Source organism: Phaethon aethereus (genome assembly GCF_964289735.1).
Source record: "Phaethon aethereus genome assembly, chromosome: 2".
Classification (NCBI taxonomy): domain Eukaryota; kingdom Metazoa; phylum Chordata; class Aves; order Phaethontiformes; family Phaethontidae; genus Phaethon; species Phaethon aethereus.
In genome coordinates, this window is record NC_138582.1 from 167,365,559 (window position 1) to 167,418,632 (window position 53,074).

General features: G+C 41.6%; 1 protein-coding gene across 1 annotated transcript; it reads left to right on the plus strand.

The window, feature by feature from the left end:
• Window positions 1-19,092: 19,092 nt before the first annotated feature.
• On the plus strand, window positions 19,093-37,512 carry AQP1 (aquaporin 1 (Colton blood group); the record flags this gene model as incomplete). The annotated part of the gene is made up of 4 exons (XM_082014622.1): window positions 19,093-19,482; window positions 35,151-35,315; window positions 35,725-35,805; window positions 37,333-37,512. The coding sequence occupies 4 exons, from the start codon at window positions 19,093-19,095 to the stop codon at window positions 37,510-37,512; spliced, it is 816 nt and encodes a 271-aa protein (XP_081870748.1).
• Between the last annotated feature and the right edge of the window lie 15,562 nt (window positions 37,513-53,074).

A 53,074-nucleotide genomic window follows, 5' to 3' on the forward strand; every position in this document is an offset into this window, starting at 1 on the left:
ATTATTACAGCGCGGTATAGCATAGCTCCTTCCCTAGAATAGTTAGGAGCAAGGCTTTGGGGCAGGAACCATATAATCTACCTTCAACTGCAGAAGTAATAAGAATCTTCCAAATCCAGTGTTTACCCTGAAGATGTTCATCCATCATTTCTTTTGCTGCTGATGCCATCTTGGTCTTCTCGCTGTGATACAAATAGTAGAATAGGGAATATTTCATTTCATCCTAATGTCTGCCCAAGTCAAGTAAAAGCAGTGCTGCTGGAAATCCACAGAGGCGTTCCAGCTGCAGATCACACCACCTCATCTCCTCTAACCTTGTGAATCCAGGTGACTGAAAGTGCCTGTGTTTGTACTAGCGAACTGAATGCGTCCAGGGCCCAGGGTATGTCTCCAGCAGACAACCAGTTATATCATCACGTTGCTGTGATCATCTCTAGCATAGTGTGGCTGGCTCCCCAGACTGGCTGCTGGGACAGGTAGGCTAACAACTCTTCAGAAACACCAGAGAAGGATTTAAACTCACCAAACTTCTTGGCTGAAACACTGAAGCTGACAACCTCATTGTTGCAGGCCCGATCCGTAGTTGTGAGAACGCTCTAGTTCACTGGTTTCTCACCTGTGTTAATGGAAGGCATCTAGCTAAATTTCTAATGACATCTTGGTCTTCGTTTCCCCTCTGAATATATAGAGAAGTTGAGCCTACATGGTTGTGATTCACATATTATTCTCTTGAACAGCACATGCTGTATATAGGCGCTTGATTTTACTGTGGCCCTATAGTCTCTAAGTCGCTCTGAATACAGAGGAGAATGCAGAAAAGTATGGTGCAGAATGTTAAAAATATACTTTCTGTCATCACGTGGGATCATGCTCAGTTGAACACTCACTAATACTGATGTATATTACAGCCCCAATAATATGTTTCCCAGCAGCACTGAATGAAAATAATAGAAAATCACAATAGATTATCTATCATGTTTTTCTTTTCATGTTGACAATTAGTATATTAAAAGATGATCTGTGTGAATATTAGTATGCGTCAGTGCATGCCATCTGTCCCTTGGCACTAACTCAACCAAAATCGGTATCTGCATCATCTATCTTCATATCCTTTTTCTTTTTTTTTGAAAATTACTTTAACTGATTTTCTTTTGAAGAACAATTTTCAGGCTCTAATTCTCTATACTGAATAAATGTATTTCTAAATCCTAGAAAACAGCGTTTGAATTCGTATTCATCTCCGCACATCTGTTTTGTGCATTTGTTACTTAGCATGCTCAAAATGTAAACAGAATTTCTGAATGCTTTTACAAAAAAAGTGGGTGTGTAGAGCAGCAAACACTGAGGCTCGGCTATTGGATGACCCAGGAAATGCTCTGAGAGCTCTGTGGCCCCGATGTCCTTTACATTCCCAGACTTGCTTTTACAAGAAATCCTTGATACAAGACAAGGACTGGTGCACTCTGACATCCCATCCAGATGCGAGTTAGGAATGTGTCTCTTCCCCCCCCTCTTCTTTTCCTTGGCTACACAAATTCCCAGTGGTTTGTCAAGCCATTTGTATTTTATTTTAAAGCACAAGGCTCAATCAGTCAGTGACCACTGGAAGTCTTCCAAATACCAGCTAAACCCCAGCCTAAAATATGCTATTTTTTCCTTCTTTGAAACCTCCAAAACAATGCAAGAAATCTGCTTTCATTCTGTATCCTCAACAAGGCCATGTATCGCTGATTAATTTCTGTTTCTTATTTTCTAGGACTCTCCTTTGCCTCTTTTCTCATATTCTATTTCCATGCATTGTCATCATAGAAAATTGCTATTGAGACTCTTTTGCTGTAACTTAACTTTTTATGGGTACTTCGTAAGAAGTGCAGAAAAATCAGAGTATTTTTAAACCCGTGTCAGTTGTTACAGCAATAATGTAAAAAAATGGTTTCCTTGAAAATCAAAGGTTGTCTTCCTAAGCCTGTTTTCTTGTGACCCTAGACAAGAGGAGTTCTGCTATGCTAGGAGACATAAAGCAGAGGGTGGGCTTGCCACATAGCGAGGAAGGTCTTAGTATATTATTTGCATGGTATGGTGTTGCCCTAAAGAAAGCTTATATGTTATTTAATCTCTCTGAGTATAGGCTTTGCTGTAGACCATGGCCTGCTGCGGTCAGTGGCAGAGTAACTAACCATGGATCTGCAATTTGTAGTGTATGGGAGAGTCGCACCGGGAAGGAGGATCTTGGAAGACTACTTTTAGGCTTGAATCCAAGACCCAGGACCAATGTATTCACGCCGCAGGCAGGGTGAAGCTGACAATCACTTGGAAAAGAACCAGGCCTTGGAGTAACTTGCTGTATAATATCCCATTCATTAATGCTCTGGGTTTTAGAGAATTGATTACAGCATCACATTGATTGCAAGAAGGGTAACCTTACCAGCCCAGCTGCTTTCTCCAACAACAATGCTTTTTCTCTGTAATTCTTTCACAGTACATCACCATAGATAGCTTCATTGTTTTCTTCGCTTGGACTGTTTCCATTTATTGTGCTGGGAAAATATGTGCTGGCAAATAATATCACCTAGGGGTCCCAACTTACTATTCTTACATTCTATATGTTCGCAGTTTCAACAGTTGTTGCTTATTTACATTTGCGTAAACAGGTTCAAAATTGGACCCGGGGCAGTTAGCTTCACATTTTCGGGTGGTAAAGGAAAACTGCAGCTGGAAACTGTAAGTTCACCAAGTTTATATCTAGCCGATTATTTTATTCTAATTTTAACCTGTGGTAAGAAAAAAAAAAAATAGGCTGGATATTTTGAGTTCACTGTGTTTTTGTTCTTTTGAATAACTGGTATATTACTTTGCCAAATGGCACTGTAAATCCATGATGGAAAATGTTATGCAGAACCTCTCATTTCTCTTCAGGATAGATACAGCTCCTCATGGAAGAGAACACTTGATTTAAAACTTAAATCGCAACGCAGAACTTACTTAGGCACTTAGACTTATCATGTTTGTCAAATAATGAACTATGCTAAGTGTGCAGGAAATGGCAACATCATAATCCTAAAATAAAGACAGGCAATCCACAGAAAGATTTTTTTAATATGTGGCTGGAAAAACTGTTGTGAACTACATTATTCTAAATGTAAAACATCTAGATGGAGACAGACTGGAATGAATTCAGAGAAACAGTGATGAAAAGGGCTAAAATTTATAAAAAAAAAAAAAAAGACATTTTATAAATAAACTAATCCAACAATGGTTGAGGAGCCTAAGAGCAATCTTCAAGTAATGAAAGAGAGAAGTGCAACAGAGAGAAAGGGACATATAACCAGGAGAAGGGAACAAAATGGAAGAAAAAAGTAATTTAAATGCAGTGCAATAAACAACTTTATAATAGTGAGATCTGTCAGGTCCTGGAACAGTTTTCTAAGGGTAATAAATAACTCTTCACAATTAAGAGATCTAAATTCAGGTTCGATAGAGGAGCATAAAAATATTGTAGTAAGCAAACATACACTCGATATATAAACATTACAATTAAGAGACTCATACTGGTCTGAAGTGAATGTATTTACATTCTCAATGCTTGCGTCCAGGTGTTATTTTTGAGAAGTTTCTTGGAACAAGAGATAAACTGACCCTTTCAATATGACTTTTTCAGTTTCATATATAATTGGAATCATCCGTAACATTTGGCTGTTGAACAAAACCCAATATATACTGATTACATTTTCCTTGGAAGGTCTCCAAACCTTCTGCTTCAAAAAAAAAAAAAAAAAAGAAAACAAAAAAAGGAGCCCTCAAAAAAAAAGACAAATATTTTATAATTTTATAATTTTCTTCTACATGTGTTTTTTCCAGCTGTTACTTGAAACTGTGCCTTCTCAAGAAATATAATGGGACACAGACAGCATACTGTGAAGCAGGTTGTCTAGGAATTTGTGCTGGATTTCACCTGGGAGATTAAGACACTTATAGATATTTACATCTAGATGTCTACATGGAATTGTGTCCCATTCCCATTGTAATCTGTGGATGTCCAATCAATATAATCAGTGGAGTCTAGAGAATAATTCAACTAGTCAAACATATGCATTTTCTATGACATAAGCTTCAAAAGTCCCTAAAAAACTCCCCTTCAAAACCAAAAGCTCCGTTGGTTTTACTAATTTATTAAGTTACCTAAAGAGAGGGTCTAGTGTCATTTGGGATGAATCTACATGGAAATGGTGGCCATTACAGACGATCTACAAATATATGGACTAGAAACTGGTTATCAGATGGGAGAAGGAATCTCAAATGTCCTTGACACAAAAATGTGCCACTGAATTTAATTAGTTATTTTAATAATGATTAATTAATTTAATTCAGGGAACTGAATTAAATCCCAGATCTCAGCTAAATATAGGGGACTCATAGGCTCCTGATACACACGTAGACATGAACACTGAGATTTCTGATTTTTTGAGCTGAATGCTACCAGAAACCACCATTAATTAAAAAAAAAAAAGATAAAAATCACGGTGTTCCTAACAAGTGCACAGATTTTGACATAGGTAATATGTTTTTCAACATATAGTTTTGTTTCTTTTGGCAGACTTTTCGGCTTGTTCAGTTTAAGATGTGAACATCTCATGATTTCTTAGCTGCTCTTGGAAGAGAGATTATGGGGCTACCCATAAGAGAACAACATATTCCTAGAGGGAAAAAAAAAAAAAAAAATCCATGGAGATATATTTCAATCACAATACTGCATTGTTAGGTCTTTTAGCAAAATCCTAGCTTGTGTGATGACTGAGGGGTGTATTACATGAAATGAGATTGTGAGAGATCATATTACTTGGGCTTGTGGCAGTTACTGACTCTTTGAAATGTGTAGCCAAATAGAATACCAAGATGCATGTTGCTGATGTTACTATCACAGAGATTTGAAGCATCCCCCGTGGAGAAGTTTATAGCTGTCAAATTGACACGATGGTTTTCTATCCTACTGGGCTGCACTGGATGGCCATCTTGCAACTCAGCACAAGCTGTCTGGTGTCAGGTGCACTTTGCAGGCTTCACAGTGAAAGCTGGTTTCAAAGAGAGAGGTTGTGGAGTGTCCATCCTTGGGAATGTTCTTGACATGGTCCTGAGCAACCAGCTCTAGGTGGCCCTGCTTGAGCAGGGGCTTGGACCAGAAGACCTCCAGAGGTCCCTTCCAACCTCAGCCATTCCAAGATTCTGTGAAGAGGTGAGTAAAGAACAGCAAAAAAGTTTTGAACACACATACAAATAATTTTTCAGTGTGTAAAACAACCTGGAAAAAAGTCTAAGATGAGATCACTTGAAAATGAAACAAAGAGTTTGTCCTCACTACCTGCTTAGAGGTTTGTATCAGCTCATTAATACTGAATGAAAAGAAGATAAATACCCTGCATGAAAGGCTCTGAGATTGAAAACAAGCAGTTTGTTCCATATGATAGAAAGGAAGTGAGGCAAGGGATGAGAGGAGAAGGATGACATATCAATAACTCCCATATCAATAACTTAATAACAGTTAAGAAAAGATGGAGGAAAATTCAGAATGTGTAGTAGCAAGGTGAGGTTGCACAGAATAAGATCTGACACAAAAGATACAAAATGATAAAAGCCCAAATGAGTTCTGCCCTTCCGTGGATGGACAGAAAAAGTAATTTCCAATTATATATTAACTGGAGTAAGGTGGCATGGCTAATGACATGACAGTCTTTCCCAATAACATGGAAACTTTGAAAACTATGAAACTTATCTCTAGTTCCTCAAAAGGAGGTGAAGAGAAGAAAGCACACTGAGCAGGATGAGAATTCATAGTGGACAGGTCTGTATGCCACCTGCACAGGGGTGGCAGATGGAAAATGAGACTATGCACAATTAAGATGTAGAAGGGGAAACATGAGGTAGGTGGTGATGTGAGTCATTCTAACACACCATTAATTATGTTTCCAACCCTGGAATGAGATTGTGTGAGTCCTGTATGTTTGTCAATGTGGAAAGTGCTAGCACAAGCCTGCGTGTGTGTCAGAGAGGCTTCCAAAGGGAATTAGGTGAGGCTGAAGTGATTCCTTATGGCTGAGTTACGTTTCATCCTCTCCTGGTAAGAGAAACAGTATTGGACAAATATTCAGGGAGTGTGATGTAAAGCGTGGGAACCACCTCACCTTTAGCCACCTGAAAAGGGAGGAGCAGGTTCCTCTCTAGGGAGAAGCTGGTACTTCCAGGGAATGGTTTGCGTCACCTCTTTCGGACACTGTACTGGGACAGGGTGCATTATCATCTGGCTGTGTTGAGCTTTATCTATGGTCAATAAAGGGGGCCCACGCAACTTCTGTGCACCCGGGCATGGATTTTAAATCATTAGTCAGCCATTTACGCTAGGAACCTCTTTACCATTGGGTAGCTGAGACATCCACGTAAGGCTGGCAGATATGACAGAGAGACAGCACAAGGAGATCCCGTATTTCTGGCATAGCTGCTGGAGGCCAGGCAAGAGACTGTGATGCATAAAACGGTGCCAGATACTTACGTTTAGGCAGAAAAATTGCAGCATGTACTGGTCTGCTGACTGACTCCCCAGAGCCCACTGACTGTGCAGTCTAAATTCATTGGGCACTACGACGATTCCATGCAATGCGTTCCTGATACAAACCTGCTAATCCACTAGTGTTTTTCTACCCCCACATCCACTTAAACTGTGAGGTCACAGTGACTGATGTAACGGGGTTCTTTATTTTATTTTGTAATAATATTGCAACAATAATTGTGTTTAATATTTTGTTGACCTACAGAATTATCTAATTCTCAGAGATCACAAGTGTGGGAAGTGGTCCTAAAGCATCAAAAGTCTTGCACAGGCTTCATGTCCTTTAACACACACACACTTGTAAAGAAGCACGACGCAGATCAGAAAGTTTTCAAACCAGAATCAAAGCCAGTGGCAGAAATCTTTGGGTTTTCTCATTTTCACCTCTGTTAACTGGATATACAAAGTGCTCTTGGGTAAGACTTCCCCGTCTGCTACTGATGGGAAACATATGTGCAGAAAATACACCGGAGAAACAGTTCAAGAACATGTTATTCTAGGAGAAACATTATTTATATGATCCTGCCAAAGATATCAAGACTTTAGGTAATTGGCAGTGCATGTGCTCTCTGGGCAATTCAGTACCCATCACTGTGCAAGCAAAAGTTCCTATAAATATAAAATATCTTTACCATTTAGGACTCTGCATTATGTGTTATTCTCCCCTTCTTCTATAGACTTTACGGTTAGAGTGATGGCTCAGAGCCGCTCTGAGCATTTATTCTGGAAAAGTCAATACAAATAAACGTTTAGAAGATCAACAGTTTCAGCCTCCACTACATGGTGAGACCCTGAGCCCCCACCTCTCAAGTGCCCTGATTCCTGTCCTTATCATGAGTGAAAGCCATAACACTGGAATTGCTGGAGAGCTGTGGACTGTCGTTGAGCACGCAGAAGGACAGGAGCGTGAGCCTTGAACCACAGCCATTCCTCACCCACTCTCCAGACCATGTGGACACAGTGCAGTGAGTCAGAGAAGTAATTTCAGCAGTTGCTTGTTCTACAAGTCTGGTTTGTAACTATAGCTTTTGGCATAAACATTAATAGAGAAAATTTTGGAAACTTCTGTCAGTCAAAGAGTTTGTCTTCATGTTGATAATCCTGAAGGAACGAAAGAGCCCAGTTGTCCATGAACTGTTTCCATGAACATCTTGCAAAGAGTATGAAGGGATGACGTGAAATTTTTTGGATTTTCCCAATAGTGCTGCAGATTGCACATGAATGCAAAAGAGTCAAAAGGTAAAGGGATACTATGGAACTTAACTAGGAACTTGAAAGTTGGAAAACCCAAAGTATATCTTCAAAACCTGAAGCAATAAATCAACTATTTGAAGAGAACAATCTGCAAGAACCTGCCACAGTACGTCCCTAGCATCTCTTGCTTTTTAGATGTAGAATACATCAAATATAAACAAAATAATGTAAACTGACAATCCTTTGGAAAACTTAGTATCCGAAATATTAAGAATGTGCATTTAATTGGTGTGAAATTGTTCAATTTGCATATTTACTGCCCACCGCAGTCCCGTTTCAGGCTCCTCACATTGCACAGAGAGATATAGAGGAAGAAAGAGCGAGGGCTACATTTGGTATAACTATTATTTTAAATAACTTGAATCACAGACTGTGTCAGTCCCAGTCCTTGTCACTGTCTGTCAGCTGGGCAAGAGGGAACTGCTTTTTTCAGCCATTGCAATTCAATGTCCATAAAAGCCAAAATGATTATAACACTTTGGTGACATCTACATGATTACAGATTGATGGAGAGACAAGCCATGGTTGGACTTATATGTATATGGCACCAAAATGACTGTAGTCTGGAAGGCATGCTTGGTATTCCCAGAGGGAGAGTGTGCTCTTGATTTTGGGAGCAGCTATTTAGCAAGACCTGCTGAGCTTCAGCTAATGTTTGCAACTCTGACAATTTGTGCAAGGACGTTACCAGCCAAAACTGCCTGCATATGCAAGCAACAAAGTCCAGCTGTTCCCTTCTTATTTCCCTTGAGGGGAATATCTCCCAGATAAACTGACATTTTTCCTTCCACCATTTTCAATCCCAGCATAATTCTAATATGAAACATACACAGTTGAGCCAAACTTTGCAATGATCAATTGCTTGATTACTAGTGTTTCCTTCCTAGCCCTTCACTCGCCTGGATCTCGGGGTGGATAACCCCAGAAGACAGGATCACACCTTAATCCAGATCTGCAGCTGCTTTGCTAATAGAAATGCCACTGCTCTGTGGCAGTGGCAACTGTCCCTGACTTTTAAGGAGTCCAGCTGTGCCTTAAGAAGCTTGGGAGACTTCAAATGCCAGAACAGTCAGTATAAGAAGCCTCCGTAGCTACTATTTACATTCATGCTGTTGACCCACTAGTCCAAGCTACACGCTTGCTAAAACATGCCAAATTCTATTATTTGAGTCATCTTTCAGAACACAGAAAATCACCCAGTCTCACTCTTCTTTTCATCTCACCATTGATCCAGTCATTTTGAGAAAGGGAATTAATTACTGGGGCAGACTTAATTTATGGAACATTGTTTAGCCTCTGTTACTCTCCTGTGTTGCAAACGACCAGCTGAGAAGAGACGCATCCTTCCAGGACACACATATTTCTCACCCCAAATTCTGAAATCCCTGGTCATTATATGTATTTCCATCCCAGATGGTTCCTTCTTCCACAGAAGAAGTAATCTGCTTCTATCGGAGCAGATTAGGGGGCAGGGGGCTAAATGTTTGCTTCAGAAATCTCTTGGCAGCTGAGAGTCAAACCCTGACTATTTCTGATGGATGCCACCAGACTAGGGAGGTTCTTCTCTTTCTTTCAGGACAACCAAAGGGCATCGGTAGGAGATTCCCATCTCCTCTCCTGTCCAGCAAAGGCAAAAAGGAGATGCAGAGCCACTAGTTGCAAAGAAAGTCAACGTCCATCCAGCTCCACGATGGTCTGATCCAACTCTCATGCAAGTCAACTGTTCCTCTCTCACATTGATGGGAGATGAATGTTGACACAGTCTTCTCCCTTTTCTCCTTGTCCTGGAGCTAGCGCACACACCATCCCACATTATGGCAGAAGTCTTGCTGGAGTGAGACTTGTTGTGTGAGGGAACGGACTGCTGTTTGAAGCGAACCAAACTGCTGTCTGATTTTTCCTGTTTCTTCCTTGTTCAGAAAGTCTTAGTTATTTAGTGCCGTCCTTCCTCCCATTTTTCCGCCCTCCCTGAAGACACACGTCTTTCTGCAGTGTAATCCACGTGACGAAGTGGGAATACAGAGCAGGGATGAATCTCTAAAGCCTACAAACTCCTGCAACTCAGCAAAAGCAGCTCGTTTAAGCCACTCTCCCTGTTAACAAGTATTCAGATTTTAAATTTATATGCCTATTGCTGGCTTGATTTTACTTAGGTTTTGCCTTACAAGCCTTGTTTCTCGGAATCTCATCTTTCCTTTAAGGCAATCTTGTGGCATACGGCAATGTTTTTGTTTTTCTTTTTAATTCGCTTTCTGGGAATTTAACAGATCAATGCAGTACTTACGTGGCTATATGCTGTAATTGGCCAAACAGCAATGAGCACGTACAAAGATAACGTCTGAGGCACTCACAGGTATTCCGATAGTCCCCCTGGAAGAAAAAGCTGGGAAAACTGTGTGACATAAAAACACCCGCTTTCACAGCAGAATATAAATACTTAGTCTGGAATTACTGAGAGCTCTGCAAACCCTAGTGGGGGTTATAATTATCGGAGCCTTCACTGAGTGAAAGGAATGAATGCGCCAGTTAAGGGTGCGGGCCAGCTCTCGTTATGCCACGTCAGCCATAGTGGCTTCCTCGCTGGCTGCCCGTCACCATCCGTTAAAGGGAAGTTTCTACCCAGCTGGCTGCGCCCAAGCCAAAGGGTTTATTTTAAGTCACTGCTTTGTGAGCACGTCTGGGTCCTCTTTGAACACAAGCCCTGACCCCAACTTACCTATGGGGTGGGCACTGTCCCGTGCAGGGATGGCACTAGATACAGACGTGTCTTGAGCCACCACAGCAAGCTCTAGAAAAGCTCTTTGTATGCCAGGACCAATGTTTGATGTCCTGGTGCAGCGCCAATGAATTAGTGCGAGCACACTCAGTGCCGGTGAGGTGCTAGCATGCTCTCGCGCAGTACAAATCTGCATTCGCTAACGCTCGAGTCCGATTTCCTCGTGACATCAGCAAGAGAGAGAAAAATAGGAGGGAATATGATAATTGCTGCATTTGTTATTGCTGCGGTGAGAACAGAATCACACAACCACAAAATTGAGCGTCAATTTTGGGAAAGGCCAAAACATTTAATGCTTCCTAGATCTCGTCTTCGCTTTTCTGAAAAAAAACTGGGGCCTAATATAATTTATAGATCTTTTATTTTTTTTCAGTTGTGCATCTCAGGCTACTTCTGCAGCAACTTAGCCCATCTGTTTTTTGGCAAACTTTCTAGATAGACTCCATGGTTCTGCACATTGACGTCTTTCCGCAAGGAAGGAAAATGATAGTCCCTATAAATATTCATATCATGCCTGTGAATTTATTTAGAATTACTACTGCAAGGAATAATTGATCTCTTCCAATCTGTCTTTATTTCTTTATAATAAAATAAAGATTTTATTTTTTTACATTCAGATAGAATCACAAGTTGTAATGATGGTAAGATGTTTGCAAAGATTGTTGTCATGTAGGGAGATAGTTGAAGGTTACTCATAATATTTATTTCACTTTTAATTAATTGGCTCCAATGCAGATGTCTTCGCTGATGTCCTCATTTCCTCATTTAGAGATAAAATAAACCATAACGAAGGGCAACTCTCACATATGATGCTGGCTTCTAATGAACAGGATTTTCAAACGTGGAAAGCAAGATAAAGTCTGTTTGATAAAAATGAGGAAGAAAGAAAAGGACAAAAATTGAAAGAGAAAGGGAGATGTGCCCAACCGGTGAAATGGTCACATATGGACTCACATTGCAAGATGCTGGTGATCCCAAGGAAGAACAAATAAAGAGTGACAATCAAAAGGCTGAACTGTGTTTACAGCACGTGACAGTATTCACAGAGGCACAAGGATAAAACTGCCCTTCAAAGGTGCACAGTTGCTCATGGTTATTATTTCTGCCCCTTCGGAAATGGTAAGACAGATGGTGCCTTCAATAAAACCAGAGAGAAGACAATGGGTAGAAGAGCTTTATCACCAAAGATGCTTTAGGACACCATCTCAGTGAACACCGAGAACGAGTGGTGCCTGCAGTGCTGTGTTTTGGCCATGCCAGAGGCAACCCCACCTCCATGCCCTTGATGCTCCGTTTGCTGTGTAGCTCTGGCACAGCGTTCGGGAAGTGCTCTGCCTATGGGGGCTTTGTTTTATCGCTTTATTTCTGCAGCCCGTGTGAAGATGTTGCTTTGCTGCTGCAATGTGATCTCGCAGATTTGACAAGTCCAGCTGACACTTCACAGACTGTTGTTGTGTGATAAACATGACAAAGTTCACCTCAAGGCTTTTTCCTGTTTGGGAAATAGGTCACAAGTTTCACCTCAAGGTCTGCCTTTTATTTTCATATCAGCTCAACATCCAGTGCCTTATAACCCTTGGCAGTCAAAAGAAATTCACTATTATAGAGAAGTCTCTGATGTTGAATCAGCACCTCGGACCGTGCCAAAGACAAGCTGCGAGCTTGAGCGGCTGAGCCACGATGACACAGAGCACAGAGCAATGATGAAATCCGGGTAACAGAACTCGGGAAAATATACATAAAAAAGCCTCCCTCAAAACAAATCGGAAAAGAATTAAATAATCAGCATTACTCCAGTGGAGCTTTTCAGCTTATGGAAGCAGAAGGTTGGACCTGATTTCTCCTGCACGTTAAAAACGAGTGAACTGTGATCCATACTGAAAACTTTCCTATAGCAATAACAATGGCTTATTCACCTCTTGTGTTTGTAATGAACTACCAAGGCTTTCATTAGCACAGTCACTGATGTGTCATGCCCAGTGTTCCTGGCAGACTTGTTATTTTATGTAACACAATGTGCAGGGCAAAAAAAAAAAAAAAAGAAAAAAAATTGGTCAACCTCCCAGTGATGCACTGGGCACAGGAAACTCAAAAGGACAATTGTTGCTAAATATGTTTGCTTAGAAAAAAAAATAATTGGACTTTAACCCTCAGTGTGGTGGCATTTTCTAGGATTTCCAGAGAAACCAACCATTTCACAAGAAAACTGTGTTTAAATAATACATATATGAGAAGTATTTTTTGGAGAAAGATGTAAGATTTTCTCCCATTTTATGGTAAGGGATTTAAACCCTCTTTCTCACAAAACTGGCTTGCTCTTAAAGTACACTGACATTTGTTTGGTTAACATCCATTGCTACTCTGAGGGACATGGTTTGGTATATTAATGCTGCTGCAAGTTGCCTGCTGCTAAGCAGCAGAGCGTGTGTTTCTTTCTCCAGCTTAAACTTGGGGAGAAGAAATGCCTATTTTGGAAGATATCTTCAGCCTTCAGATGCCTTTCTTGATCCAGATTTTCTATACCCTTTCTCTAGCACTGTATGCTGTGTGCCAAGAGAGCAGGCAGTGGTTAAGACTTCATGGTCCATAGTGCTACCTCCATGGGAGAGATGCTGCTATCAACTTGGTGGTACAAGAGAATCAGGGGAGGAAAAAAAAAAAAGTCTGGTTCCTGGTGCAGCTTGATTTAGCAGTTGTCTGTGAAATTCTCTTTTCTGTCCCAGTTGGAAGACAGTCATCTTTATTATTTCATGTCCCAGAAGTTTCAAAAGAGGGTCATAACAGTCCTTTCACTGCCATAGCTGCCAGCTGTACAGCTCTCATGGGCATAGAATTGGGATTTCCAGAGAAAACTAAGTGCTGACTCTGGAGCTAGACAGCCTAGGCAACCTAAATAGTTGTGTAAATTGAGCCAATGGAGTGTAGATGTCTAAAATTGAGGAATGTGATCACACCCTGAAGATGCACACACTTTGCATTCAATAAGGGTCAATGGGCACCAGCTCAGTTGGAGCCATTTTCATGGTAGATACCTCCAATTAAGGGACACAAATGTCACACACATGGTTTTGTTGTACTTGTGATGAAAAATTGTGCTGTACTAACAAACACGTTTATCACTGCTTCATATATGTTTTCAGGACGTGCAGTGGGGTCTTTTACTCTCAGAGAGAACAACTTGAAATGAAATTTGAAACAAACTCTCCAAGAACACGAATGATTTTCTCTTCAGATGCCTTCAATACCTCCTTCAAGAGGAAACAATTTTTTATTCATCTTCTCTATCTATCTGGACGAAATTGGTCATTGATATAAATAGGTTTGCCTCTGCCGATACTGAATTTCATTCACTTATTTGTAAAATCACAGATATTATCCCATCATATATTCACAAGTAAGCTTTTATCTCTTATTGTCTTATTATGGCCTGGAGGGAAAGAATAAAGGAAAAAGGAAAATGAAGAGGAGAAACAGGCAAGCGCTGTAGTAAGAAGGCTCCTATGTTCATATGTAGTGAAAATTAAAAAAAAAAAAAAAGAAAATTCATCAAAAGAGAATTATAGCTAGGTGAACATGGAGGAATGTACATATTTTTTCTCCTAAGAAAAGGAAAAAATTGACCAGTCTTTAGAACCTGCTTTGATCTTACTGAATCATGAAATACCCAAATGAAAATTAATCATGTGAACTTTATGCCTCTGAATCTTGCTCATTACAGGGTGACACACCATCTTGGCTCCTGGCACAGCAGGTGATTCATGGGGTTGATAAATAACTGCTGATCCTCCCAGATGAGTTTTTGAGAATTAGGTCCAGCTTCACAAAGGGATTTAAGTGTCCAGCTCTGTAAGAAGATATTACAGATTCTGAGTTTACCGTACAAGGAAAAATAATAATTGGACTTTAACCCTCAGCGTGGTGGCAGATGAGTAGCTACAGAGGGATTTTTCAGCAGTCGGCATATGGAGCAAGTGGGTGCTTAGACTGGCTGATAGCAAATGCTAAAGAGGGGGATGTGTCTGAAATTTTCCATCTTTCCTGGATTTAGGAGTGCTAAGTCAGGGATTCAGTCTAAAACCCCTCCCAGTTTTTGGACACCTTGCTCATGCTGTCAGATGTCAGTTGTGCTCAGGACCTCTCTTTCAGAGGAGTTCCCAAGTGTCTTTACATTGACTCAACTGCCACCCTGTACTTTTCACGTTAGCAAAATAGGACAGATTCTCCTTCTAGCCAGAAAGTGAACTGAGCACAGGACGGAGCTCCTGAATATTGGTGTAAATCTGTTTAAGTCAGTGGCACTATTCTTATGGGAAACCCCACCTCTGAACTCCAGCTTTCTGTACAGACAGTGCTGAAGAGAATACATGGGAAAATATTTTCGTATTTTCCATATCTGAGGTATTGGGGCAAGAATACGTGGAACCTCCAGCTCTTCCCTGCTGCATAGCTTTGCTCTTCTCCATGGTGGTGAGCGTCAGTGATGCCTCAGAGGGGTGAAAGTCTATGGGCAGAAAGTAGGAATTGCTGTTGTCTCTGAAACTGTAAGACAGTTTTCCTAGCAATTGCCACTTGCCTGCTAAAAGACTTGGCTAGCAGGGTCACAGGACAATGAATTCTTCTCAGGAATTCCTGGTTCCTCCAATCATTTGTCCTCTGGACCAACACACATTCCCTCTGCCTTCGAGTTTCACTGTCCCTTCACTGAAGTGGAAAATTCCTGGAGAAATCATGTTAGCCAAGACCAAATTCGCAGTCACTGACATTTGTTTCATGTTCCATTAGAGAGATCCTGAAAATTTGACATATGGGAGCACAGAACAAAGCCTACCACTTAACCAGCAAGTACACTTGTTTTCTAACTGAAATGTTAAGGGAGGTTTGTGCTACAGCCCTTCAAAACCTGATTGTTTCAGACAAAAAATGAGTTGGTCCTGGGGTCGTGGCAATTAAATATCCAGTACCGTGAGCTTGATTATTCACTCAGCTGCCTCTAGTGTAACTAAATCAGAGAGCTGTTGAGAGCACATTGGTTTAAATCATCAGCGAAGAATCACCTCTCTGCTAAAAAGCTACTTTCTCTCTCTTGTTCCCATCAGATACACTCTTCATTGCCTGTCCTAAACACTTACATAAGGTTGGCAATCATCTCTCTCTATTTCCAGATACATAATTCCAGAAAAAGCTAAACCCCACCTTCAAGTGTGATTTGGCACATAAGCTAAAACGATGCCTAGAAAAGCTGTCTGCACAAACCCCAGCTCATCTGATATGCAGGACGTTGGATTCTGCCCTTTTGTTGGTTCCTGGTGGTCTATGGGGTCTGGCTATACAGGCCTCTCATACTTGGCCAAGTGCTGGGGTCTTTGCCATCAGCCTGAGTAAGATGGGATGGAGCTCATTTTGTGGAAAAGTGACATAATGAATTGGGCACCAGCTAGATCTGCGTTGTGGTGGACATTTCTGAAGAGGTCCAACTGACGTGTTGCTGCTCTACTCACGCCTTCTCTCTCCTCTTTCCTTATTACATTTGTACTGCTGATTTAATTTGTCCTCTTTGCCAATTCCCTCTACTTGTGCAGAATACTTGTTCTTTTGTTGCTGTCTGCTTCTGTTTCCCCAGTTGGTGGTTCTTCTACACACAGGACAAGGCTGTCCCTGCTGTCTCTCTTTGCGAAGCACTGAAGGCATTAGGAGCCCTGGGTATCACCACCATGCAAGCAATTAGTAACAACAGAGCAGTGATGATCATGATTTTGTTCACATCAGAGCATGAACTGGTAAGGTAAGACTGGCTAATGGCTCCACACATCTCTCTTAGAAATGTATTTTCCCTGTTTATATGTAACGGTTTCTGTCTTTAATTTGTTTCAGATGATTTTTTTTTCTTGTCTTTCTGAATGACAATTTTATTGAGTTATTGCGGCATTGAGTTCCAAAATGTGAAATGAGAGGTAAGGTAGTACTCATGACGAGACCAATGGAGAGTCCCAGGATGAAAATATAAGCGTACTAACTGACTCTCAATGGGGAGCGACCAACCTGCTGCTCTCAAGGCACATTTAATGTATGTGGTGGTCACATATGTCACTGGTCAGACTACGGCTCTTGCTTGCCTGGTACCCTGTCCCTGGCACAGGCCAGTCAGGGATTCCTAGAGGAGACTGTAGAAACCAGGGAAGCATTTTGCAATACTTCCACCGCCTATTTTCCTGGCTTCTAGCAATTTTCCTTTGAGGAATTCCTTCTCACCTTATCAGTACTGGTACAGAGGCTGTTTGGTCATCCAGATCCTAATTGTAGGAAGAAGTGAGTAAAGAGGGAATTTCCTGTGGACACAGCTGAATATCTAGGCAGCTCCATCCCACAGGTGCCAATTTGGGACACATGGAAACTCTTGTAAACTATTAATAGAGCTCTGCTTTACCTAGTTCCCTGAGGTGAGTGATATATGCCCTGTGTCTTGGGGATCTGCTTGGTGGGACCAGAGAAACTGGTCACTTAAGATCTTCAAGTCTCGGGGGCAGTTCGCAGTAAATAAAAAGTTTCACTGAACAGAATACAACTAGCATCAATTGTGTCTCGTATTAAAATTCCACAGTGTACCATGTTTGGCTAAATTTGATTTTTGATTTGTCTGTCACATGGTTCCTCATTGAAGTCCCACTGTAATTAGAAGGGTAAAACCCGTAATTAATTTGTTCCCATTTCTTTGCTTTTTCCTTTTTTCACTGGTACAGTCCTGTCGCGTAAGTGTATTATAAAACAGAGGGAAATAAAATTGGCTATATATATTAGTTATCAAGAACATCTGATGTCTAGAAAGAATAAGAACTTGGGGATGACAGGCTGCAGACATCTGGATTTTTAATTAAACAGTCTTCATCTTTGTATCTGAATTATCTTTTGAAAATTGAATATATTTTTAAAATCCTTGGTGACTGTCTAATACTATCCAGGTGTGTATTTGATTTTATCTTCATACTGACATACTGTCCAAGTGAAAAAGCCTTGAACTGATTTAATCACAGTTTAAAGTTGACACCAGTGCATTAAACTAAGAAGAGGGAGAAAAAAAGAAGAGGAAGAGAAATAAGCTGATTTTAAATACCTGTCTTTCAAGACTTGTGCCTGGGGACTTAGTCTCTGACTCTGGATCAGGTTTTGTGTAGTTTTAAGTCAGAGCAAACCCCTGGATTTACAGATGAAGGCACCGTCAGCCGGCAGAGATCTGATAACGCAGGGGTTGATCTGGGGCGTGCATACAAGTGCCACGGTGATAAAGCCAGCAGCGGTTAGACCTTTTGCTCCGAGAGACGCTCTGGCGATTCATTTTGCCTGCAAAATCAAGCATGGAATTTCCCTTCTCCCTTGCTGTCCCCTCCTGTCTCTGCCTCCAGCCCGTCCTGCGGCTCAGCCAGGACAGCTGAGCGTCAGCAGGGTGCTGGCAGATACTCTTCCACTGCAGGACAGGGGCTAGGAAGCCCCCAGATTGGCTTTTTTCCTGCCGGTCGGGAGGAGTGCAGGAGAGCAAGCCTGGGGAAACCCTGAGACACCTCTGCGCTTGAAAGAAAAAAAGTGAAAAAAGACATAAATTTAAAAAAAATTTAAAAAAATTAAGGGGACACTCAACCCCCCCCAAATCATCTGTCCCCTCGGCATCCAAATTACATCCACAGAAAGCTTGTGGCTCACTTGCAGTGTTATGTCAGATTTACACAGCGGTCACAGAGATTAAAACTGATCCCCGCCGTTCCCCAGTTAACGCCAGCTTGTGTGAGCCTGTGCAAATACATGTGTGTCTGTACAGCCATCAGTCCTGGCACCAGAAACGGGTCCAAGTCTCCACAGAGCCAGCAGAAGAGACGTTTCTACCTGTTTTCAAATGAAACGGAGGTACTTATGTCTCTAGAGCGTGGCTTTAGTTGTCAGTTCTATTTACCACTTTCGGGTGTTATCTGCCGCCGGTGAAGCTGAGCGTGAGTAACTTCCCAGCCTGCACAGATAACTTTGCTTTTTGTTTCAGTCCAGCTCGAGACAGAAATCCCGTAAAAGCTTTCATTCCAATCTGTGTGCTGAACGATGATACAGGAGTTAAAGAAGTGGGGGTAAAATTCCTGAGGTGCTCCTAAAGACTTTTCCAGGAATTTTCAAAAGCCTCTTAAAAACGGCAGCAGAGATCGAACGCTGTTAGGGGAGGGGAAAAAAAAAAGGGAAGAAAAAACTTTGGCAGGCATACAGTGTCTTACATCAATCTAGCAGTCAGCATCTATGTAGTTGTTCTTTCCTCCTTTTGTGCAACACCCCTTCCCTCCTACAGACCACCCAAAGCCCTATAAATAATCCAAGGACTGTATTTTTTCTCCAGATTTCTCTTCAGACCTCAAAGGAAAAATATCAGGCAAAGGAAGGGAGAGAGGGAGAAGCGAAAGTGAGGAGGGGGGGGAGAGAGAGAGAGAGAGGAAAGATGGCTAGTGAATTCAAAAAGAAAATGTTCTGGAGGGCAGTGGTGGCTGAGTTCCTTGCCATGAGCCTTTTTATTTTTATCAGCATTGGCTCAGCTCTGGGTTTCAGCTTCCCGGTGGTGGGCAACAAAACGTCAACAAGGTCTCAGGACAACGTGAAGGTTTCGCTGGCTTTTGGGTTATCCATCGCTACCATGGCACAAAGCGTGGGCCACATCAGCGGTGCCCACCTGAACCCAGCTGTGACCCTGGGGCTGCTGCTGAGCTGCCAGATCAGCATCTTCAAGGCGCTCATGTACATCGTTGCCCAGTGCCTGGGGGCAGTGGTGGCCACGGCTATTCTGTCGGGAGTCACCTCCTCGCTCCCCAACAACCTCCTGGGGCTCAACTCGGTGAGTGGAAACTTTTAAGTCCTCCTTCATTTTTTTCTAGTAGAAATGTAACACCTGTAATCTGCTGAAGATGGGGGGGTGATGGAGGTGGTGATGGTGACCTCAGGCAGCCAATTGCTTATTGTAGCAGGGGATCCAGTCCTGACTGATACTGGGGTGGATCTGTGCCATAGGGATGGTCCTTCCTCCCCACCCCCACTTCAGAGCTTTAGGACATTATGGTCACGATCAGTTTTGCTTATGTGCAATTTTGTACATCCAGCCTGCTGAACGGTGCCTTTTGACACCAATTTAACATTGAAATCACCGGCAGCTGCACGACCGAGCCCCCGTCGTGGCTCTGGAGGTCTCAGGTGACATGCTCATTAATGTGCGGATACTGATGTTTTCGCTTCTGCGAATGTGGTTCTTTTTCAACACCTAATTAATGATTTGTGCAACCTGATGGTGACTGCAATGAAAACCTATGGGGACAGTGAGAGATGTGTAGCAAGAGAAACCTTATCACCAAAGGTGTGAGCATAACCTCTTGCGTTAGGCAGAGCGCTCAGATCCTGCCTGACACAAATCTCAGCGGCGCTTTCTGCCTATTTTGCTCTGCAAAAATGGGAAAACCCCTCAATTCCCAGGTGTGGAGAAAGGTGTGAGGCAGGTGCTCACATCATGCTGCATAAAAACTACCTGAGCACAACTCCTCCTCCTCAAAATTTTGTCGTTTTACTGTTGTCATTGTACCATAACAGGAGAAAAAAAGATAGCTTTAAACTCAATTTTAAACCTGAAATCATCCCGCTGTCAGAGGCAGTGCTACAGCCGCTGCAGTACACAGAGTGCTGTAAATGGTAATTGCCTTCTAGTCACTTATTTCACCTGATTCTGTTAAGAACAAGTTTTCCACATCTTTTCTACAGCCCCTTTCTTGCAGAATATTCCTGACTGCAGTTTGAAACTTGAGCTAATCGGAAATCTTATGCTCATTTGAAGTCACAAGAATATTTGGGACATAAGGCTGCAAATACAATATCACTTCAGAAATTTAGGCAACAGGGGAAGAAAGGATCAAAAAAATTAAATTAACAAATACAGTAACATGTTTTTGCATGCTGTGGCATTACAGTTAATTCAGAAAACGAGACAGTTCTTGAAAAGATAATAAAATGTAATAGATTCTGATATTAAGAAGGCGATTCCTGAGTATCATCCACCCTCGTGTTACTCTGCGGGTTGGCTGCTTACCTCCCTCGAGCCTGGTGCCTGCAGGTATCCCATCGTGCCACCGGTTTGGAAATTTTGATGGGTTAATCCAAAACATTTTGGGGAAGAGTGAATCATTTTATTAACTCCAGAAGGCTCTGACTGTGTGTACGATATGTGATCTTTTCCTCTGAAACCACTGGCAGAGGGAACTGCTCAACCGCATGGGACAGGGTGTCCGCCCCAGTGGTTTCCTCGAGAGGTCCAGCTGCCTCTAAGCACGGGAGGTCTGGTTTCAGTGGCACTCGCATTTGGTCTTCCCCTTTTGCTTGCCACAGAACGCTGACGGCCGCAGCTGCAGTGGGTGTAGATGATAACCCCAAACTCTCACTCCTCAGTCGGTAACGGTCCAAGCTAGAAAGGTGCGATTCAGAGCTCTGCGCAGGGAGTCTCAGAAGTGAAGAGCCTATGGGGACACATGGAAAGGTCAGGAAAGATCGGTGCAGTCGCTGACTTCGCTAAGCTTAGGAGACTACTTCACGGATCTCAAAAAATTCATGTCAGGGTGGAAGCCTTGTTCCCCCCTGAGGAACACCTCTGGAATACAACCAAATACATTGTTTTCGAGGCCGTAAAATAAACTGTAGGCAAAACCAGATAGTGTAAGTCTCCATCAGACCGATTTTACAAATCTGGCAACAGTTTCTGTGCATGAATTAATGGATAAAATAGTTCCTAAAAGCCCCAGTCTCAGGGTTTGTCATTGTCAAATACTCAGAATTTTGATTTTTTGTGTTCTCTTTCACATCCAGTTATAAATGTTATGGATAGAGGGGCAGTGGGGAGACCTCCCTGGGGACGGGGAGGGCAGCAGCTGTTCTTCTCCCTTGCAAGAAAGAACTAGAGAGGAAAGTAAATCCATTTATTTCCCACTGACAAGCTTGGACTGTCTGGAGAAGGGAGGCGAGGGCTGAGGGGGGAGTTGGGTCTGAGCCCAGCGCAGGGGGAAGAGCAAAACGGCTGTCCTTGTGCCGAGCTGGTAACGGCAGAGCGTGTCCTGAAACCGCAACCCAGCAGCGAGAGCACGCTGACTCCTTCAGCAAACAGACGACAAGGAGAAACCACGAAAGTTTGCTTTCACGTCACCCTTTTAACCTGAGGACAAGGAGGGGAGGGACAGAGCTGGCATCCCGGCCAGCTCTTTCGTCTTCCTGCCCTGCCTATGGACAACGAGGTGTAGATTCACTGTTGAGAAAAAGAATAGAAAGAAAAGGAGTGCTGTTTGTGTGACAAGGCTGGGAAGAGGGCTTGGACATGCATGACTGTCTTCTGTTCTGACCCTGCCGTGCTCTTGGAGGGTTGTTTTTTACAGGAAAAATGTGGTGGGAGCAGTTTAATGGAGCCCGTGGCTATTCAGTCTCCCCAGGGGATACCAGGTGGGATTGCATGCCTGAACTTAGATTTATCCTGCCCAGCTGTAGGTCCTGCATTGAGGGGCCAAGTGAGGAACCCATTTCCATAGGCTCCTCTAGTTCACAGAAAAGGAGAGACAAAGAGAAGTACTTCAGCCTTTAGGTCCATTGAGTCGCCTTCCAGAGACAGCCAGCTCTTCTTTGGCATGATGAGACTCCAGGCTTGGTAGCTTCTGGGAAGTGTCCAAAATGGAGTGGCATGAATCTGTGCCTTTCTCATTGCCCAAAGGGAAAAAGGGAAACACAAGCAACCGAAGCACAAAAACCAGATGTGGAAGGTGCAAGGCTGAAGAGAAGGAAGGGTGAATGAAAAAGCAGGATGCTCCTTTAACATGTTCAATATTAAGATCTGTCTTATACTAAGACAAGCAAAAGAGTCACATATGAAGAGTTTGATCCAAACTTTACTGAAGTCAAAGGAAATATTTTTAGTTACTTTGGCTGGTTCTGAATAAGACAATATTCAGAGAGGTATTTAGATTACTGAATCCTTTTAAGACACTTAACTTCCCATATATTTTAGCAGTGGTGTGGGTGCCAAAGTAAAAACTTCAAGAATTGGAAAAGTTGAAAGAGGAGTACACAGTGTGTTTGCTGTTCCAAAAATGTAAATATTTTTTCTTCCATAATATTGTATCTTTTTTTGGGAATTGGATTACTACTTATTACAAATTTCCATTAGGTAAAACTGTAAGAATAGACAATACCTAATCCAAAATGCACTCATCTGCCAGCATAGCTGGCTATTGTCTAGTGAGGACAGATACGTAGTTTGGATAATGGAAGAAAGTATTCATCACGGGCAGCTAATGACCAACAAAGAGCTCAAGCAGGAAAGGCAAGTGAGAGGAGACTTCGGTATTATAAGGTAACACAATATTTGTGGTTCAGCAATGATTGCCTTGAGAATTTTTATTAAGCTTTTAAAAACATGCTGAGAAAATTTCTTTAGCTCAGTTTGTTGGTGTTTTTGTTTGTTTGTTTGTTTGTTTGTTTTTGTGGTGAAAATAATCAGTTTGTGAAAAATGCAGACACTGTTTTAAAATTTTGTAATTTCTGAATTTTGGCATACTGATTAGAGTGCCAGGAAATGTGCCCCTTAAGTCTTGGGGCTACAATTTGGAAACTATTTGAAAACTCCGCCTTGAAGTTCATGATGAAAGATATTATTTTAAAAGTTGTAAGTGGATCAAAAATTGTAGGCAAGGAAAACAGACCTGGAGGTAGCATTGCTTAGGGTAGATAAAGAGAAAAGAAAACCAACCAAGAATAACAAATAGAAGGACTTGGTTTTAAAAAGCCACTCAGTGGACTGATAATTTTGTTTGTGTAACTGAGGAACTTTCTGGAAAAGCCAGAAGAGATCTGTGGTCAGCGGAATCAGAGGTCTGGAACATTTTCTTAAGACAGGTGCACAGTCATATAGATATCACTCCTGGAGCATGAAAAGTCACTTGTTGCTGGAACACCCTTTGGATTTCCAGTGCATTTGGCTGTGTCTCTGCCACTACTGCTCAGCACAGTGTCCCCAAAGTTGGATCAGCTGTTTTGGGTTAGCTGGATCAGCTGTGTTCCAGAATTGGTGCACATAAGAGTACAACGCCCTTTGGTCATAAACACACAGCAAACCACTCCAAATCTTTTCTCAAAGACGGGGAGAAAGGAGCCCTTCACTGTCCTCAATTCTTCATACCAGGGCAGTATCTGCTGCTTTGAGACACCTTCCACCCTCACCGAAGTCACACCACAGAATGAGTCCCCTTTTCTTAAGAAATCCCACTTAGCTGGACTGTGGTCCAACAGTAACAGAGCAGCTTTGAATCCCTGTGCTGGAGAGGGGTATTTTTCTCTGCTGTCTGGGTGTCCTCCAGCTCCAGCCTTATTCTGCTACTTGGGAAAGCTGAAGGCTGGACAATCTCTCGTCTCCAGGAGGTTGGAGCAGAGGATAGGGCATACAATGTGTGGATCCTTAGCTTCTGCAGATGTACCATCTTATCTCTAGGACATCAATGTTGGTGATTCTTTCTCCCAGAAAATTTCCACGGCACAGAGACCTCTAGTGCAAACATAAAATTGCCCCTGCACTGGGGGTTCCCTTTCATGATATTGAGATCTGCTATACCTTTTAATGGTGTGTGTGGGTCAGTACTGATGCTTTTATCCTGATATTCCTCACTGAATCTTTCCCAGTCTTTAGAAAGTTGCCTCAGAGGGAATCATGGACAGGGATCACCAGACTCCCCACATTTGGTCCAAGCCAGTGCGCCACTGGTGGCCCTCTGACCATGGGAAGCAGGACTTGCATGGTTGGCCTTGATGACTCAGTGTTTACCTTGTGATTTCCCTCTCTTTGTGCCCGCGCCCTATGAGTCTGTTCTCCTCCAACCACAAATTAAACAAAGTTGGGTTGAGTTGGAAGAACTTCCAAAATAAACTGAGAGCTTGACAGTGTGAGTGGACAATTGAGTAAGTGATGCTGCTTTTCCTCTGAGTCAGCATGGAAAATTGTAGTTCCAGAGGTGCCGCTGGATGGACGAGACATGCAGCTGAGTTCCTGACCTCTAGCGCTTATTAAAAATCCTTGAATGCCTTTTTGCAACATAGATTATATACTGCGTCTTTCTCAATTTTCAATACAGTGCGCTTCATTCTCCTTGGAATTGCCCTCTGCCCTCCCTGTTTTCAATCCAGTGTAGGCTTCTCCTGCCAACCATGCCTTGTGCTGGGACATCTGCTTGATGCTTGAGCTCCTACGACCAGAAGTTGCTGCATTTTTAGAGTGAGCAAAATGGTTCCTGTACACGAGATTAGTCTGCGATTTTATTTCTTAACAACAAGTTCCACAACAATAGCTCATTATTCAATTTCACTTTTGCAGCAGCCGTTTTTTGTGGCATGCCAGCATTGTATTGAATCGCAACAGGCTGGGGAGGTGGAACACAGGAAAAGCACCTGCTCAAAACTGGCCATAATCTTGACCACTTTTAATGTGTTCACACAGTCACAGCAGAAACATCTGGGCTGAGATGTAAACCTGATGGTTATCACCCATCCTCCGGACCATTTAGGGGTAACAGGGGTTATAGTTCTAATCCTTAGCTCGGATCTCAGAAGTTAGTTCTTATTTCCATTTCTACAAAGATTTGCTTGGTGCTTCTCTAATAATATAGCCATATCCTGAGCTTTCGGCAGAGAGCACGCAGGGATGCAGCAGCATGGCCAGTTCTGGCACAAGGCAGGCCCTCAGTGATCATCCAGCTGCAGGCCAGTCTTGTGGTGCTAGAAGAGAGTGGTTCAAAGTGAGTTTTTTTACCGTGAACCAGGTCCATGTTCAGAGGATCCAAGTTTGACAGCTGCGTTGTTTGAAAGATGCTCTGCAAGCCTCAGATTAAAAGTCCTTTTTATTTATTTCTACTTAGAAATAATAGAAATTGATGAAAATGCACAGAGGGCTGTAAAATAATGAGTTGCAACAGACCTAAAAACATTATTAATTTGGTAGATTGGTTAATATTATAATTCAAATAGAGTCATGCTGGAATTTTTGGAGAACGATTTTTTTTTCTGTGTTTGACCAGCTGTCAAACTAAGTAGGAATAAGTATGAGATATAAGGAAATTCATTTTGCCACCATCTCTCCTGACTGGTGAATAAACAGTTGAAATTGTTTTCCTTTCCTTAGCAGTCTATGTATTTTGTCATACGTATTTGGATATTTTGTGTGTATATTTATACACACCTCCACACATACTCACACACCAGAGATAGATGGATCAACAGACAGGACGATTCTTCATATGAGGTGAACCCAAATTTAATTTCCTTATTTAAATTAACTAGAAACTTAAAAAAATTATATCTACTAGTGTGTGCCGATTCCAAATTAAGATCTGACATGGCAAGAACCACAGCCCCAGAACAAATGGAAATTTCTGTAGCAAACATGAGAATGAATATTATGGATCTTTTCTGGTTAAACTGATGCAATGTTAAAGCAATATATAAGTCCCGTAACAGGACTCATGTACTTCAGCAGATAATGTGAACCTTCAGGTGAGTCGAGAATAGCATTTCTTTAATCAGAGAATCCCCCAAAATGTCACTGTCTGGGCTGTATATAGCTACCTTTAAGAGAAGCATTTTTAAAGCAAGGGTACTAAACAACATCACAAGGACTAAAGGAAGAAAAAATAGCCCGTTAAAAATTTCCTGTTTGTTTCAAGAGGAAATTGTCTGTTTTCTTTAGAGCAGTAGTACAGTTTTGCTTATTTGTCTATTCTCTAGCTTAATTGAGTGAATTCAATAACAGAGAGATCTTTACCTGGTATCACAAATGAAAACGTCAAAAAAATCTTACTTCTTAGAAAAATTAGAAAAACTCCATTCTAGAGTTAGGGAAACCAGTCCAAACTATTGTGCTTGTGCTCAGCTTCATAAATAGCGAACTGTCTGTACGTTATACGTCTGCATTTCCCAGTTTCCGTGTTTCCCCTGTTTTAAACAGTTGTCCCTCCATTACAAACACGCAGAGGCACCTTTTCCCCGCGGGCTGGTAACGGTACCTGGCACAATGAGACATCATGGTCTGTGGCTGTGCTCCTCAGTACTTCCAGGGTAATATTAATACCGATGTCGTGGAGCAAGTGAATGTCTCCTGGAGATGTTTCTGGCCTGGCTGGGAGCAGCGTGCAGTCCTGTGTGCTTGTTAAGGTGCAACACGATGGGGAAGTACCGATCTTTCTGGCAGCCAGAGTCAAAGCTAGTGCTGATGCTTAACTGCGGCAGCTCCACTGAGGTTGACGGGATCTGAGGCTAAGGCACAATATTAACCTGCTAAATCAAATATACAGGCTCTTTCCTGGAGGAAACTCTATAAACAGCAGGAGGGCAAAAACATATCCTGAGAGCTCTGCAAGGGGGGTCTCTTTTGGCATTTGTGGATGGGAAAGCAGCAAAGAAACGCTCTGTGTCCTTTCGTGTTAGAGCCCCATGCATCCCCTCTCCAGGAACTGCTCAGAGGTACCACAGAAAACCAAACTTCTCCAGGCTCTTGACACTAATTCTGTGCCAAGTGACGTCAATGAAAGCTTTCAAAGCAGAACTGCAGCACGTTTCCTTACACATATACACACAACTTCTCCTGAAGTTCATGATGGCTGTATTTGGACTGAGGAATGAATCAAGTCAGGTTTGGCCCCTTTCCCTTCCTTTGATACGACTTCTTGCTTGGTGAACACAGTGGAGAAATGAAGGAGCTGGAATTGTTCCACTAATTCCTGAAATCCATCGCACATATTCAGAGCTGGTTTATAGCTCCGTGGAAATGCCAAATCTTCAGTGCTCTGCACAAGACTGACTGCATGAACTACCTCAGACTTGGAAAGTTTGAAAACTTCACAGGTTTGCTGGAGTGTTTGTCTAGAAGTATAAAACAAATATCGCTTTGGTGGAACTGCCAGCAACCATACTGTGAGGTTTGTGCAAATCCAGGTAGTTATTCCAGTAACAACATAGAAAGGAAGATTCTATCAGGCTCAAAATTCAGATATGCCCAAAATTCCCTATTGAAAGACCATCTCCTTCTGGGCTGACAATACAGGAGATCATAAATAGCTCCGTGGTATAAACGAGTGCTTCAAAAGTGTTATGGAAAATGAACTATTTGCTTGGGTTTTGCTGGGTAAAGAGGAAAAACAACAACTCACCATTCCTCATCCTCTGAATAGAAGTTGTTTATTTCTCAGCAGCAAGATTTAAAAAAAAAAAAGTTTCCCCAAAGCAACTTTCCCAGAGGCGCAGCAAAAAGTACAAATGTAAATGAGACAAATGGTCTATCTCTAACTAGCTGTGCTCAATGGAAGTCCTACAGGGGAACTGACTTTTACTGTCTGTCACTGGCCTCACAGGTAAACTTTATGTGCTCTGGTTTAATATAAATGAAACCATCACTCTTCTCTTTGTGGCATACCAGGCTGCTGCAGCACAAAGTCTTGGCTAGCTTCTCATCAGCCTGAAGATAGGGTGGGAGGAGGGAGGTTAGTCTTGTTCCTGGAGGGTGTCTGCTCTCCGAAGAATGGAAAATATGATTTCTGCTTTGGGAATTGAATGAGTCCCCTTTAGAGCTCTTAAGGCTGTATTTATAGGAAGGATAATCTAGCAGAGGACAATATGTTTTGTCCCTAGGTTCTGCTGAATGCTTCTATTGTTGATCTAGGATACGATCCAAAGCTAATTCTTTGCCTCATAAGCAGCTTCTTCTGAATGCTACTGTCGTATAATTTTAAGTGAAACTCTTTAGATCTTTACCTGTCTCTACTTACTAAAGAAATGATACTTTCATATTTTCACGCAAATAATGGGTATAGAAACATCCATTTCATAGCGATACTGTTAAATAGCAAGGAGAGAAGAGAATAAATGTAGTTAAATAGCTGGGGATAAAGTGTCTGAATACATTTTGACTGCGACTTAAAGGAAGGTTTATAGCTATGGCGATCTGGGACAGACTTCCAGCAGAAGAAAGATATGCTATCAAGATGGAATTTAAGTTATTTTCATGACAGAGTTGGAGCTGAAAGAATGAGACGAGTCAGACAAAGTGACAGGCCAGATAGTGGAAGGTGGTTTTGAGGGAAGTAGGGAGATTAATTTCTGAGAAAACATTTGAAGAACGTTGCATTAAAGACCTTTGCACAGCTAAACACTTAAAAGATAGTTAGATGGTATAAAGCAGCATAATTAATATTTCCAACCTGGAGATGAAGAAGAGTTTTCCTTATTGAGAAAAATAAGGAAAATCAAAGAAGTGAAAGTTTAAGCTACAGGAAAAAAACACAGTAAGACAACAAGAAATTGCTTGAATAAAATGCTAAAAGTCTTCCTTTAAGAAAAAAGTCTGCCGTGGCAAAGATAAGCTAATAATTTGGAATGCTAAAAACAGCAGTCCTGGTGCAAGTTGTTAGCTGTTTATTCGAATTCGACACATAAGGAAAGAGGTCTGTCTGATATAAAGATATTATTTATTGCAGCACAGCTCCTTAAAATGCTAGATTTTGTGTGAAGAGGAGAACATAGTTCTCCTCCCAACATGAATATTAAAATATGAACATTACAAATATTAAAAACACTTCAATAAAAAGTTTATAGTCAGTCCACAACGTGCTGCTTATTTTCTGCCAGCCATGCTATTGCTAGGATTCTGCAAAAGCTGCCTTACCTAGCACATGGCTGGGATGTGCAAACAAGAGAAGTCCCTGACATCAGTGATGTTATATGTGTCACTAAATTGCTGTGGCTTAACTTTTCTCTCCCTAAAAAACATCAGCCAGCATGGCTTGCAGTGAAATGTTTTATAGGAATGGAGAAATTTGACATTCCCCGACGGAAAAATAGACTTCGATATTTCTAGAAGCCTATCATTTTCCAGGAACAATGAGAAACTAATCCATGTTATATGAAAGTAGGCTGGACCGTAGAAGATACAATCCATGGCTAAGGGTCTGTTGCATGAGATGGAGCATAGCACCACGTGATGAAACCACCTTGCATAACAAACCGTCTTATCCATGTAACAGGAAACAGGTTTGAACCTGATATACTTTTACTCCTAATGAGAAAAATATGAAGCCACTAGAGAAATACACAGTTGAGTTTACCTTGGGCCAGTTTAATTTCCTGTCCCCATTTCTCTTCTGAAGGCAGACAACTAATAAATATCCTGATCTAAAAAAAAAAAAAAACAAACCCAAAACCATGAAAGGAAAGAAAACATACCATTAATTTGCCCAAATTATTGCTTGAAGTTGTCAAAGTCAGTCAACTAAACATGCCAGTTAAGGGCATTTTTGAGAAACCAGCTTCCGTAGTTCCTGTCTCCTGTCTGATGTCGTGGAAAATGGAAGCAATGCGACCACTCTTCATTTCCTAAGGCCAAAAAGCAGGTGTTCGTCTCAACTAGTTACTCTCGTGGTCATGACTAGATAATGATTTTCCATTAATTTTGCATTTTTCTACTAATAACGGTCCTCATTTAATAGTACACGTCTCTTGACTCACTCACCAGTGTGGATTATATCCATGCAGATCCTTCACAGTGATTGATTCACCAGCTGTGGCTCCACTACCTGCATGTCACCAGCCATTTCTAGATGTTAACTCAGCCAAGCCAGGGCAACATTGAGGCAATTCTGTCCCAGACCTTCCCACAGGCATAACCTTTCCAAAGAAACAAGGTACCTTATATGATAATTTAGCTTGGAAGGGACCTCAGGAGGTCTCTAGTCCTACCTCCTGTTCAAAGCAATGTCAGCACTGAATTCAGACCAGATTGCTTAGGAGCAGCAGTAGCATTACCAGATAAAGCTTATCATTGAATGGGGAACGGGTATTGTACCTCAACCCATGTCCAGTAATGCAAATCAGAGGGCTTCAGCATGCCCTCAGTGCTTCCTTAGGTTCTAACCAGTTGCAGCTCAAGAGCTTTCTGAACGAGATGTGATTTCTATAAATTTACTGAATTCCAGTGGATTTTTCTTCCACAAACTTGTTCAGATTTGCAGTGAACTCAGGTGAAAATATTAATGGTGGAATTCAGCTCACAGAAGGTTACACCTCACTTGGGTTGTCTACATGTAAGCTTCTGCTTGTCTGGGTGCTACTGCAGGCAAGGGAGAATTACTCAGTGCAAGCTAATGCAGCCAAGATTGATTCAGCTGATCAGATATATGTGTCTACATATAACTCTCAGATCTTGCCAAAGATGTAATCCATTTCTTGGGTGTGTTTCTGGTGCTTCTCCTGTCAAAATAATGACTTAGAAATGAAATTTAGTGGAAAAATTCATGTGGAAAAGAAAGAAGGAGAAGTCTGGATCGACTCCTGTGGTGTGGGAAACTGTTGGAGATGAATGTGGGCTTGTGTGTTTCATTTTAATCCCTTAGAGCATATTTGGTTCCTTAAAGCATATTTGGTTCCTTAAAGCATTGAATCCACTCTTCAAGCCTCACAAGTCTGAAGCATGAAAAGCTCAGGGAGTTACTGTGCTGTTTCCTGCCCTCTGACATTTTTCTGCGGCCTTAATGACTATCACTAAAAATGCAGAGCATGTGAGAGTTATTGGACTGAGATGAGAAGAGGTCAGAGATTTCCTGGAATATGCATCAAGGGCAAATGCAGTGTGAGCCCACATACGCTGCCCACACAGTTGTGTCCGTTGGCAAGCAGTCTACCAATGCAGGGAAGAAACATAGCGCAGTGTGGGTGCAGGTCACTGGAAAGGGACCCCTTCACCCCAACACTACACGGTCACGGTAGAGGTGACCGTGTCTTGTGTTTCAAGGCATTATTCTATCTATTTAAGAACCAGAGATATGGTTCCCTTATATTCTGGATATTCTCAGTAACAGAATGCTAGATGTTAAGAGCAGTGGTTGATTTTACCTTTGTTTTATTGACAGCCTCAGGTAGTCAGATCTCTGTAACGTACAGTACTAATTCCTACTAGATTCAGATTAAGCTTTAGGCAGCTCAGAAGCTTCCGGAGTCAGGTATTCTACAAAATTTCAAACTTTCCTTAAAGAAGCTGAATAACGTATGGAAAATACAACGAAAGTGTAACGAACTCATGTTGGTTATGCCTACATGGTTCTGTCAAGAGCTTAAAACAGCAGATTCAAAAAGTGCAAAATGTTTCATATCGCATTGTTAGCTGGGTAATGCTTGCAAATCCACTGTGATCAAGGACGATACAAATATGAATATACATATACACATATATATATATGTCCATTTTAACTTGATACTAGGAAATACACCTTCCTACTACCCTCATTATGCTTTGGGAAGTGGTTAGAGTGGTGAAGACTCATGCTGTTCCACGTGTTGCTGTGCCCTGGATGGTCCAGGCTGCTGCTGTCGTGACACTATAGCTCTGACAAATAGGCAAATAACGAACGTCTGTGATACTACGCTTACATACTGCAGTTCCAGAGACCACAGCAAAGCAGAACATCCAAGGTTTGCCTCGGTTTACCTCATTTTGGAACACAGCCCAGGGTACTTGCTCTCACAGTGGAATCTTACGTCCCTGGCAGGCTGCGTAAAATTACATGCTAGAGGAAAGCAAAAGGTTTCCTATGACATTTCCAGGTTTTCTTTGATTCTAGACAGACCATCAATAAGTGTCGATTAGCAGGCAGAATGACCTCAAGTCACGTCAGCTGTAGGATGTGTTTTCCTGGAGGGAAAGGAAGGATATGATTTCCACCTCTCAAAGATAAGGATTATCACAGGTTTTAAAAGCATAATTTTGCTCTTATTGTCTTTTTCTTTTATAGCTTCACATGAAGGGAAAGACTAATGGTAGGTCAGTGTTTAATTGTTTGAAATGCCAAGGCTTTGTCAAATGTTAACATCAATGCATCAGAACTCAGGTCTAGATTCACTGCAGTTTAACAGTTGCATTATGATAGGAGAGAATTTAGTTTATCCTCCACCTTTGGATCTGCACATTCCTCACTTATTTGACAATACACTTGCCTTTTAAGTTTGACCATTTGTCCTTCCAAATGTGAGATAGGATTTTCCACAGAGTCTGTAGTCCAGATTCTTAAAGTGATACCATTACTTTTGATATCAATGGGATGTATCTGAAGCCTAATTTGTGACAGCCACAAATCCCACTGTCTCTGCAGCAAAAAAACCCAAATATTTTTAAAAGGGGATGACAAAAGTAATGGAATATTAATTTAGTGATATATCAGGCATTCAACATGAATTTCTGGATCATGTCATTTTCACTGCTGGCTTATCTGTGTATATTTATGTCAGACTTGTATTTCTCACATGTAAGCCCTATTAATGATGAGGGTTTCATTAACTGATTTCAATTTCTCCTGCAAGGAAGGAACCAAAATGCCCACCATTTCAACCATAATGCCCTTCTATCTGTGGATAAATTTCTTCTAACTCAAAGGATATCAGTCCTGCATATTAAAGAACAACATAGAAAAATATGTTATTAATATTTCAGATTGCCAGGCCTTAGAAACCGATATATTTTCACTGTTTTTAATGTAGCTAATCATATTTATGCTGGCTGAAGACACAGCCGATTTTTTTTTCAGTGCTTAGGATTTGATATTATGCTGCGTTGTTACAGAGAAGAAACAACAAAAGCGAAGGTGGAAAGTGAAAGAGTTCAGCTAAACATCTTTAAGTTTTAATGTTATTGAAATATCAGTTTTGGAGAAACTAGCGCCTAAAACCACAAAAACAGATTTAAAGCATGATTTCCCATAGTTTCATTGTTCTGGACAGGTCACAATAACATTTAATTATGTTTTTGCCATGCATGACCTAGCACTTCTTAATGCAGAGGCTACGACAGGTTGGATAACCTACTGATAGCACTATTCTTGAGCGTAAGATTTGCAGAGTTTGCTTCCTACTCCCAGTCACTCACATTCTGAGTTTCTCTGGCCTGTGTCCAAGCTCACGTTTCACCTTATCCATGCAATATAGTTATTTCTGCTTGACACCAAGTTATTCATCTCAGATACAAGCTTGTCTTGTCTTAACTAAGATACCACTGAATATAGCAATTAGAAACAGAATTCAAAATGTTGTAACATTGAGTGGTTTAGCTCCATGGTTTCTTGTTAAGCACAAGTTTCTAAGAGTAATCCTGAAATATGATAGCATTTCTACTGTATAATGTTCATTTATGTGAATTACTGTGGTTTCAATATGTTCTACAGCATTTGCATTAGTAAGGAATAGAATACAGCTGGAATTTCTACATCTGCCAGTGTGAGTTTTTCTGGAGAATATGTTTTACTTCAGTAGGAAATTGAAACACTTCCCCCATCAGCCCCTTAGGATTCCTGAATTGTGGATGATTTTCTATGTCTCCCAAAGAAGCTAAGTGAGATTCAGTTTGAGTCTAAGACACCTAAAATTAGTCTACATGTGAGTTAAGTGTCTAAGGTCTTGTTGTAGTCAAATCAGAACTAGTGAATAAAAAATAAAAGGCAGAGCTATTCACTTGGCTCTCAAATGATCACCTGCATTTCATCAGCTGAATGGATCTCATCTCCATTGACTATGTTCATTACCCATCCAAGTTAGAGATACATTGCCTAAACATTGGCATCTAGAGACATTTTAGATACCTTTGGTATCCTGTAGGACTTGTGTCACACCTACCACTCCCACATGAACACTGTGGGTATCTCAGGGTATTTCAAGTGGCATTAGAGGCATATTTTCAGGCAATTTGATAAAAGTATAAATGTCAATATTAATGTAAAAATCTGCCCATGGGGACAGCAATTGCAGGACGTTGTCCGCATGAAGTCCTTGTTTGGAAGAGTTATATTGAATTACAGAAAATAACTAGTGGTGGGACAAAAGAAGATTAATGTGACTTGTCAATAGCAGAGATAGGTACTTTCAAGCTACCCAGAGCTACACACTTTTCTTACTATTTGTCCCTTCCTTTTCCTGTCCCTGTTTGCTTAGCAATTGTTGCTGAAAGCAAGCTGAACAATGTTTAACATGACCACAGGATCCTCATTCTCAGAATCAAAGAATAAATGTCTCAAGGCACCAAATTTGACTTCTATGAGTAAACTCTGCTGAAGGCAAATCTCTGGCTCTTTTGTTTCTCACATACAGATCAGTTACATTCTCATCGTGCCTAGTGGTTGAGTGTTCACTTTGGTTGGATGCAGCAACCATGCAACCGTGTTGAATCACCAACAAAAACTGGTTATGCCTAGACTTGAGTACAGCAGTGAGTGTTTCAAAACTAATTTCTGTTCAGTTTTTTTTTTTTCTTCTTTTATTTTTATACCCCTGTGTTAAATAAAGCAACCCAAGAAGCGTAATGGCTGTGCAGGTCTGCGTTATTCTATTGAGAAAGTAGATCCTGCAAAACTTTGTCGTACTGGTTGAAGTCAGGTAGGAATATCAAGTGACATTTTCCTTCTTGTCTCCACGCAGCTTTCAGAGGGAATCAATGCAGGCCAAGGACTAGGTATCGAAATCATTGCTACCTTCCAGCTGGTGCTGTGTGTCCTCGCCACCACAGACCGAAGAAGGAATGATGTCTCGGGATCAGCACCTTTGGCCATTGGTCTCTCTGTTGCCTTGGGACATCTTCTTGCTGTAAGTTTTAGCTCTCACAATAGATATCTGTAACGTCACACCTCAGGATGCGCCAGTGAAGGCAGGAAGATGATGGGCAGGTGATAGTCTCTTCCTTCTCTTTCTACTTCAGAGATTGACCTTGTTTCTTCAACATGCATGGCCCTCCTTTCTTTGCCATGTGGCTGTGGCAATAAGTGAAGAGGTTACACATGTGCCAGGAGTTGCTGTAGTAGGACCTGTGTCCCTGGTGGGACAGGACAGGCACATGGCAAACAGTCTTTCCCCCTTTTTCTGAGGAAGAGCGTGTGGGATGAATGGAGCTGTTGTGAGCACCTGAACCGTGCTGCAGGCTGCCACTAGCCCTCCTGTGTAATGAAGATGTCACATGTGCATCAGTGCCTCACCACTGGTTCTTTCCACCTCCTAGATTGATTACACCGGTTGCGGAATTAACCCAGCCAGATCTTTTGGCTCAGCGCTGATTGCCAATAACTTTGAAAATCACTGGGTAAGTTGAATAAATTTGTTTAGTTTATAAGAGGCTCTGAATATACATAATCTACAAGCTCAGAAACATTTAAACACATATCATTAGCACTAAGTCAGTAAGTTGCCATTTCTATTTCATTTAACAAAGAATAATCTCCTTTTGCTCCTAAGCAGCCTCAGAAGATCACAAAGTCCTTAAGTTGCGTATATGTCCAAAGTAGATTTTCGTTGGTTATTTTCCGTTATGTTTAGTTATTTCAAATATTTTAAATGTTAAAGACTCATTACACAAAATCCTGTATTCAGTATTTATTGTTTCAACTGAATTTGTAAAGTGCTACTGCTTAATCTGGTAAAACCTAATTTAGGAAGGTTCTTAAGCAGGTTTATAAACTGAAATGGATGATCCAATATTTGGAAGCTAATAAAATGTTCATCTTCTTAAAGTTAAGTGTCTGCCTATGTGCTTTCACAGATAAGTGCTCTGGAAACACTATAAATTTTAGATTATTCCCTGTGGTTAAATGTGATTAAAATGAGGAACTTCATGAAAATTTACTTATTTCACTAAAGCTCAATAACGAAGGCTGATATAAAAGCCCTAAATGTGCACGTGTTCTTGAATATTTAAAATGTAGCTTGTTCCAGCTCTCCTACTCATGATTTTGGCCAACAGTTGCATAGGCATTCATAGAAATTTAGTGGTAGTACAACAAGTTGTGAAAATTTTGGATATGGATGCCATTTTAATCTAAAGAGTAAAACATAAAAGGAGAACACTGGGGAAATTTTGCCATTATCTCCCACTTAAACACTTCTATTGGGATACTAAGGTAATGTAACTAAGTTAGTAGCTAGTATTTTCAGAGTTTCATAGAAAAATGATTTTACTTTGTACAGAGAGAAGGAGATAGAAGTAATAATTCATATTAAACCACTGATATTGCTGAATAAAAGAAAACGTGTTTTCAGACTCAGGAAGTCTTGGTGCATGGAAATCCTTCAAAATAATTTCTTATTTCTAATAAAATCAACCTGTCTACTAAAATACTTTTACTACCTCTCCCTCCAAATTTTACTTGCCTTAAGTGATTAGAAGACAAATGCAATTACAGCAATATTACTACCTAAACAGCAGCTAGTAGCAAATTAAGCTCTTAATTAGGTCCTCACTAAGTATTACTTTATAATTCACCTATCACTGAAACTTTGTGGGAGAATGGAATCTAATGCCCTTGGTTGCTTTTAGAAATTGTGCCCCCCTGCCAAATCTATCTGGAGGAACAGAGATGTTTTATCAGTAGAGACCTAATTTTAAATATCAGAACTTGAAAACATAGTCACAGTTATTAACCTCTGTCCCTATTGCCAACTCATGGTGAGAAGTTCCTGGTTCCTTGCTGTGCAGTTAAGTAAATACTCAGGTGATAAACTGTGATTTTAATGTTTTCACTGTAAATTTCATAGTAAAAATCATCAGAGATTTTTAGAACAGCTTCAAATGCACTGATACCTGATGTATTAACTGGGATTGAAACTGTTTCAGATCTTCTGGGTTGGCCCAATCATTGGAGGAGCAAGTGCTGCCCTGATTTACGACTTCATCCTGGCTCCCAGAAGCAGCGACCTGACCGACCGCATGAAGGTGTGGACCAGCGGCCAAGTAGAAGAGTATGATCTGGAAGGAGATGATATGAACTCCCGGGTTGAAATGAAGCCAAAATAAAGAAGGACAAGGGGGGGAAAAAAAAAAAGCACATTGGTTTCTGAAGATTTTATCAGTGTTATAGACTCTTTGTAAACCAGCCAGCAGTACTTTGTTTTTCAATTCAATATGGTTTTCCATTTTTTGCCCCCAATCTTAATAGCATTTTTATATCTGGGGTTTTTCAGTTACAAAGTCTTCAGGCCAAGAAGTTATTAGACACTTTTGCGTGAGCTAAATAAATTGGGCTGAAATTGAACCCTTCCCTCGCCACCACCAGAGTTTATGGTGTATTTAGCACGGGTGCTTCTCCCGGCACATCACTCAGTAATGACAAGTAATTCAAATGACCAGTCTGTTTGCTGAAGGAATAGATACCAAGGGCAGACAGCCATCTGAACCAATACTGGGGGCCTTCTACCAGAAAAAGTATTTATACAAATATGCAAGGCTGGTATCTAATGCCAGCAGTGCATGTGAAAAACTATCTCAAATCATTGCCCAAAAGCATCTTTTGGAAGGAAAGACCACTAAAAATTATGTTGTTATGTAGAGTTAACCATAATTTTCGAAAGAATTGATAATCTCTGAGAGAGAGGGCCAGAAAAGTTAAGCAGGGCAAGAATCTCCAGAGTCCCAGGATCCATTTAGATTTTCTAGTGTTTCATTCTCCCTGAATCTGCATCCAGCTCATTGTGAGGGGAGAAAGTATATAGAATCATAGAATCATAGAATAGCTTGGGTTGGAAGGGACCTTTAGAGGTCATCTAGTCCTAATGACAAAAAAATGTATAGATCTATTAATTCCTGGGAAGTAATAACTAGAAGTTAAATTGCAGAGTAGTGATAACAATGACAACAATATGGTGCCAATATGTAAACAGGATCTGGTTGTTCCTGTGACTATTCTGCCTTCGTGCATCTTACATATTTAACTGAATGTTTTAAAGCAAACCAGGAAAAAAAAAGGCCCCTTTCTTCCTGACCCCATTCTAACAGCCAGTGCTGTGACGTTCAGGGACAATGAATAGATATACACACGATATATCTTCTAATGAGGGACAAATACATACCTGTGTGTAAGTCCATTTTGGGGGTTGTTGCTTTGTTTTTATATATATATATATATAAATGTTTATATATATGTTTTATACAGAAAGCCTAGTATACTGTTTTGTAAGAAAATAAGAGCATAAGACAAGTGGAAAGAATTGAAGCAGTGGTTAGCAAAAAAAATGACACTGGAAATGTAAAGAAAATTAACACTAAACCACATGGAAGACTATTTTCTGTTTTTGTTTTTGTGTGTGTGCTACTTATGATTTCCTGAGTAACTCAAAGCATTAGCTGGTCTTACCTACTAACTATAGAATATAGTTAAAGCAGATACATGCCGATATACTTGTTCTGCACTAAATGGTTTTACATAAATGAGGCCCAGAGGAATCTACATAAAAAGCTGCACACTTTACCGTTCAGACAAACACCCAGAGGTAATATGATGGATGTCTCCTGTTAGAGAGATGGTGTGAATGTGGGAATTGAGAGAGGGTTGACAGGGGAATCCATATAGCTGGATTATATTTCATCACGTTGAGCAGATGTACAATGAAAAAAAAAAGAAAATCACCAGCAAATTAAAACGGAATACATTTTACCTTTCTTGCCTACATTCGGTGTGCTATCCTGTGTATTGTCTATGTACATACAGCATGATTGGATTTTGGGGTGGTTTAAAAATAAACAAAATCAGCTGTGCTAACACACAAAATGTTCATGATTCTTGATTTCTAATTTGCCTTGCAACACAACACAATTTCATTTTCTATCCCATTCTTCCAGTGCCAACCTGTAAGATTGAGACAATTTCTGCTTTCCCGCTCTTGGTTGCTTCTTGATTTGATGCTAGCCTTTGGGGGAAGGAAGGTTCTTTGTACGGCAGGCAAAGCAGGCTCTCATCTAGAAGAAAGCTCTATCTAAATTATACTTAGAAATGAAGCAGGGTACCACGACCTTGTGCCCACTTTCCAGAATCTGTTTTCAACTTTATTTGCTGGTATCCTAGTGCATCCATTGACCCAAAATTACCCCTTTTTTGCCTCACAGAATCTATGAACCAGAACAGCTGCAGAAGTCACCCACAGTAAATAGTTTGTTTTGACAAGCTTGAGGGAACGTAACACTTATAGCGATGGAGGAAATGTGAGCTTCACAATTTGTTCCATAGTCTACACCCTGCAAAGAGCAGTATCTTGGCCTGCTTTCTATGCTTCAAAGTCCAAAACATTAAAGACAAGCAATACTGTCTTTCCATTTGGTGTGTAATAGGACTACGAAATATGAGCTGCTCTAGCTGCTGCTTATGATCACCACAACAATAAATAAAATCCATGAAAGATGTACAACTGTTTCACTACTGAAGAAACAAAAAACAGGTCAAAGCAAATGAAGTGTGATTTGTTGGTGTATTTACTCACAGAGATAATGTTTAAACAATTTAAAGTAAAGCTCTTGGAAATTAAGTGAAAACATATTTCAACAGAATTCCAGGCTTAAACCCCTCCCTTCTTCTTAAAGAAGGAAAAGCTTAATGGTACATTTTAAAGTGTTTTTCTAGTACTTAGATCCTGAACTGGGAACAGCAGTTTCTAAACAGTGTAAGGCCATCGCTGCTAATGGTCTCCCCACTCCTGGCACAAACGGTTTTGCTTTGTGCTAGACAAGCACACTTAAAAGTTATCTTCATCTCATTAAAATACTTGGAAGATACCCAGCAAAGGAATTAAAAGTATGATGCAGCAAGAGTCAAAACCCACTAAAAAATGTCAAGTGGGCAAATGTATTTACATGTGATCACCCAGAAACTCAGCAAAACCTCCCTGATCTCAAGAGGGAGCCTGGAACAGCGCTGTTTAAAACAGCTCCTGTGATGTATGTGCTAATAGTTCCTGACCGATGGACGAATAGACAATGCCCTTACCCAGATGATTCCCAGGGACAAACCTCTGTATTTATCACACGTTCTAACAGGAAAAGATGATAAAGGGTCGCTTTCACAGATTAGCTAGGGACCACCTGCCATGGTCTCAGTAGCCACCCTGTTGGGTAGCCCACAGCATACAAAATACCCACAGAGAGGGGCTACACGATGCTAATGAATGAAAAAGCACAGGGGAATATTCCCAAATACAGGAACACAGTTGTCAGTGCCTGTATGGGCCATCCCAACTGACATTCACCCAAACTTTTGCTGGGCAAAGTTGAGCAATGCAAAGATGATCCACTTTGTCTGAGGGCCAGTTGTCATCCCAGGGACAGCCAGCACCAGCAGTGCAGACGTACTCGCACTGTGGTTTAGAGAGCAGACAAAGTACCGTCCGGTTTTCGCATGCACCAACACAACACGGCTTACAAGAACCCTGAGCAAGGTGCTTTGAATTCGTCCCTGGAGAAACTCCTGCGGCTCCAATAATTCTATAGACAATCCAAGGAGATATGGGTCCTAACTTCAGTCGTCTATCTTTAGAAGTAAATACATGCTCTGACTCCCCATTGTAACTGTGACAATTTAATTTTAGATTTCATGTTGCGCGACTCTACATAGACTTTTAACACGTGCAAGGAAAGAAAGGCGATTGAAACATAACATAATGACAGCAATAAGTCAGGAAGCTTCCATTGTATTTCCATATCCACCAGCTGCACCAGTCACAATTCACAGCTTAATGTTTTTAAAAATTAAAATAACAGAATAATACTAATAAAGAGTTTCTCATAGTATTTCAGTGTTTTCCCTCCTTTTACCCAGCTGAAGTTTGGACATGTCAAGAGTCGCACAATAAAATTATGTTCAGAATATGGCTGTTATGATTCGGTTGAAGCCTGGGATCTAGTAAACAGTGTGTCAAGAATGGTTCTGGTTTTCATTTTACTCAAGCCTGATGTCCTTGGCAGGACCATATTTTTTGTATATAAATTTTTTGATATTACAGAAATTACTTATCCCAGAATTCCTTCTGGGAGCTGCTGAGGGAACTGGGGTTGTTCAGCCTGGAGAAGAGGAGGTGGAGGGGAGACCTTATCAAGCTCTACAACTACCTGAAAGGGGGTTGTGGTGACGTGGGTGTTGGTCTCTTCTCCCAAATAACTAGCAATAGAATGAGAGGAAATGGTCTCAAGTTGCGCCAGGGGAGGTTTAGATTGGATATTAGGAAAAATTTCTTCACCAAGAGAGTGGTCAAGCATTGGCACAGGCTGCCCGGGGAGATGGTGGAGTCACCATCACTGGAAGTGTTCAAAAAACGTGTAGACGTGGCACTTCAGGGCATGGTTTAGTGGGCATGGTGGTGTTGCGTTGATGGTTGGACTTGATGATCTTAGAGGTCTTTTCCAACCTTAATGATTCTGTGATTCTGTGATCTACAAAGGGAGTTTACACACTGAATTCTGATTTGGCAGTAGTGGGACCTTGCTTGAACTCTCTCAGTGAATTCCCATTCTTGCTGAAGCGACAATCATTGTCTCTTATTTATTCTGGGAACTCAAAATCTGATCCCAACTATTTATTACCAGACAAAAACCCAATTTACTACCAGTGATTTGTTGCTGTGTGTCTTTGCTTTTGAGACCTGGGACTTGTGCTCCTGACCACTTCTGTATAACCATGGATGCCTGCCCATGGCCATTCCTGTTCTTCTACGCACTGTCTAATCCTGCAGGGAGAGATGGGCAGATAATAGTGATTGGCAAAAACAGTTATCTGCCTCACCTATGATGGTGTTTAGATGTGGATGTCAGCCCTATTGCCTGTAATACTATGATAAATTACTGTATACTTCATAATTCATTAAAGAGGCTGAGTATAACATAAACACAGGAATGAAGAATGGATAGAGGGAAGTGACACACTGCATAAAAAGCAACTGATTTGTGGATTTTATTAGCATTCAGAAAGATTAATTTTCCTTTCACCTTGGTTGAACTATATACCCTACTTCCCTTGAGCCATACCTGTTTGATCAAGAGGCCTTCAACTTTTTCAACCAGTGTATGAGATTTACAGATTTTGATTAAAAAGAACCCCAGAAAATCAATACACTCCCCTTTTCATGATCTCCTGAACTTCCTGATCTGTCATGTTCTAAAATTTGCCATGAATTGCCCTTATTGTGCCATTTCCTCTGTTTTGATTCTATTCTCGTCTTGGAGCAGGAATTAAGCAGCTTGTGGAAAAAAATCTATGTAGTGATACTTTTTGCCCATTTTTGTAGCATTTCAAGAAATTTCTTTCCCCTTTCTCTTCCTTTCCTTTATACTTCATTTTTGAGGTCCTGGGAAGGACTGCTGGCAGTTAAAGGTGAACCTTCCATTTAATGTCTTCTCCCGTTAGCTTGTAGTCAATCCCCTGTTCTAAAGGGTGTATCCTTAGGCCTAGACAAAAACCTGGAGGGACCATCTATTAATTTTTTCTTTTTTTGCCATTGAAAACAAACAAAATATTGTTCCCTGGAAGCATGGGAGCCAAACAGCAACTCTTGGCAAAAAGTGACTGTTAAATGCTGGAGCAGTCGTACTTTTTTTTTTTTTTTTTTCTGAAAAGTAAATAGAGCACTTGCAGGTAGTAATCTATCCAAAAGACGGATGTGACTACAAAAACGACAAGCTGCAGCACACACTTGCTTTCCCTTGGGGATCTCCAACTTTTTCTTGTTTCATCATTTCACATTATTACTCAATCAAGAAGAACCCAGCATGAATTAACGGGGAGGAGGGGAGATGATGGCCCTGCCCGATCTTATATTCTATCAGTGCTGTGTGGGAAGAGAGGTCACTTGTACTGTGACTGTATTTTCTGTCTTGGAGCCAGATCTGATTTACTCAAAAATGATTTAGCATTGTTCAAGGAGTAAAAGAAGAGCTAAATTATGTTCTTATCTGGCTTTACAGTGTTTTGCGTTGTCATGGTAGTGAAAAATGTTTTTTGTGATACTAGGGAGTGGACGCTAGCACTTTCATGTCTGCTATAAGAGATCTGAACTCAGCTCTTGGCTGGTTATTGACCAGGCATGGGAGTGAATCTCAAACGCTTATTTCAATCTGTGAGGGCCAGAAAGATCTACGATGTGCCAATTTGACACATTACGTTTGTGTCCAAGCAGCACTAACCTTCCCGTCAGAAGTGTGCGTTACGCAGTGGAACTCTGTTTTTTGTAGGTTTTATTCCTTGCTAATCCATGTTAGTCCATTTCTCTTCATTTTCAAAGTGTACTTCAATGAGTCTTTCTTTGTATGGGTTATTGGTGAAGGTGACATGAACTGACAGACTGAGATTTATTTGCCACAGGTGGGTATTTTGGCTCTAGGGTAAATTTTGTTTTCATTCTTATCATTGCTGAGGCTGACAGATTTCCTTATTTCTTCATTAGCCTTTGTCTACTGAATGCAGTGACAATGCTTTATGAATCTAGGTTCACATTTCCATTTATATGGCTTGTAGGTAAAAGACTGGAAAGAATGAGAAAGCTGCACTTCACTACTGAAAACAAAATTAAGAAAGCACCTGTTCGTGTGTTTGTCAAGAAAACTCTTGCCATATGCTGCTAGGGCTGTTAGCCAAAGATGACCATAGTGCATTGTACTCAGAAGAAAAACTTTTTATCTAAGCTGTTCCTTAAAACAAACCAAACCAAACCCCAAAACCACCTCCAGATGTGGAACTCAGAGTCCTGAATTAGGTCCTTTCCTTCTACTTCACCAGCCTGACGGGATGTGCCAGAACTCAGCCTGGAACCACCAGCATCACAAGAAGCTTTCTAGGCCCACACAGCTCCTGACACACTGCCCATCACCAGTGCATTGTTACCCAACTCAAGACTGCCCCAGATGCTCCCTTCCTCCTAGACACCTACATGTGTTCTTTAGACTACAAAGACCAATGCACTGTCCTGCTACTGCTCAGACCCTTAAATGCTAGCAGGTACAACCTGGCTGTATTCTGTACAGTGCAGGTCAGAAGGTAGGCTGTTCTAAATGTGCAGCTTGGACAAAGCCACCTTGGACTGGGAGGACAGGAGTTTATCTGTATTGTTGCAAATCATATCATACTTCTTGCTTTTGGGCCTGGCAGACAGGCATTGGACAATTTTATTTACTAATACAAACATATCATGAAATAACTGAATATGTCTTGGTGACATTTTTAGGATGGTATTACACTCAGTTTTCATCTATCTCTGTCCAGTGGGTACATGGAAATGAGCTTTTAGAAAGTTAAAATTAAACAAGATGAATCATAGGATCATAGAATCTTTGGGTTGGAAGGGACCTTTAAAGTTCATCTAGTCCAAGTCCCTACAATGAGCAGGGACATCTTCAACTAGAGCAGGTTGCTCAGAGCCCCGTCTAACCTGACCTTGAATGTTGCCAGGGATGGGGCATCTACCACCTCTCTGGGCAACCTGGGCCAGGGTTTCACCACCCTCACTAGGAAAAATTTCCTCCTTCCATCTAGTCTAAATCTGCCCTCTTTTAGGCTAAAACCATTACCCCTTGTCTTATCACAACACCCTGTTAAAAAGTCTATCCTCATCTTTCTTATCAGCCCCCTTTAAGTACTAGAAGGTTGCAATAAGGTGTCCCTGGAGCTTTCTCTTCTCCAGGCTGAACAACCCCAACTCTCCCAGCCTGTCCTCCCAGCAGAGCTGTTCCAGCCCTCGCAGCGTTGCTGTGGCCTCCTCTGGCCCCGCTCCAGCAGGTCCGTGTCGCTCCTGTGCCGAGGGCTCCAGAGCTGGACGCAGAACTGCAGGGGGGTCTCACCAGCGTGGAGCAGAGGGGCAGAATCCCCTCCCTCGCCCTGCTGGCCACGCTGCTTTGGGGGCAGCCCAGGATACGGTTGGCCTTCTGGGCTGCGAGCGCACATTGCCGGTTCATGTCCAGCTTTTCATCCCCCAGTACCCCCAAGTCCTTCTCAGCAGGGCTTCTCTCCATCCCTTCATCCCCCAGCCTGTATTGATACCAGGGGTTGCCCCAACCCGGGTGCAGGACTCTGTGCTTGGCCTTGTTGAACCTCATCAAGTTCACACAGGCCCATTCCTTGAGCTTGTCCAGGTCCCTCTGGATGTCATCCTGTCCCTCAGGTGCATCAACTGCACCACTCAGCTTGGAGTCATCTGCAAACTTGTTGAGGGTGCCCTCAATCCCAATGTCTATGTCATTGATGAAGATATTAAAGAGTTCTGGTCCCAGTACAGACCCCTGAGGGACACCACTCATCACCTATCTCCTTGTGGACATCGAGCCATTGACCACTACACTCTGCGTGCGACCATCCAACCAATTCCTTGTCCACTGAACATTCCACCCATCAAATCCATCTCTCTCCAATTTAGAGAGAAGGATGTTGTGGGGGACCGTGTCAAAGGCCTTACAGAAGTCCAGATAGATGACATTGGTAGCTCTTCCCTTGTCCACTGATATGGTCACTGCATCATAGAAGGCCACTAGGTTGGTCAGGCAGGACTTGTCCTTGGTGAAGCCATGCTGACTCTAATAACCGTCCTGTCCTCCATGTGCCTTAGCATAGCTTCTAGGAGGATCGAAGAATGACACGTTTGATAAGAGTCTTAGTCCTCTTGGTATGGATCAAGTGCAATCTGGGAATGCCTATTTTCAGAGAATTTAGAGAAATTACTGATTTCTGATTCCTGGCTGAGCTTTGGCAGGAGTGAAGCTGTAGATCTGTTTGAAACTTGAACTTTAGGATTTGAGGGACCTTAAAGACAACCTAGGTTCTCCGTAGACATTTAAGTGATTTAGGATTTTGGTAATTTACATGTTCGAGTTCTGTTTATCTCCCTTTCAAGTACTTTGGCTTGTCACATGAGGACTTTTCACATGACTTTTCAAGCACTTTGCACTTCTATTGCATCTGACCTTTTGTCAAAACATTCAGAATAGTTAATTATTATGCTAGCGCTTTCACTGTATGAACAATAACCTCTTTCTTTCCTTAAAGGATTGTTTGTCCAATTAATCAGTTTTGTCCAATATTGTTAAGAAGCCTTGACTTTGGCTTCTTGATAAATAATAGCTGTTTCCTGAGCCCATTCAAACATTGAAATCATTGTTAAATTTTAATAATGGCCTCAGAAAAGCTGTAGGGTTTCACCAGTACACATTTATTCCAAATATAAGTCAGCATAAATGCTTTAAATGGTGCCCGGTCCCATGAGCTTAGCTTAGTAAATTCACTTGAATGTTTAGCATGCATAATGAAAATTGAATAGAAACGGAAGAGCTGCAAGGTCTGCAGATTTAATTAATTGGCAATGTATGGGATCTAGTGATAATTGAGGTACAGGAAACACACACTCTGTTGTGGTAGGGGCACTGTGCCAAGTTCTGTTCTCAAACTAGTGTATGACTTTCATATGACTCAGTAAAAAGTGTGTATGTGTAGGTGTATAAACTTTTGCGCGTGTAGTCTTACATATGGAAAAGCATGCATGTGGGCCAGAATTATATAAAATTACTAATGAGTCTGTGTGGAACACACTTTTCCAACTCCTGTTATCTCAGCAAAGATGTAACACTTCTTGAGGGAGTTCTGATGAAGACTTAGATTGCAGTTGATATTATATTCATAGGCATGATTTGGACAGATGTTTTACTGCTTTGTTTTTGTTTTTGTTTTTGTTTTTAATTCTTGTGTTTTTATGGGGGAGGGAAACATTATCTTTCATCCTGTATTCTGCAAATGTTTTGAATCAGATTATTATTTTAATAATATTGAGATGCAGTGTAATTCTGTTATTCCAGAGAAAATGTGTTTTGACTCGCAAGCCAAGCCATCTAAATTTAGGTGTTGGCAAGGTAGGAATCCATGTGTGAGGTAATTTTGTAAAAGCCTATTAAAGTCACTGCAGGTCTACTGAATTCAGCTAGTGAAACATGAAGAGCTCTTCAGATGACAAAATTAGGGTTCGCTGAGTAGCTGGAAACTTCCTTGACAATATTGATGAGGCCTTGATCGACTCCAACAGAGACCTGTCTCCCTTGTATATGCCTATATATATGCAAACAGAACACTAAGACAGGACCTGTAGTTTTAAACAAAACAAAAAACCATAAGATTTTCAACAGAAATAAAAGTATTTGAAATACTTGACATAGATCTTTACATTCAAGTTTTGAATTTATAGCTCAGTTTAACATCTAAAGGGCAAACATATAAATTACCAAAAAAAAAAATAATTCCTTGCCAGCATGAATGTCATTCAGTGCCAGAGAAGACATTCAATGTAGTCTTGTCAAGAAAGTCTGTCTGGTGAGAAAGAAAGATTTTCTATTCAAATGTGTCAACTGCCTCCCAATCACATCTAGATTTAGATAGAAATTATTTGCCTATACTGTAATAGAACTCTAGAAGAACACTAACTTTTTAGCATATAGTTGTGTGATTAATCTGTCCCTTAGGCTGGTGGAAGTTGTTTGACTGTTTGACTGTTCTGTAAAGATGTTCAAGATCTCAGTCTTTCATGAGACATGGGACAGGATAGCCAAGCCTGGGGCACTCCCTGGGAATGCTTGGAGCCAAAACCTGCTCCAATGGAGATGTAAGTAGGAAGAACAGCCTGTGGGCTGCTAGGCTATAGAAGAAGCCCTGAACTTGGGGGGGGTCTAACAGGAGGGGCAATTGAACTTTCTGAATAGAAAATTTTCTCTGTCCATGACTATGGTCTTCAACACCTACCTAAAGCCAAGGAATCTTTCTCTGAAGATGACATTTTTTGCCACATCTTCCTTACCCCAATTCAGCTGCTAGTCCACTCAGTTGACCTAATTGCTGCCTGGTGAATACATATTAAGTGTGAAGTTTCCCAGCCCTTCTGGAGGTGAGATTTCATAGGAATAGGTCTTCCATTAAACATCCTCATTTGCCCACGATCAGTCCTGCCTCCTTTTCTGCTGCACTTCAATCCCACAGGATCCCAGGGATGCTAACAGGGGGCCTTGCTGCTTTGTGCAGTTCTGTTTAAGGCAATCCCCAGAGGAGTGGTAGCTAAAGAAAACTGTCTGCAACCTGGGGTTTTAAAAATAGAAGCAGATGGCTGGAACGCTGCAACCAGCTGGGCTGCAGTTAGCAAAAGCTCATGAAAGATTTTAAGGTCAGCCCTGCACTGTGGGAACAAACAGTCTGTAGTGTGTTTGAACTGGAGACTGAAAAATGAGCCACGGCAGGAACTGTTCTCTGATTCTTCTCAGACACTGTTAGAAAGGTTATGCTTTGTTCCCTTCAGACAGGCAAACTGGAGATGGGACTGAGTTTGCTGCACTATGAAGAAGAACCCTTGTCTAAATGCTGCATCCCTTTTGCATTTCTTCTTTTTCCTACACCTCATAATATTTCCATCCTTTTTTATTTCTGATATTCTTCATTATCATTTACCCCACTATGGTTTGCCTCTCCTCTGCTTCATACTGGAATATGTCATTGGACCTATTCTATTTTTGCTTAGTACCTGGCCTTGATGGTGATGTATTTCACACCTTTGTTGCTGCCTTAATAGGAATTTGTTCTCCCAGCTTTGCAGCATCTTTCCTCATTGACTTGCGTAGCAGATGTTCTTCATCCATCAGCATACCATATGTGCAGGAACTGGGCTGCTCAGCTCCCATCCTTCTCACAGGGTTTCTGGCACCTCCTGTGTATCAGGACATAGTATCTTGCACATAGTATCTTCCTTGCACCCTCTGTATGCTCTGGACATACTCCATCCTGCATCAAACACCTTTCTGAAATTGAAGGCTCTTCTCTCTCTTGCCTCTCTTTTTTGACCCTCATCAAAGGAAAAATAAAATCTCAGATCATCACTGAAACCGGTAATTACAATACTCCTACTTGGTAAAGGACTAGAGCATAGAGTTGGATTTAAACCTGGACTGCTGCTGAAAGAAGACATTTGGGAGTAGGGAAAATTGGAAGTCAGTCATTGGGGTAGAAAACAAAAGGAAGGATAAGGATGAGGAGCACTCCAAGAGACTTGGCCTGAAATACAGCCAGCCTCCATGGAACAGCCTGGTTAACATAATAAATTGTAGGTATTTGGTGAACAACCTGTCTTTGAGAGACAGATATAAACTTTTTGCCCTTCTCCCAAGCTCTTTCTTCTAATGTTTCTGCATTTGCTGCATATAATGCACCCCCAGGTTCCCGACTCCAGGTTCACACTAATCACCTCCACAAGCGATACAAGAATATTATGGCCTGAGGAGTCATGGGTAATGAAAGGTTGGATTCAACAGGGGAGACAAGCAGCAGATGGAAAAGGCAGAGCCTAAATGTGGATTCTGTTGAATTGTGAAAGAGCAGCATCTGGGACTAACTGGGGTGTAAGGCAGCACAAATAGCTGTCTTGAATCCAGTCTGGTCCCATCAGGCTAATTTATGGTTTGATACAAATAACATATACTGTCCTTTGAGGAACACCAATTATTACCATATAAATGGAAGATAATTTCACCTTTTATTTTCCCTTGCTGATTTCTTGGGACCATGGTATAACCATGTGCTATAATATGGAAATTTCAGTAAGAAAAATTCCCCCTACTCCCTTCCTGACCGCCCCCCCCCCCCCAAATTGACTTATAAGTGCTATCTAATTTCTAAAGGTACAAGATGCAGGGGAGGCAAAGCAAAGGGATGACTAAAAGTAAGAAAGTGGACAGGCAACCCACTTCAGAGGCAGGAGGCAAGTAAACAAAAGCTTAAATTTATGAAATTCAGCTGTTGGTTCCTAAAGTATTCCAGAGAACATATGTATCTGCTGTCTGGGTTCTGCTTTGCTGCAGACATTTTTTGATGGTGCTATGCATTTATTTATCCTGGATCAGCCTCCTCTCTCATTTTCCCGGTTAAAAAATCCAGCAGCTTTCCCATATGTACAGCTTTGACTGGGACCATAAATAATGGAGCCTGTCTTTTGTTTCTACTATGCACTTTAGCTTGATTTTCTGTATATTTTATTTTGCCACAGAAGATAGCAATTCTCCTTAAATATATCAGGTTTGAAAAAGGTGACCTAAAGCGTACTGGGACCCGTACAGTTTAATAACTTCGTCAATGACATAGACATTGGGATTGAGGGCACCCTCAACAAGTTTGCAGATGACTCCAAGCTGAGTGGTGCAGTTGATGCACCTGAGGGACAGGATGACATCCAGAGGGACCTGGACAAGCTCAAGGAATGGGCCTGTGTGAACTTCATGAGGTTCAACAAGGCCAAGCACAGAGTCCTGCACCCGGGTTGGGGCAACCCCTGGTATCAATACAGGCTGGGGGATGAAGGGATGGAGAGAAGCCCTGCTGAGAAGGACTTGGGGGTACTGGGGGATGAAAAGCTGGACATGAACCGGCAATGTGCGCTCGTAGCCCAGAAGGCCAACCGTATCCTGGGCTGCACCCAAAGCCGTGTGGCCAGCAGGGCGAGGGAGGAGATTCTGCCCCTCTGCTCCACGCTGGGGAGAACCCCCTGCAGTGCTGCGACCAGCTCTGGAGCCCTCGGCACAGAAGCGACATGGACCTGTTGGAGCGGGTCCAGAGGAGGTCCCAGCAATGCTGCGAGGGCTGGAACAGCTCTGCTGGGAGGACAGGCTGGGAGAGTTGGGGTTGTTCAGCCTGGAGAAGGGAAGGCTCTGGGAAGACCTTATTGCAGCCTTCTAGTACTTAAAGGGGGCTGATAAGAAAGATGGGGCCAGACTTTTTAGCAGGGACTGTTGTGAGGGGTAATGGTTTTAACCTAAAAGAGGGCAGATTTAGACTAGATGGAAGGAGGAAATTTTTCCTAGTGAGGGTGGTGAAACCCTGGCCCAGGTTGCCCAGAGAGGTGGTAGGTGCCCCATCCCTGGCAACATTCAAGGTCAGGTTAGACAGGGCTCTGAGCAATCTGATCTAGTTGAAGACATCCCTGCTTATGGCAGAGGGGTTGGGCTACATGACCTTTAAAGTTCCCTTCCAACCCAAACTATTCTATGATTCTATGATTTTATATGCATAGTTTTCCTGCTTAATTTTTATGTAAGACATTTCCATAGCATACTGTAGAAGTCCCTAGCTGTCTCACAGCTGGCTGAAAATATCTGGGTATCCTGCTTAACTTCTTGCTTTTACCCAGCCATCTCATTAGAAATTGAAATGCCTATGAAAACTAGGCTGATTGATAAACAAATGGGGACATAGTACAAGTTTAACTACATGAAGGCAAAGCTCACGTCTTGTCTGTTGAGTAACAAACATTTAGTGAAATTGCAGTGGTGTAGGACATTCAAGGGATCCTTTTGGTGATGAAGGTCTGCAGAACATTTGTGTTGAACAATTGCAAAGAGAAAACCACATCCCCAATCTGTCAGGGCAGGACTTGAAGCCTGTGAGCCTTTTGCACACTGTTACCGGTGCAATCTGTGAGCAGGAGAAAGGCACACTGTACCGTAGATCCATTACTCAGTCTGTTGCTTGCTGGCATTATGTCACTAGGGAACACACCTCCTCGTCTGAGCTAAAAGAGGGGCAGGAAATCTAAAACCAGTATTTACTTCAGCAGATGTAATCTGCAAACATTTTCTCCTTGGATTAAGTCATTTCAAGGCCTTGTCAACCTGGTACAGTTTTGTCAGCTTAAAAACAGTCTTTGTCTGAAACAGGGCCAAAAGAAATGACGACTGCTAGACTAGGTTGCAGTTGTGACTGAAAGGTTGACAATGGTTGTGGTGGGAGAGGGAGACTGGAAGAATGAGACCAAGAGGGAAGTATTGCTGCCCACGCAGATAAGTCATTTGATGGAAAAGCTTTGCCAAGCAAAGGCTTACTGTGGTGGAAAGTGCATTGTATTCAGACTTCACAGCTGCTGTGTGTCAGAGCCCTGTGAGACAATTGCTCTCCCACATCATGGGCATTTATTACATTTAGTTCCTTTGGGTGCTTCTTGCAAAGCATCCATTTTACTGTCTGGGAAAGAAGGATGAATAAAACATACTGTGATTCAGCAGAGGAGAAATGCCCTTTGAAGACAGTCAAAAAGCAGCCTGAAGATACAGGGAGAGGATAAGGTCAGTAGGACTTGCCAAGGTAAATTGCCATGATGTTGGCCTAAGTGTGTTGGACACAGTGAGGTTTCTCCCAGGAGTCGTCCCTCCTCTCCCTGATTTTACCAAGGGCAAAGGCTAATTCTAAATCTCCCAGTGTGACAGAGACAGTCTTGAGACGGAGATTTCCCTCCTCCTTTTCCCATGGCTGGCTCTGATGAGGTGAAGAGACCCTTTGACAACTTGGCAAACCGCTTTCACCGCCATCCAAGTGCATTTCTCAGTTAGGCCCTTCTCCCTCTGAGCGGGGAGGACAGCCAATCTACTTCTTTAGAAAGTGGCTCTATGTTGTCTCTTTGGCATCCGGAGACACAGCTTGTTACTAACCAGTTTGAAGGGCTCTGTTCTTTAAAAAAAATAGGTCCTGCAAACAAGAAGAATAAGGAGTCAGTGAGACCCAAGTGACTTGCCAGGATATTCAGATGGGTGAGATGCCCAATGTGTT